The sequence below is a fragment of the Myotis yumanensis genome, unplaced genomic scaffold (genome assembly GCF_028538775.1).
Source record: "Myotis yumanensis isolate MYYU_CA2020_CCGP unplaced genomic scaffold, mMyoYum1.0.hap1 SCAF_10, whole genome shotgun sequence".
Lineage (NCBI taxonomy): Eukaryota > Metazoa > Chordata > Mammalia > Chiroptera > Vespertilionidae > Myotis > Myotis yumanensis.
The window spans coordinates 19591756-19642567 of NW_027223761.1; the positions used below are offsets into that span (position 1 = coordinate 19591756).

The 50812-nt window shown below is 37.8% G+C and overlaps 5 protein-coding genes across 6 annotated transcripts; all 5 read right to left on the bottom strand.

The window, feature by feature from the left end:
- Nucleotides 1–5259: 5259 nt before the first annotated feature.
- Nucleotides 5260–6219, bottom strand: LOC139017955 (olfactory receptor 10Q1-like). Its single transcript, XM_070426576.1, has one exon. It carries the CDS (start codon nt 6217–6219, stop codon nt 5260–5262), a length of 960 nt encoding a protein of 319 aa, XP_070282677.1.
- Nucleotides 6220–20587: 14368 nt separating this feature from the next.
- Nucleotides 20588–21532, bottom strand: OR10W1 (olfactory receptor family 10 subfamily W member 1). The gene has a single exon (XM_070426577.1). The coding sequence runs from the start codon at nt 21530–21532 to the stop codon at nt 20588–20590; it is 945 nt and encodes a 314-aa protein (XP_070282678.1).
- Nucleotides 21533–27276: 5744 nt separating this feature from the next.
- On the bottom strand, nt 27277–28236 carry LOC139017725 (olfactory receptor 10Q1-like). The gene has a single exon (XM_070426325.1). It carries the CDS (start codon nt 28234–28236, stop codon nt 27277–27279), a length of 960 nt encoding a protein of 319 aa, XP_070282426.1.
- An 8212-nt stretch (nt 28237–36448) lies between these two features.
- On the bottom strand, nt 36449–37402 carry LOC139017957 (olfactory receptor 5B12-like). The gene has a single exon (XM_070426578.1). The coding sequence runs from the start codon at nt 37400–37402 to the stop codon at nt 36449–36451; it is 954 nt and encodes a 317-aa protein (XP_070282679.1).
- Nucleotides 37403–42578: 5176 nt separating this feature from the next.
- LOC139017958 (olfactory receptor 5B3-like) lies at nt 42579–44838 on the bottom strand. 2 transcript variants are annotated; one of them, XM_070426579.1, is made up of 2 exons: nt 43913–44835; nt 42579–42582 (listed from the first exon to the last, which is right to left on the bottom strand). In XM_070426579.1, exons 1-2 carry the CDS (start codon nt 44833–44835, stop codon nt 42579–42581), a joined length of 927 nt encoding a protein of 308 aa, XP_070282680.1. The 2 variants fall into 2 exon arrangements, with proteins under 2 accessions (XP_070282680.1, XP_070282681.1); XM_070426580.1 differs by lacking the exon at nt 42579–42582 and having other exon boundaries at nt 43900–44838.
- Between the last annotated feature and the right edge of the window lie 5974 nt (nt 44839–50812).

Genomic DNA, 50812 nt, shown 5'->3' on the forward strand with positions numbered 1-50812 from the left:
AGGAATAGAATTTTAAAAGAAGTGCTGAAGGTGCAGGAGAGGAAAAGTGGAGGAAACCTAAACAGTTTTGCAAGTTCTGACTTCCACTTATGCTACCAGAAAGCTACCATTTAGGGAAACCAGGGAGGTCAGCATTTTCTCAAGGGAAACATCATTGATTGACATTTCAGTTCCATCATTTGACTCCTGATATACTCCACTCTTTGTTCTAATTCCAGGAACTAACAATTTTATGGGGACAATTTTATATTAAAGGGACAATTTTTCATTTAGAAAGAGAAGCTAATTTTATTCAGCTAAAATAGGCACAGGAAAGTAACTAAAGGAGTCCAGTAATTCAGTTGAAAGGACTGATAGACCCTTCAGGTTTTCTTCCCAATAGAGTAACATTTCACCCTCTTCTTTTTGAGTTCCAAGTTAATCTTCTGAATGATTTGTGGCATTAAATAGAAATGAAAGGAGGCATGGAAATGCATGCAAGCTTACCTTTAAAAATATATATATACTAGAGGCCCGGTGCACAAAAATTTGTGCACTGGGGGGGGGGGGGGGAGAGGGGGTCCCTCAGCCCTGCCTGTGCCCTCTCGCAGTCTGGGACCCCTCAGTAGATAATGACCTGCTGGCTTAGGCCTGCTCCTGGGTGGCAGAGGGCAGGCCCAATCCCTAGGTGCAGCCCTTGGTCGGGCTCAGAGCAGGGCCTATCAGGGGGTTGGGGCGCTGCCCCCTGCCATGCACAGAGCAGGGCCGATCAGGGGGTTGGGGCGCTGCCCGCTGTAACACACAGAGCAGGGACCATCAGGGGGGTTGAGGCTCCGTACTCTGTCACACACAGAGCAGGGCCCATCAGGGGGTTGGGGCGCTGCCCCCTGTCACACACAGAGCAGGGCCAATCAGGGGTTTTGGGAGCTCCCCCCTGTCATGCACAGAGCAGGGCCGATCAGGGGGTTGGGGAGCTGCCCCCTGTCACACACAGAGCAGGGCCAATCAGGGGGTTGAGGAGCTATCCCCTGTCACATACAGAGCAGGGCCCGTGGGGGGCGGGGCGGAGTTGAGGCGCCACACCCTGTCACACTCAGGGCAGGGCCGATGGGGAGGTATGGCTCTACCCCGTCTCACATAGAGCAGGGCCCGTGGGGGGGTTGGGGCACCGCCACTGTCACACACAGAGCCGCAGGGCAATCAGGGGGTTGGGGCGCCGCCCTCTATCACCCACAGAGCAGGGCTGATCAGGGGGTTGGGGGTGCTGCACCCTGTCACACACAGAGCCGCAGGGCAATCAGGGCGTTTGGGCGTTGCCCCTTGTCACGCTGATCCCGGTGCGGGGAGGCCTCTCGGCTCCGCTGATCCTGCCCGGCAGGGTCACAGATCCGGGTCCCAGACTGCAGACAGCCTTGCCTGCAGCCGCCTGCCTTCAGTACGCAAATTAGCCGCCATCTTGTTGCTTCAGGGTGGGGGTCCCCACTGGGGTGCCTGGCCAGTCTGGGTGAGGGGCTGAGGGCTGTTTTCAGGCTGGCGGGCGACTGAAGCTCCAAACCTCTCCTTTTTTTCTTTTTTTTTATTCTGGGATTTATTTACCTTTTATGGCTGTCTCTGGAGCTGAGAGCCAGCTTTCTCTCTGAGGCTCGGCTGAAAGCAGGTTTCTGGCCTTTGTTTTCTGTATTTGAAACAATGTTGCGACTCCAGCTCTGAGATCCTGGCTGACTGACAGGAGGTTTCTGGAGTTTTGTTTATATTCTATAAATGTTACTATGTTTCCAACTGAAGCTCAGAGGCCGGCGGGGAACGTTGGAGTCCACAGCAAGCAAGCCTCCTGTTAGCTTCCAGCTGCCTGGCTGCTGGCCGCCATCTTGGCTGACAGTTAATTTGCATAAGGATATGCTGATTAGCCAATGGGAAGGGTAGCGGTCGTACACTAATTACCATGTTTCTCTTTTATTAGTGTAGATATTTTATTGATTTTTATGGAGAGGAAGGAAGAGGGATAGAGAGTTAGAAACCTTGATGAGAAACATCAGTCAGCTGCCTCATGTACACCCTCTACTGGGGATTGAGCCCATAACCAAGGTACATGCCCTTGATAAGAATCAAACCCAGGACCCTTCAGTCCACAGGTCGATGATCTATCCACTGAGCCAAACCAGTCAGAGACAAACTTACATTTTATTGGCATTTCAGACAATGCCTAGCACACTATGTACATTTAATTGATTCATACAGTCTGATGTGACTTGGTCTGCATTTGTTAATAAGCAAACTGCCAACCAGAGAGTTTTATTTTTCTCCAACATTTAGTTGGAAACAAAGACATTTCTAATATATTGTTAAATCCATAACTCTTTCCAGAATAAGTAACACTTTGTAATTCATTTTCCTTATCCCCATGTGAAATCAGCTTAAAAATTTTTTAAAGCATCAACAATAGGTTTGAAGAAAAAAAGAAGCAACCAAAAAAAAAAGAAGTGGAATCTAGGAAAAATGTGACAAGTGGAGAAGGATCATGGTACTGTGATGATGGGAAGTTTATGTGCCAAATAAATCTATATGCATGTCAGATTCTTTTTTGAGTGTAGGAGAAACACAGTCTTATTATTAAAAACACTAGAGGCCAGGTGCACAAAAATTTGTACACTCGGGGGGGGGGGGTCCCCTCAGCCTGGCCTGTGCCCTCTCACAGTCTGGGACCCCTCGGAGGATGACCACCTGCTGGCTTAGGTCCCCTCCCCAGGGGATTGGGCCTAAGCTGGCAATCCAACATCCTCTGGCAGCCTGGCAGCCCTCGGGGGATGTCCACTTGCCAGTGGGGAGCAGACCTAAGCTGCAGTCGGATATCCTTAGTGCTGCTGAGGAGGCAGGAGAGGTTCCCACCACCACCGCTGTACTGGCAGCCATCAGCCTGGCTTGTGGCTGAGCAGAGCTCCCCCATGTGGGAGCACACTGACCACCAGAGGGCAGCTCCTGCATTGAGCATCTGCAGTCATAGTGACCAGTCATTCCCAGTCCTTCTGCTGTTAGGGTCAGTTTGCATATTACCCTTTTACTATATAGGATAGAGGCCTGGTGCATGGGTGGGGGCTGGCTGGTTTGCCCTGAAAGGTGTCCTGGATCAGGGTGGGGGTCCCGCTTGGGTTCCTGGCCAGCCTGGGTGAGGGGCTGATGGGTGTTTGCAACTGGTCACACCCCCTTCAGGGTGGGGGTCCCCACTGGGGTGCCTGGCCAGCCTGGATGAGGGGCTGATGGCTGTTTTCAGGCTGGCCACACCCCCTTTAGGGTGGGGGTCCCCACTGGGGTGCCTGGCCAATCTGGGTGAGGGGCTGAGGGCCATTTTCAGGCTGGCCGGCGACTGAAGCTCCCAGCCTCTCCTTTTTTTCTTTTTCTTTTGGGATTTATTTACCTTCTATAATTGAAACTTGTTGCCGTCACTGGAGCTGAGAGCTGGCTCCTGCTCACTCCAGCTCTGAGGCCACGGCCTGCTGAAAGCAGGTATCTAGGGTTTGTTTAGCTTCTATAATTGAAACTTTGTTGCTTTTGGAGCTCAGAGCCGGGCTGCGGCAGGTGGGGAACCTTGGTTTCCTCCATCACTGGAGCAAGCAAGCCTCCTGCTCGCTTCAGCTGCGTGGCTTCCGGCCGCCATCTTGGTTGGGTTAATTTGCATATCGCACTGATTAGCCAATGGGAGGCATAGCGAAGGTATGGTCAATTACCATGTTTGCCTATTATTAGATAGGATGAAAAATGAATCCTATATAATAAAAGCCTAGTATGCTAAGTGTCCAGTCTTCTGGTTGTCCATTCAACCAATCAAAGCATAACACTGACCACCAGGGGACAGATGCTCCAACTGGTAGGTTAGCTTGCTGCTGGGGTCCAGACAATTGGGACTGAGTGAGATGGGCTGAACATGCCCTGGAGCTCTCCCACAGTCCCTCCCCAGTTGGCCAACCTCTTGTATCCCTCCCCAGCCCCGATTGTGCACCGGTGGGGTCCCTCGTCCTAGCCTGCACCGTTTTGCAATCTGGGACCCCTCAGGGGATGTCAGAGAGCGGTTTCAGCCCTATCCCACAGACCAGGCCAAGGGACCCCACTGGGGCATGAATTCGTGCACTGGGCCTTTAGTAAATTAATAAAGAAGGAAAAGTATCTATAATTCTACAAACCACAGATAACAACTGTTAACTTTTTGGTGTTTTTGCATTCATCATTATACATGTGTTTTACAGAATTGGGCTCCTATTTTTTTGTTGTTAATCCTCACCTGAGGATATTTTTTTTCATTGATTTTTAGAGAGAGAGGGAGGTAGTAAAGGAAGGAGAAAGGGAGGTAGAGAAGGGGAGCGAGAGCGAGAAAGAGCAAGAGAGACAGGAGAGAGAGAGTTGAGCAGTATGGTGTCAGCGGGGAACACCAGAAAGGGAAGCCCATTCTACTTGAGGGTTTACCTGTGGTTGGGGTACAGGGACAGGAAGGTGTAGCAACCATCCTGCAGCAGGACCTTGCTGAGGTGGGAGGAACAGTAGTGCCACCTGCTGAGTGGATATCTGAGCAGCAGCCATTATGAGGGCACAGGAAGAGGTGACGAAGGGCTAAGAACAAGGCTACCGGAAACCACCAGCATAGGCAGCTCATGAAAGCAGTGCTGGCATCAACACCAAGCTGTCTTCCATACTCCTGCATGAATGACACATAGCATGAGAGCCTTGTCAGTGAATGCTAATTCTGACAGCTCCCTGCATGGAAGAATGAAAGGAAATGAAGATGACCAGTTGGGGTGCATGAAGTAAAGGATATGGATGCATTAAATAAATTATGTTTAGCCACACACTCATAACTAAAACAATAATAAAATATATTTATTTGAGTGAAATATATGTCTTAATGAATAGTCCTTATTTGAGGCATCTTTCACGGGATAAATTAATATCATTGCCTCCTCAGGAGACAGGCCGTCTAACGGTACCAACCTTTACTCACAGCGTGTATGGGGTGAGGGTTCCCTGATAGAGCTAATGTCATGTCTGAGCTGAGAATCTTTCAATTAGGACTAGCAGACTAGAACTTCTCCATAGAAAGGTTTGTCCAAATTTTCAAGTCTTATTTAAAACACTTCAGGAAAATGACTGTGAATTATAGACATAGAGCAAATATGGCAAAAGAGAAATGTTAACTGAAAAGTGTGAGAAAGTCAGTGTTATAATTTTATATTTGTTGTTTAGAGTTCATTATCATGGAGACCTGCAGACACCCACTCTAGTTCCCCTAAGCCTTCAATCAGTGTCCAAGGCTGCTTTACCGATGATGGCATTCCTGAGGGCACCTTTGACATCCTTGTTCCTAAGGGTGTAAATCAGGGGGTTGAGTAAGGGGGTGACAAAGGTGTAAATGAGGGCAAATTGGCGGTCCTCGTCCACAGAAGAGCTAGATTGAGGACGCAGGTAGACCAAGGCACAGAAGCCATACTGTAGCAAGACCACGGTGAGGTGGGAAGAGCAGGTGGAGAAGGCCCGGCGGCGGCCCTCAGCAGAACGGATGTGCAGGATGGCCATGGTGATGAACACATAGGAGACAGAAATAAGGATAAAGGGAACAATCAGCACGAGGATGCTCACGACATAGAGGACGACCTGGTGCACATGGATGTCAGCGCAGGCCAGCCTCAGGACCGGAGGCACATCACAGAGGAAGTGGTTAATTTCCCGGAGGTGTCCACAGAAGGGCAAAGTGAAGATTAAGGATGTGAGCTGCAGGGACAGGTAGAGCGCCAGGCCCACGGCACAGCCCACCATCTGGATGCACAGCTTCTGGGTCATGATGAGGGTGTAGTGCAGTGGGTGGCAGATGGCCACATAGCGATCATATGCCATGATTGCCAAGAGAAAACAGTCAGCACTACCAAGTGTGACAAAAAAGAACATTTGGGCCCCGCAGCCAGCCAGAGAAATGGGCTTCCGGGCTCCAAAGATGTTGGAAAGCATCAAGGGCACCACCACGGTGGTGTAGCTGATCTCTATGAAGGACAAGTTGGACAGGAAGAAATACATTGGGGTGCGCAGGGAGCTGTGTGTGCACACCGCCCAGATGATGGCTGTGTTGCCACAAAGGATCATCAGGTAGAGGAGGAGGAAGAGGACGAAGAGAAGGGCCTGGAATTCAGGGACAGCAGTGAATACTCGGAACACAAACTCAGTGGGGCCGGACTGGTTGAGGACAGGGCTCCTAGCAAACATGTCTCCTGCAAAAAAGAACAGAAAGTGCTGAATCTTCCTTTGCTGAGTTCATCTATTAGCTGAAGAAAATAAGTGACTTTAACTTCCGTTTTTGATTTAGAATTACCTATTTAGTATCCAGTTGCCAATATCAATGCTTGGAATAAATGTACATAGACGGTATGGTATGTGTTTCCATGGAAAGCTCATGAATGGGATATATACGCATCTGTAGACATTTCTGGTGACAAAGATGTGTAGATATTCCTGGTGCAATGTCTTTTTTTTTTAACCCTGGTATATTTTATTATTATTGCTGTTATTGTTATGATCATTTTGTCATTTAAAATAATTTTTTCATTACAATTTACATTTAATATTATTTTGTATTAGTCTTAGGTTGTATAGCACAGTGGTTAGACAATCATATAGGTTACAAATATCCTCTGATATTTCCAGCACCCAACTGGTACCACATTACAATATTATTGACTATATTTCCTGTGCTGAATGTTACATCCTCATATTGTTTTGTAACTATCAATCTGAATTTCTCAGTACTTCACTTTTTTTTTTTACTCTTGCATTTTAAATCAAATTTACAAGGGCTAATTATTTGCTTGCATTTAATAAAACAAAAAAGTTGTATAGTTGTAGATATTTTAAAAATTAGCTAAATGGGTGTGTAGTTCACTATTTCGGTAGATTATTATTGAAGTATGACATACACACAGAAACTTTCACAGATCTTAAGTGTAAAGCTTGATTTATTTTTCACATAGTAAAGATACTAGTGTAACCACTACCAAAATTAAGAAATAGAACAATTCTAATAACCTACAAGCATCTTTTGTACCTCCTTTCAGTATTATACCTCCCAAAGGTAACTACTTTTTCAAATGTTATGACTGGACATTAGTTTATGTTTCAATTTATATGTGTAATGATAAAGTATGTACTGTATTGTAACTGGCTTCATCATGATGTGTGCAAAGGTCATTCTTGATTGCTGTTCTAACAAGACTTTGTTCTTTTCATTGGTTTTGTGGTATCCCATTTTATGGCTATCCAATGATTTATTCATGGGTGGTTCACTTTTCAGTCAGTTGTTTAGACTCCACATAAAACTAAAAAAAAAAAAACCCACCTTTCATTCTAATCCTTCTTGATATATACTCTTTATTTTCTCTCTTTTAAATATTTTTTTTCTAAGTTTCTAATAATTAACTTGAACTTTAGAACTCAGGTTCAAATGAAAGAAAAAGATAAGGGAGTCAGGTAAAAATGAGTGGAGTGGAGCTGCATGAGATAAGAAAAGACCATAAGAAAACTATAAATGCAGTAGCAGAATTGAAGCAGGCATCAAAATAATTACATGAATAAGAAAGAGCTTTAGCCCTGACTGGTTTGGCTCAGTGGATAGAGCGTCGGCCTGCGGACTGAAGGGTTACAGGTTCGATTCCAGTCAAGGGTATGTAGCTTGGTTGCAGGCACATCCCCACTAGGGGGTGTGCAGGAGGCAGCTGATCCATGTTTCTCTCTCATCGATGTTTCTAACTCTCTAACCCTCTCTCTTCCTCTCTGTAAAAATCAATAAAATATATTTTTAAAAAAAAGAAAAGAAAGAGCTTTATAAGCATCTGGGAAGGGAAAAATACCTATAAACTAGGCAATTTTGGTTTGGACACAACTTTATTTTCAATATAAGAACTCAAGAAACAATAGAAAAGTGTCTACAGAATTTTAAGAAAAACAATTCTTGTGAAAGAACTCTATAACCAGGATTTAGTGATTTATGTTCAAAAGCAACAGGCTTTCTCAGATTTATAAACACTTAAAAATACAGTTAATTCTAAATACAGTTAAAGCAAGTCCTCAACGAAGACTCTTGGTTGCTGGGTGATTAATTAGAATACATAATTCAAGATTGAGGAAATTGTAGTATAAAAACTGGATTTGAAAAATCAAATAGTAAAATATGTATTTAAGACTGAATGGTTAAATGCAAATATTGTTAAAAGCAAAATAATTCTCCCAAGAATAATTCTTGAAAACATACATAATATAAAATGCAAAATTTAGTAAAGTCAATACATTATACATGAAAATTTATTTCTGATTGACTTAGATTCAAATATTTTTAAAAATGGAAGAAAGCTAAAAGATTTTTTTCAGATCTCAGAGTGTAACCAAATTATAATCAAATGAGCAAAGTTTATAAAAATATTTTGACAGAATAAAAATGTAAAGGTCTGTGGGGAAAATATAATAAGCAAACTGAAGAGAAAATGAAAATTTTTAACCCAGAAAAAAATAAATCCCATCATTAGGAAAACAGGCAATTCAAAAAAGAAATATGCAAAGGCTAACAAGTATATAAACATTCAATTTAAATAGTATTCAAATTAATATAAAATTAGACAAAATTGGGTACTATTTTCTGTTTACATACTGAGAGTAATGGAAAAAGATAATACTGGTGTTGTTAAAGTTGCAAGGAGAGATAATATTACCAAATATAGACACTGGAAATATAAAGTGCTGTAAAAATGTGTGGAATGCAAACTGATAATCCTTTATAATAAAAGGCTAAAATGCAAATCAACCGAACGGTGGAATGACCAGTTGCTATAATGCGCACTGACCACCAGGGGGAAGATGCTCAACACAGGAGCTGTCCCCTCATGGTCAGTGCGCTCCCACGGCAGGAGGGGGGGGGGGGATGCTGCTCAGCCAGAAGCCAGGCTCATGGCTGTTGAGTGTAGTGACGGTGGCGGGAGCCTCTCCTGCATCCATGGCAGTGCTAAGGATGTCTGACTGCTGGCTTAGGCCCGCTTCCCATGGGGAGCGGGCCTAAGCCGTCAGTCGGACATCCCCTGAGGGCTCCCGGACTACAAGAGGATGCAGGCTGGGCTGAGGGACCCCTCCCCTGAGTGGACGAATTTTGTGCACCGGGCCTCTAGTATACAATAAAAGACTTGAAGAAATGCATACACTTTAATTCAGCAATATTATTTTAAGGAATTTTTTAAAATAAACTAACCATGACTAGGTGCATAAAATGATTCACAGGAATGTTCATCACAGTTTTCAATATAATGGCTAAAAATTCTACCAACTTAAATATAAATAGTAAGAAAATGCTAATTATGGTTTATCCATGTGACGAAACATTGCAACCATTTAAAAATTATGTTATAGCCGAAACCGGTTTGGCTCAGTGGATAGAGCGTCGGCCTGGGGACCGAGGGGTCCCGGGTTCGATTCCGGTCAAGGGCATGTGCCTGGGTTGCGGGCACGTCTCCAGTGGGGAGTGTGCAGGAGGCAGCTGATCGATGTTTCTCTCTCATCGATGTTTCTGGCTCTCTATCTCTCTCCCTTCCTCTCTGTAAAAAATCAATAAAATATTAAAAAAAAAATAAAAATAAAAATTATGTTATAGAAAAATAATAAGATCTGGAAGGCTCATGAAAAAGCAGATGATAAGAAAGTATTATATCATGGTTCCATTTAAATATAATTATATCTATTAATAAAAAACACTTACCTTAAAATGTTAATAGTGAGTCTTACCAAGTTGGTGGGATTGTGGACCTTTATGTATTTCTATGTTTTTCTGTATTTAAACATTTTACAATGAATATACATAATTTTACAATCATAATAAATGTTAAGTTTTTCTTTATCTTTGGTTTATTATTTAAATCTACTGTTGAGAAAGAAGGATAGTAGCATGTCAATCACATGGATTTTTATAGTCAACCAGATTTAGGTTTGAAACCTAGTCCCCTTATTTGCTAATTAAATTTCCTAGTAATTATGTTAATTGCTGAGCTTTGGTTCTCTAATGATTGGGGATGCGAATATGGAGCCTTATAAGGAATTTATAAAGATTAAATGTGTCAAGTGTATAATGTGCCTGAGACAGGGCAGGTGTCCAGTGAGCATAACTATCTTCCCCTCTTTTTCCCTCACCATGGTGAGTTTCACTTGGATATTTACCTTTTAGGCCTTATCTTTTCCAGAGTAGATGTGAGGCTCCTCTAGAGCTGCATCTTCCCAGGCCTTCCAGTTGGTCTGCTGAACCTTAAATAATTAGAAGAGTAAAAGAGAAAAGAAATAAGAAGAAGTAAAATTAAAGAGAGATTGCAGTAAAATAATTCTAATTATTTATCATCAAAACCAAATAAAATAGACCTTGACTTAGGAAAACTTATAAAAATGATTCTATCTTATTAGATATGAACATCAAATGAGCAGCATTATACCCAACTAGGAGCAAACAAATTTTTGTGTAAAACATCCTTAATCTGAGGATAAAGCAAGGTATGTAGTACTGAAATCTGATGTCTGCTGGTACAGGCAAGCTAGGGCGATTTCAAAGAAAGAACTAGCACATATACCCAAGGTGAGGCTATAACATATTTAAAAAATCAAACGCATCAGAATTCGTACTTCCAAACTTTAAAAAATTTTTTACTCACTCTTAACGTTGTTGTTTCTTTCAAACCATATCTGGAGCTCCCCTGGGTTTATTTTCAAAGACTGCACATTTTCTTGAATGTTGTCAGCTGTGATATATGTTCATGCTTGGAGAACACAAAACTAGTAGCAAAGCATTTAAGGTACAGTGAGATGGAATACAGTGAATAATTTAGGTGGTCACATTCTTCACTACAAATTTTGTTCAAAATAAGAGTTTATGAGCCTAATGTTGTGCTGTAAAAAGCATGAAAAATGTGTGTTTTTTTGGCTTTTATGACATATAAGAATAAAATCATTGCCATTAGGTTTATTAAGCAAGATGTGTGGCACAGTCTTTGTATAAATTGCCTTCATGTTCATGTTTTCAACCCTAAATAACTGATTCCATCACTCAATTTCAATTCTTTGACCTTGAAATAACCTGTCCACTGGCACAAATGGAATATCTGACCATTTCAACATTTTCATCTGGCTAATGGGTGAGAGGTTGATTGCATTTTTAAAAGTTATTATTAGACATCTTCCCAGTACCAGCTCTTTATTTCATGTCTAAAAGAGCTCTTTTCTCTATTCTGAGTCTTTATCATCCTATTGCATGATGTGAGGCATTCAAAACTTCATTTCTGTATCACCTAACAGTCCACGCAAAGCCATAAACTATATTTATTATTCTCAGTCTTCTCCTCAAAGCTGTCCTCAGATAATCTCCCAACCCTGTTATCATCACCACCCATAGAACTCACTTGACTTCTGGGTTCCCATGTTTCTTCCTTGGGGAGCTAATGCTTAAAGCACTCAGTTTTTGGCAATGCCAGTTTGATTAACATTTCAATTAGGGCTCTATCTAAGCTCTACAAAGGCCAGAAAGCCTGTCTTGTTCACTGCTATATCCCAACCACAATTGATTTGTTTTGAACAGATTGAATACTTTGTAGTTAAATCCCCATTATGCTGTAATTTCTTTAGCCCCACATAGATTGGGAATTTCTCAGCCCAATGATTTTTTTTCTATTTGTCTGCTACATGCAATAAAGGAAGATGTGGGTGAAATAGATTCAGTTGATAATGGATGGTGGGCTGCAAAGCAATTAAACTATTGATGTACTCACTTGTTGAACAAATAAGTTTGATATTGTTGGGATACTCATCTAGGTAGCAGTTAGTCCTTAATAGTTATGAAGCAGTATTACAATGTGTAATGTGTGTATAGTGCTAACCCGTAATCACAATGCATATATAAAACCAAACCAGTTTTGAAAATGTCAGGGAGCCATGAAATCAATAGCAAAGCCCAGTCATAGGTCAAATGTGTGATCATTAAGAAAACATATGTAAAGTTAAATCTCAATATCTAGGAATTGTAAGTGGACTCAAGAGACATCTAGCCCTATCTTCTCATATCCTAGTATATGCAAAACCTGAAGTCCATCAAGGTTAAGCCTTGCCCAAAGTATATGGCTAATTATGTGCATACCCGAGGCCAGAATACACATTCTATCGGATTAGTTAGCAGCGTGGAGTCTACACAAACACTTTTCATTTACATCAAAGACTATGTAACTTAGTGAAGAGAGTGCAAAGTTCCAGGCAGAAAGAACATTTCATCTGATTCTGGCAGTGCTGCTGAGAAACATGCCCAAACTCAGTCTGGTGCTATGCACACAGGTAAGAAAAGCAAAATCTTTTGTAGAATAATGTAGAACTCTTCAAAACTTCTCCTAATCTAAATTGTTTCCCTTAATGGTGACCACTGTACCATTCACAAGATATTTACACCTTTAGGAGACGGTAAATTTCTCAACAAGAGTATGGGATATGTATCTGCCATTTATTAGTTTGAGAACCATGGACAGTTACCTACTTTCTATGAATCTCAAGATTTTTAGCTACAAAGGGTATGCTATAGTTATCTTACAGGATATTGTGAGAATTAACAATAATTTACATTAAGTCTCTGCCTGACTTTTAGTAGATATTTTCCCATTATTTTTTGCATGAATAAATTATTTGTTAGGAAGCAATTTATTTCTTATGATGATTTTTTAATTTTACAATGAAAAAACCTTGTTATATTATAATGAAAATGCAATAATTTATTGACTAACAAGGTTTCTCAATTTCCTGACTGAGAATTTTGTTTCTCCAGCTTGGTATGGCTTTGGCACAAAATCAATTATGTCAGCTCAGAACATGGATTCTAGTAGCATTGATAAATTCATAAACTGTACCAAAGTCCATGGGAATTTGATTTTTCTTGTCACTGGTATTCATGGGTCATTATTAAATTTTTGCAGAAATTATTTTACAAAGCATAGACAAAACTCAAGAGAGGCTTTAGCTTTGTCTGTTTGATTCCTTTGGGCTCAGAAGAGTTCTGCACCACATGAATGCTCTTCTCCAACAAAATCAAATGCCTGATTTCACTGTTTTTCTCATTGCAGTCTCTGCACCAGCTCTACTGAACCACTTTCAGTTCCACAGTCTCTCTTGCTCTTGAGACTATGCATTATCTCTTCTGTCTGCCCTGGACACTCGTCTCCTCCCACTCCTTAACTACATCTTACTCCTCCTTCATAGATCAATTCATATTTCATCTCCCCCAGAAAGTTTTCCCTGAAACTTATCTTTCCCCAACTCTAGGGATAGGTATTCCTTCTATAAACTTTCAGAAAACCTCCTCACCTCAACCAAAAGACTGCTGTTCCTTATCAATACATAAATCAAGAAGAGAAATAGTTACTGAATATCTGCTGTGAACTCAAGTATTGGTCTCAGCTCTGTGGGAGGGATAGAAGATAATTATAAGACTTTAGCCTCAGAAGGTTACATGACACAGGAAGAGAATTAAAACATCATCTGAGAAGCTAACTCCTAAATTGTGTTCCCTAGAACAGAATTCTTCATGACACTTCAGAAATGAAAATTTTCATGGTCAAATTATAAAACATTCACACTTTTTTTTCAAGATTCACAATGCATCAAGAACTGTAGCACAGCAAAGTTCTGCGTGAAGTCCTGTTGTAAAACAAACAGCTTAATTTTACCTCAAAAATTTTCCAAGTCTATTTCATCATAGAATACTCTTTCCCCCACATAGCACTATTAAATGCTTATGATTTAATAATGCTACTTGAAAAAAATGAGAACCATACCATACTCTTTAAGCTAGTTCTGTGGAGGGACTACTCAAACAAAAGGCAAAAGATCCATGTTTCATCCTAGCTTTACTCTTATTACATATATGCTGCTGGGTAATTCAGCCATTTTTCAAAATTTCATTTTCTATATCCATAAAAGTGAATAGTAATACCTACTCTGATAACTCATTTGTTTTCTACAATTTAATATTGCTATATATGAATATTGCCCCCTAATTAAAAAGCATTGTAGAAATTTGTCTTATTATTATTTTTATAAATAAACCCAAAATCCAATCAATCAAACAATTTATGTTTGTTGAGATATTTCCTTACCACTTTGAAAATATGCTTCATTCCATCAGCCACCTAAGACCAGGTTAACATTTTGCGGAGATGCTAAGAGTTTCTGCCAAAGATACTAAAGGAGCTCTGCCAGAGAGCTCACTAACCCTCTATCCTCTTCTAACAGGATGAAATGGAATGAGGATTCACACACTTTGTGCAGTATCTCTTGGCGAGGCCAACTAGACAGTATATGATACCTGCATAATATCCAGATGAGAATGGAGAAGTGTCCATTGGAAGCTAATATGCAGAAGAAGAGACACCTCTTAGAAATGTGTGTTAGGGTGGAGCAGGGAGAGAGGCATATCATTTGGAAGGATGATATTATGGAATAATCCTAAATCAAGTCCTGAATGAGACCTGTCTCCTCCTTCACAAAGAAAACAAATTCTGATACATCTACCAAGAGTCCAGTCTTGCCTGATTTAGTCAGATTATTTAGTGTCAATTATGAAATCTCTTTAAAATTAATAGGTCTCCACAGAGGAGAAATATCCCTAGTGGTCCCCCTCAAACTAAAGCCAACTAAGGAAAATATTTGAGAAAAATTTCCCTCGTTGATAAACTAATAAGGATTGATGGGCAACTCTACTGTGTGGTCACCATAGACAATTATTATCTGGAAATTCCAGGGGGATGTTCTCATTCCTTTCCTATATGCACAGGGAACTTACTAATGTTGTGCTCCAGACAGTCTCCCAGTGAGCACTGTCGAAGGAAAACATTGATTTCAGCTTAAGTTCATGAAACAACAGTAGTGTAGGCATCTGGAGATTTGGAGTCTAGTTATGGTTCTGCCATGTGGTAACTGTTGACTTCAGGCAACTAGGGAAGCTCTTATGTGGGCTTCCTCATCTGTGAAAAGAGGTGTTGATTACCTGGACTCCATGGATCCTTCTAGCTCTAAAATTCTGTGAATTGTGTTATTTTCTTTAGAAGCAGAAGAATTTTCCAAAATCATCCTTTCTGGTATTTGGTTTCAGTTTTCCTTATTCTACTTATTTCTGTCTCTTGCTCAAATTTTCTCTCTGCTAATACTTTCCATACACTCACTCTCTCTCTCTCTCTCTCTCTCTCTCTCTCTAGAGGCCTGGTGCACGAATTCGTGCAGGGGTGGCATCCCCGGGTCTGCCTGGTGATTGAGGCCTATGGGAAGGGGGGCCAGCAGGGGGAGAGGGATGAAGGATGAGGGGCTGCTGGAGGTTGGCTGTGGGAGCATACTGACCACCATGGGGCAGCTCCTGCATTTAGCATCTGCCCCCTCGTGGTCAGTGCGCATCATAGCAACTGGTTGACTGGTTGTTCTGGTCGTTTGGTCATAACTGTCACTTAGGTATATATATACCATTGCCATGAATATAAAAAACAAGCCGTGTGTGTGTGTGTGTGTGTGTGTGTGCATAGTTATATTCCCAACTCTTAGCCTAATCATATTTTTAATGTTTCTACCTTTCCAACTCCTTCCAAACCTCACAAACTTAAAATCACATACTTTCTTCTTATTGCTGCCATTCATTTTAACCATCTTTAGTTTTCCTGTCTCATGTCCACTATCAATAATAAAATCATTGTTCAATAGGTAACAAATATATATTGAATTCCTATTATGAGCCAGGTTCTATTTCCAGTGCTTGAGATACTTCAGTGTCCAAAATAGACAACAATTTTGCCCACATAGAGAATATATTCTTGGAGGGGGGGACGATAATATAAGAATAGGAACATTTAATAATGTGTTCGAAGGGGTGAGTGCTATAGAAATAAAGGCAGAACAGGGTAAGGGCACTGGGAAAGTGAGTGTGAAGAAGTGTTGTGACAGATAGAGCAGGTGCAGAGGCTGCTTTGTGTTCGGCGAAGGCCTCTCTGAGGCGATGGTCCAATGGTGATCTAATAGCTGACAAGCCAGCAGGAGAAAGAAGGGAAAATGTTTTAGGGCAGAGGCAACAGCACATAAAAATGTCTTTTCTGAAGCCAAAATAAATGTATCGAATTTATCCAGATTTATGCAGATGTTCCCATAAAGGTCCAAAATATCTAAAATCCATGAGAATGCAGACAGCTTGCTTTTTAGCAAGCTTTTATGTTCCTCGCAATGGTCAATTAAAAGAGTCTGTGCTTATAATTGAATGGGTGGTTAAGTGCATATGGAGGCTATATGCAGACTTATTTTCCTTCCCCTCACCCAGATATATTTATTTGTTCAGATGACTTCATTTCTACAAATTTATTTTTCATGGTTGCAATGAGAACCTATAGTATTTCTATATAACAGTAGGTTATAAATTTTTTAAAATTAGATTAATTTATTTTTAAAAAATATTTTTATTGATTTCAGGGAGGAAGGGAGAGGGAGATAGAAACATCAATGATGAGAGAGAATCATTGATTGGCTGCCTTCTGTATGCCCCATACTAGGAATTGAGCCTGCAACCCAGGCATGTGCCCTTGACTGAAATTAAACCTGGAACCCTTTAGTCTGCAGGCTGATACACTATCCACTGAGCCAAACAAGCTAGGGCAAACGTTTTCTTTTTAAATGTAGTGTTCATAGTTATACTTTTTGTGACTACATAATATGAATAGTATTAATGTTCCACAATTTATTAAACTATTTCTTAACATTGGATATTTGAAATTTTAAAATGAGTTTAGATAAAAATACAGGTAATTTAGATGACTTGATTCAGTTAGTAATTCTATATTATGTTTTAAAAATGTCCACTTTCTTATTGCTCTTATGTTTAATTTACTTGGATATTTTTGTATAATTTAGAAGGTAATTATAATGTATTGTACATTTAATATTTGATAAGAGTATAGATCTCATGTTAAGTGTTTTATCACACTGAATTTTAAAAAATTCAGAAAGAATATTTTTATGGAACAGACTGACAAATATCAGGGGAAGGATGTGGGAGGGATTGGATAAAAGAAGGTGGAAGGATTAGCTAAAGAACATATATGCATAGTCCATGGACACAGCCAATAGTGGAGTAAGGGCCAAGAGAGGGGGTGTGGGGACTGGGTGGAGGTGGGCAAATGGGGGAAAATGAGGGACATTAGCAACAACAGCTCAGAGAGATATCTAAACTTCCATGTTCACTGCAGCATTATTTACAATAGCCGAGGTACGGAAACAATGTAAATGCCCATCAGTGGATGAATGGATAAAGGAAATGTGCTATATACATATTATGGAATATTATTCAGCCTTTAAAAAGATGGAAATCTTCTCATGTGTGACAACATGGAGGAGCCTGGAAAATATTATGCTAAGTAAAATAAGCCAATTGCAGAAGGGCAAATACTGCATGATTCCATTTATATGAGGTTTCTAAAATAGTCAAACTCATAGAAAGAATGAAATTGCTGGTTGCCAGTGCCTGGAGGCAGGAAGAAATGGAAAGTTGTTATTCAATGGGCATAAAATTTCTGTTATATAAAGTGAATAAGTTCTAGAGATCTGCTGTGTAACATTGTGCCTATAGTTAACAATACTGTACTTTGCACTTTAAAGTTTAAAAGGGTAGGCCTGGCTGATGTGGCTCAGTGATTGAGCATTGACCTATGAACCAGGAGGTCATGGTTCAATTCCTGGTCAGGGCATATTGCTGGGGTTCCAGCCTTGATCCCCAGTGTGGGGCATGCAGGAGGCAGCCGATCAATGATCCTCTCTCATCATTGATGTTTCTATCTTTCCCTCTCCTTTCCTCCCTGAAATAAATAAAAATATATTTTAAAAAAAGTTTAAGAGGGCAGATCTCATGTTAAGAGTTCTTATCACAATTAAAATGAAAACGCGAGGGAGTAAAAAGTTGCAAACTTCCAGCTATAAAATAAATAAGTCATGAGGATGTAAAGTACATTATGACAACTATAGTCAATAATACTGTATTGTATATGTAAAGGTTGCTAAGAGAGTAAATCTTAATTCTCATCACAAGAAAAAAATTTGGTATGATGATAGATGTTAACTAGGCTTAGTGTAATTATCATTTTGCAATATATAAATATCAAATCATTATCTGTACATCTAAAACTAAATAATGTTGTATGCTAATTATACCTCAATAAAAAATTTAAAGATGGGAATAAGGAAAGATATAAGGCACCATTTTGCTGGCAAGGATCATAGCTCAGGGATTAAGATTTTTATAGTAAGAATCTTCTTGGTTTGGTGGCTTTTTGATTTTGGCAGTAAAATGCTGTGGCTAGAAATTGTTCCTGAAAGCTTCATCTACTTCTTCAACCATTCCAACAATTTTGGAAACCGCAGACGGCATGACAATAACACGTTTTGTTTAAACAAACAAACAAACAAAAAGGCCAAATAAAGTAATATTAAACATTCTAAAAAAGAAAAGTGGACAAGAATAGAGGATGCAGAAATAAACTCACACATACACACATGCACAACATAGCCCATGTTCAATTGATTTTCCACAAAAGTACAAAAATTCAACAAGAAAACAAAACAGCACCAGAATAATTATATGTACTATAAAATATGTAAAAGTAATGTGATGTGTCATAGACATACATGTGCTAGCTGAAACTATAAAACTTTTAGAAGAAAGCATAAGAAAGTGTCTTCACAAACTTGAGGAAGGCAGGTATTTCTAAAATAGGACCCAAAAGTCATTACCAAAAAGAAAAACAATGATAAAGTGGATTTCATTAAAAAAATTCTTCTGAACAAAAGATAACAATGAGAAGTTTAAGTCAAAATTAGGAAGAAAATGTTAACAATAAATATATCTGTCAAAGGAATTATCTCCAGAATATACAATAAACTCAGAAAAAGAAAATAGTTCAATTAAAATTGGTAAATTCATTTTTTTTGTTGTTGTTGCTAATCCTTACCCGAGGATATTTTCCCATTGATTTTTAGAGAGAGTGGAAGAGAGAGGAAAAGACAGAGAAATATTGATGTAAGAGAGAAGCACATTGATTGGTTGCCTCCTGCATGAGCCCTGACCAGAGCCGGGCCGGCTGGGAAGGAGTTTGCAACCAAGGTACATGCCCTTGACTGGTATTGAACATGGGACCCCTTAGTCCACAGCCAAGACTCTATCTATCCACTGAGCCAAACTGGCTAGGGCAAAATAGGTAAATTCTTAAAATAATACTTCACAATGAAGAGAGCCAAATGGCCAGTAAGTCTATGAAAAGATACTCATCATCATTTTATGCTGAAAGTACAAATAAACATTGCTTCAGAAGCTGGGATCTCTGGGTTCAAATTCCAAATTTGAACTCCATCACATATTATCTGCACGAACTCACACCAGTTACTTAAACTATGTGACTTAGTTTCATCATTGGAAATAGAATAATAACAACCCTACTTCATAGAACTTTTGAAGATTAGAAAAATATATATTTATAATTCAGAATAAGTACTTAATGCTAGTCATTACAAATAACTAAAATTTGAGAACATAAATTTAAGGCTAAAGAAATCCAAGGTGAGGACATGGGAATGGATGTGAATGAACCAGAACGAAGGAAGTTCAAAGAACTATCTACCCTTTTATATGGTTTCTTGGAAGAGTAATGCCTAGCATATTTAAATGCTCAAAATTTACTGAATAAATGAATAAATACAAGAATAGCCACAAAGAAAAAAATTCCTTCATACAATCATTGTTTAGCAAATACCTTATTTTGGGGAAATTAGATTGTTAACATATCTTTTTCTGGTTGTTCTCTGTTTGTCACAACTCTCAAGGTCCTTCTCTTCTCTGCCCTGTTTAAAAAGGCTAGCTTCTGATAACTGAATCATTCAGTCTCCCCTGCCCTCTTGCTTCCAGTTGGATTTGGCCAATAGGAGACAGGGGAAGAGATGGGAGGAAGCAAGCAGAGAGAGGTTGGGGTAGTTATCTCCCTGTATCTCTTTGCATGGTCATAGTTTTGCCAATAGTTGCTTTTTTATTTTTCTAAAGTCACAGTTCTGACCAAGTGTTTTCTCTTGATAGATGTAGCTTTCACTGATCTCCAATAATACTGTACCTTCTTTTCGCCTCTGGAGTCTAGGGGTTATAATGGCCCCCTGCTATTGCTAGTATGTAAGAGTGCTGCCACCTCTTATTAGTTCCCACTCACATACCTCTGCATATAATCTCTTTATTACATTTTTTAAATTAAAATCTACTGAATGACATATCTGCTTCCAGTTGATACCTGAGATGCAGTCTTATATTTGTCACTTTCTATTATGTTATGCTCATTTGTTAATTTTTTTTTTCTAGAAGAAAAATTACTGAGTCTACTAAAATGGTAGAAACATTTTCAAGGTCTCTGGTACCCATAGCTAAACAGTATCCAGACAATTTATACTATTTTTAAAGGTTAGTTTTAACATCAACTGAGAGAAATCTTAGTTGTATGGGGATTTGCCTGATAGGTTGTACTCTCCCCTAGTTTATCTGAGAGAGACAACTCCTGGTAAGAACTCTCCCTATGGCTCCCTTCATCTCACTATTCCTCAGAGTATAGATAAGTGGGTTGAGCAGTGGGGTTCCTAATGTGTACACCAGTGAGATGAACTGATCTTGCTTGGGGGAGTAGCTGGAGCTGGGGCGGAGGTACATGAAGGCGCAACAGCCATACTGCAGCAGGACCACAGTGAGGTGGGCGGAGCAGGTGGAGAAGGCCCGGTGGCGGCCAGCTGCTGAATGGATCTTGAGCACAGCAGCCACAATGAAGCTGTAGGAGGTGGCGATGAGGAGGAAAGGCACGGCGATGGCTAGTGTGGCCGCCACCAGCACTGACTGCTCATGGATGTGGCTACTGGCACAAACAAGGCGCATCACCGGTGGCACATCACAAAAGAAGTGATCGATACCCCGAGTCTGGCAGAATGGCAGAGAGAAGATGAAGGCCACCAGCTGTAAGGACAGGACCAAGCCGATGACCACGGAAGCTACAACCAAGCGAACACAAAGAGTTAAAGTCATGATGAGAGGGTACCGCAAGGGATGGCAGATAGCAACATAACGATCATAGGCCATCACAGCCAAGAGGAAGCAATCGGTACTGCCAAGTCCGATGAAGAACGCCATCTGAGTGGCGCAGCTCAGGAGGGTGATGGTTTTCTCTGACTGTAGGATGTTGGCCAGAATGTGAGGCACGACCACTGCAGTGTAGCATATTTCTACTCCCGAGAGGCTGCCCAGGAAATAGTACATGGGTGTGTGGAGGCGGACTTCTGTCTGGATGGCCACCACAATGAGGACATTCCCACTGATGATCAATGTATATACCAGGCTGACTCCAAGGAAGGACAAGGCACCCAGCTCAGGGTGAGAGGGATAAGCCAGGAACACAAACTCCATCAACACTGAGCGATTTCCCCCGGTCATTGAGCTAACAGGTTTTGTCTGTCATGAGTTACAAGAACAGAAGAAATAATCAAACTGACAATATATTAGTTCACACCATGAGCCATGATCTAATCTCACCAGAGTTGGAGTTACAAACTAGAAGGATCAGGATTAATTTTTTAAAATGTATCTTTATTATTGGAAGTATTACAGATTCCCCTCCTCCATTACCCTCTTCTACCCCCCACCCCCCTGCAGGATTAATTTTTTAATTTCCCTTTTACAACACTCTTCACAACATAAAAATCTACAACTTAATTTCTAACTGCCAAAAGTTGGGCTAAATTATGTAGGATTTTTTTGAGGAAAAGAGGCAGAGGAAGTTTGTGGAATTCAAAGCCATTTTCAGTACAAGTGAAATAAAAATTAAATACTTTCAGTAAATCCATAAGACAGTGTCAAGAAATTCTTGATAGCAGGAGTCATTAATGTGAGAGTGGGGTCCTTCCTTCCTTCCTTCCTTCCTTCCTTCCTTCCTCCCTCCCTCCCTCCCTTCCTTCCTTCCTTCCTTCCTTCCTTCCTTCCTTCCTTCCTTCCTTCCTTCCACCCTTCCTCTCTTCTTCCTTTCCTTCCTCCTTCCCTCCCTCCTTCCTTCCTTCCAAACAAAAGAAGTGTGGGACTTGAAGGAAACACAGTGTTATTATAGGACTCATCCTGGCTTGTTGCAAGATGAGAAATATGTGCTCATAAGCTATTGCAGATCTAAGAATCCCTTCTGTGAATTACGGGGATGAATAAGAAAGACGAAGCCAGTCTTCATTTATTTTTCTTCTCTACTAAGGAGCTAATTTGAAGTCCAGAAAAAATGATTCAGCTTCCTTGAAAACCTTCTAATGAAGAGATATAACTCTCACAGGGCATCCATTCTACTTTTCAATGACCAACTCATATTAAAGAAGGTAGAAAATAGGCATCATGTGACCTTGTTTCAACTTTCCCACTTTTAATATTATTTTTATGAGCTTTGAAAAAAAGTCTTAATCCAGAATTATGACTTGCAGTAAAAAATCATTCACAAAACCCCACTTGCTGTCACAAGCATAGGGAGAAATGTGATTAGTCACTGTCCTTAATATTAAGAGTACTGTAGGCATGAACGGCTGGGTCTCTGTTGTTTTTCCACAGTTAACAAGTAGAATCCATTTAATCCTTTCTTTTTTCCTCTTCTGAACTTCAATAATATTTTGAATTATTTATAATGTCACTGAGCATATTTAAAATTATATTACAACATACAGAGGAGGGGCAGTGTATCAGTGTTGAAATTAAATGATGTGGCTTGAAAAATGGGGACAATAATTATGCTTAGTTCTGAGGGTTGTTGTGAGGATTAAATGAGATTATAATATAAAGTATCTACCGTAATGCCTAGCCCATAGTAACAGCAACCTAATAACAGGTAGCCAAGATTATTATTTGTAAATTCAAAGGCAGCCATCCTCTCTTATTTATGTTTCCCCCCTATATCACCAATCCTAATGTATAAATTATAGACATTTAATAAATAAATGTCACATGTATTGTAAAATATATAATTTTCACTTTTTCATTTTCTCTTCTTTACTTTTAAGATTATTAAGAGGCCTTATAGAAAACAACTTAGCATCCAATCCTTGGGCTGCACTGTGGAAAAAATCCCATCACTCATTAACATAACATATATAATTTAATTATATGTATAATTAAAGCTGTGAACAAGTGCTGTAACAAAAAAATAGTATGTTGTAAGGTTGTACAACATGGGACTCTGACATAGTTTGTGACTAAAGGATACTGAAAAAGCTTCCAAGAAGAAGTGATGTTTAGATCTGAAAAATGGAAATTAACTATGAGAAGAGAGATAGAGTAATGGGGTCCATATTCTGGATAGAAAAATAGTGCTTTTTATGATTCTGAAGAGTGACACTTATATCAACATAAAATCAACTTGTTATTCTAAGTTGTTAGTAAATATGTTGAATAGAACAGAGACAGGACCAGACAGCTCTTCGATGTCATATCCAGGAATCTTCCCCAGGCTGGCATCTGTTCATGATTCCAAGCCCATCTCATGCTTCCAAGTCACCTCTCACAATATATCCTCATTTTCCTTCTTACCTCTACAGCCAGACCAGCCCCAGTTGGCAAGAATGTGATGAGAAACATCACCCTTGTTTATTCTGGAAATAAGAGAGTCTGGGCTGCAGCAGCTTGTCCAATTCTCTAGTTAGCATTTTGTAAAAAAAGGGAATTAGTGGATTCAGCGATAACAGACCCAAGGTAGCATCTCATTTTATTACTAATAGCTTTGTTGTCTGAGCAGATCATCTCAAATTAATTTCTCTTCCCGAGTGTTTGAAAGATGTAAACAATAATACTTAATGGAGTTGTGATGAGATTAAATGAGCTAATGTATTTAGAACACTTGGTTTGATGTATGAAACCTATTAAGTTACATAATAAATGTTAATTCTTCCCTCCTTTCTTTGACTCTTTTAAGAGGATGATATTAATAATATCTGCTTCATGGCAGAGGATAAATAAGATATCGTATGCAAGAAGAGTTTCCATTTATCCTTAAACATTATCATAATTTATTTTAGTCATTCCCTCAACCTTTCTTACCTTTTAAAAAAATATTCAAATCAGTATTATGCTCATTGTTTGAGAATGGGGATTATTACCTTTTTAATCAGAAGACTAGACCTTCCAAGTAAATTAATAGAAACACTGTAAGTCATGGGCTGAGCTGGTTCTGAAATCCTAGAGTCTCCACTTGTAAAGCCCATTACTTGCTTTTCTAGCCCAGCATCAGCAAGTGCCTAGTATGTTGTAAGGAAGTAAAAAAACTTACTCTTACCTTTGGCATGAGGAGAAAGAGAAGTATACCAAACCAACATTCTCAGTTGTATTCTAAAAGACAGGACCTAGTAAGTGATATCTGACTGCTCTGTTGGATATATTTAAAGAAGGAACATGAGCCTGGAGAGACTATTCAGAGAACTGAAATTTTATGTAAACTTCCTGAATGAAAAGCAACGGAAGGAGTCAATTACTTTGCTATCTAGGGTCTTATCTCATAGGTTCCATCTCCCAGAAGAAGGTAGTGTAGTAATTGCTGATCTCCTCCCATGTTAGCAGATAGATAATTAGTCCAAACTAAAACCATCCCTACACTTGGGGTTCCTTGTCAATAGACGGTCTGGGGGATGCCTGTCAAAGTAAAAGCCAGTATTAAACCCTTTAGTGACATTATCGGTGCTTGGCATAATTTCCTGAGAAATATGACGTTCCCTAATCAAGGTCACCTGAGACTCCTGTTTCAAGGAGTTTATTCCCACCAGATTGTCATAGCCGGGTTTAGCCTAAGTCCCATCCTGGAGAACTGAGACTATATTTTTATATGGTTTCCATGGGACTTAGAGTAGTGTATACTTAATAGCACCTCAATGAATATTTATCAAATGTTTTATATTTTCGATGGCATCTTTCCTTGCTTGAATCTCTTTGAGTAGAGACACTCTTATAGGTCTTAGCAAATTTGCTTATTCCTTGAAAAAATATTGGTTGGTCATGTGTATATAAATTTTTATAAGTTTGTGAGTGAATATATGCTCCCATGTGCCCCATTTACTCAAAGACAGTCCTCTGTGTGGGTCTAGACTAGAGTGATTAATGTAGCTCTTTGGTGTGTGTGTGTGTGTGTGTGTGTGTGTGTGTATGTAGGATAGTCAGATGCCAACAGCCTGGCAGGGTTGAGCAGTAACATCTAGATTGGTGTTTGACTGATTCTGAACTGACACTAATTGCAGACATCCAAATGTCACTGTAGTTCTCCAGTCAGAATAGGTGCTTATGGATGCCATGTAATCAGTGGAGTTTTTAGCTTAGATTCATCTTACAGAATTCTGCATAATTGCACTTACCCTGGATGTAGATTTACCTTCCCTGCACACAAAGCTTCTGCCAAAACTACAGACTTACAGAATGTTTTGTTAGTCATGGTATTCCATAAAGCACTATTTATGCTTAAGGAACTCACTTCATAGCAAATGAAGTACATAAATGAGTTCATACTCATGGAATTCACTGGTCTTAGCATATTCACCATCCTGAAGCCATCTGGCTCAATGGAATCGGTGAATGGCCCTTTGAAGACTGCTAAAATGCTGTAACCTTAGGGAATGAAGAATTGGGTCACATCACCAGGCAAAGAACCTTAATAAGCTGTGGAACTTCCTGAGGACAAAGAGAATATGGAATGGGCATTGGAAAAAGAGATTATAAATACCAGTTTTGACCATATGAGCAGTTGCAGAAATGAAGACTAAATGTTACATGCATTTCTTTATTTTCATAAAAATGTTTTTACGTATGTATATGTTTTCTTCCCTCTCTTATCCTCCTACTGTATAACATAATATATATTGACTTTGCATTATAGTATTTAAGTATTAACTCTACAGCATAGCATTTAAGTTACAGAATATAAAGTAGAAGGGTGAACATCACCCAAGGACTTTGCATACTCTTCTGGGAATAGGGTTAATATTTTCTGAGTTATACGTAGGATAATTATACCAGGTTAGGCAGAAGTATGACTTTGTTATTGTCTTGATTAGAGATTAAATATGGTTTATGATTATGGATGCCAAGCTGACAAAGGGTAGATTATGATGGTTAATTTTATGTCAACTTGCTAGGCTATATATGGTGCCCAGTTGTTTAGTAAAACACCTGTCAAAATGCTGCTGTCAAGGTGGTTTTTGGATGTGATTAACATATAAATCAGTAGACTTCGTGTAAAGCAGTCTACCAACACAATGTGCATGGGCCTTATCTTTTAGGTCTCAAGAGAAAAAAACAAGATACCCAGAAACAGAAGGGATTTCTCTTCCAGAATGCCTTTGGACTTAAGACTGCAGCATTGATGCCTGCTGGAATTTCCAGCCTGCTAACCTGGGCTGGATATTTTTGACTTGCCAGACTCCATAATCACATGAGCCCAATCCATACTATAAATCTCTCCCTTTGCATCTGTACATCCTGTTGGCTCTGTTTCTCTGGAGATCCCTGACTAATGCACAGGATGACCTCTATAAAGTGTGACCATGGCACTTAATGACCCACTCTTATTTTCTGACAACTTAGGAGTCTTAGGTTAGAAATCTGGCATTTTCCCTCAACACATATTAACTCTGAGAGCAAATGGACTGCTCCACCATTTCCGACCTACTTGCACATGCCTGCATTAAATGTGAGAGCATAGATTAGACCAGCACACAGGGACCATTGTTACATGCAAAAGAGGTTCAATGAAAGAAACAGGTAAATTGACCAGATGGTCATTTGTCACCCTTTAAAGGCAAATATAAGAATAAGGCACATTAGATTGAGTGAAATGTCTTTAATGAACATTTCTCATCCAAATCAGAGTTCAAGGACTCAATTAATACCATTGCTTCTCAGGAGGAAACTTTAAAAGTAATGAAGTTGCTTCAGAGGAAATGTAAATTTTTAGTTTGGGGCTAAGTGAACAATAGCAGCCTCTAGTATTCCTGTTTAGTTTTCAGAGATTTAAAGTTCAGAGAACCTTAAAAAAAAAAAAAAAGGAGAGAGCAAACTATAGCAACTACATGTATTAGGAAAAATTAATTAATGTAAATCAAAATTGTGGGGAAATAAATGTAACTATGGCATTTGTATGTAAGAGTTTCATTGTCACATCCTTAAATTCTAACTCTTCAGAGAGCTTCAGCTGTTCCTTTGCTACTGATGGCCTTTTTCAGGGCAACTTTGACATCCTTGTTCCTAAGGGTGTAAATCAGGGGGTTGAGTAAGGGGGTGACAAAGGTGTAAATGAGGGCAAATTGGCGGTCCTCGTCCACGGAAGAACTAGATTGAGGACGCAGGTAGACCAAGGCACAGAAGCCATACTGTAGCAAGACCACGGTGAGGTGGGAAGAGCAGGTGGAGAAGGCCCGGCGGCGGCCCTCAGCAGAACGGATGCGCAGGATAGCCATGGTGATGAACACATAGGAGACATAAATAAGGATGAAAGGGACAGTTAGCACGAGGATGCTCACGACATAGAGGACGGCCTGGTGCACACGGATGTCAGCACAGGCCAGCCTCAGGACCGGAGGCACATCACAGAGGAAGTGGTTGATTTCCTGGAGGTGTCCACAGAAGGGCAAGGTGAAGATTAAGGATGTGAGCTGCAGGGACAGGTAGAGCGCCAGACCCACAGCACAGCACACCATCTGGATGCACAGCTTCTGGGTCATGATGAGGGTGTAGTGCAGTGGGTGGCAGATGGCCACATAGCGATCATATGCCATGATTGCCAAGAGAAAACAGTCAGCCCCACCAAGAGTGAGAAAAAAGAACATTTGGGCCCCGCAGCCAGCCAGAGAAATGGGCTTCCGGGCTCCAAAGATGTTGGAAAGCATCAAGGGCACCACCACGGTGGTGTAGCTGACCTCTATGAAGGACAAGTTGGACAGGAAGAAATACATTGGGGTGCGCAGGGAGCTGTGTGTGCACACCGCCCAGATGATGGCTGTGTTGCCACAAAGGATCATCAGGTAGAGGAGGAGGAAGAGGACGAAGAGAAGGGCCTGGAATTCAGGGACAGCAGTGAATACTCGGAACACAAACTCAGTGGGGCCGGACTGGTTGAGGACAGGGCTCCTAGCAAACATGTCTCCTGCAAAAGAGAACAGAAAGTGCTGAATCTTCCTTTGCTGTGTTCATCTATTGCCTGAGGAAAATAAAGATTTTTACATTTTGTTTCTGATATGGAAATTGCCTTATTGTGGTTGAGATTCTAATTGTAATAAAATATATGAATAATAATCCTTAGAATGATTCATATGTATGTTCCTGAAGAAAAAAAGACCTAAAATAACTTTAAACATCAGACATTCAATATTCTTCCATAGGTGCTAGCTCTTTGATTTCGTAAAAGATTCATATATATATATATATATGTATATATATATATATAATTGTAGACATTTATTTTATAGATTACGTTTTGAATTATGAAAATCTTCATGTTATTCTGGATGTTTTGGTCTCATAGAGGACCGGGAACATATCTTTATTCCAAGGTGCCACTTATATTTGACATATACCACATATATTTTCCCTTACTGAAGTATTTTCTGTAAGATTTCAATTGTCAACCCAAATTTTAGAGTTCAAATATACTGTCAGGTAAGCATTGGATATATGGTGGGTAGAGACAAGAGTGGAGCTAGCTGAGATAAGGAAAGATGATATGGAAACTAGAAATTTCCTAGAAGGGAAAAAAGAAAAGTAACCATTTTTCACAAAGTCACCACTTTCTGATAGATTTGTATTTAAAAAATGTTTTTTATGATAAAAAAAATTCAGGAGCTGATGGACCACTATTCAAAATGTTTTAAGGAAAAAAAAAGTCCTGATTAAGAGATTCTATCCAATCCAGTTGTCATCCATGTATTATAACATAAAAAACTTTTTAAAAAATTGTAATAGTCCTGGAATTATATTGTCTACATCCATGCTGAAACATTAACTCAATAACTCAAATAATTAGTTTTTTTAAATAAAAATAAAAATTAATTGTTGGATATTTTGTGATACAAAAGAGAAGTTGTGAGAAATAAAACACAGTAAAACACAGTTATGTCTAAATAAATATTTCAAATATTGTTTTAAAAAGAACAGAAATTTCAAATAGAATTCTTGAAAAACTTATTATGGAAAATAATTTTAAAAATATATTTTTATTTATTTCATAAGAGAAGGAAAAGGGATAGAGATATAGAAATATTAATGATGAGAGAGAATCATTGATCTGCTGCCTCCTGCACACTTCACACCGGGGATTGAGCCCAAAACTCGGGGATGTGCCCTGACCGGGAAGCCAACCGTGACCTCCTGGTTCATAGGTTGATGCTCAACCACTGAGCCACCCTGGTCGGGCTAATATTAAACTAGATCTACAATCATAACTTATATAAAAATATGATAAATGGATAATAGAAGGGCAAGATAGGTAATATTGTGCTAGTTTCCTCAAACTACATAAATAATAATTCAGTATAAACCAAATTATTATTTAGATGTGAATACTTCACTTTTTTAATTTTTATATTCTTTAACATTTAATGTTAATCACTTTAAGCACAAAGAGAATGTATTTTTCCAAATGTATATCATATAAATATCTTTCCCAAAAATTAAAGAGAAAAAACACAAGAGAATGAAGTTATAGTTTAAAAAAAAAGAACAAAATGAATAAACAAAATAGAACAAAAATCTTTGTTTTTTTATTAAATTTATGAGATGACATTGGATAATAAGATTGTGCACCCTTTGATAGCTTAGTTAGTCACATGAAAAAAACAAATATTTTTTTTATTTAAAAAGATTTTAAAAAAATCAAATTCAAGGCCACTAGCCAAATAATTGAAGTTATCCTAGAAAGGTGCTAATAATTAAGTTATATGACTATTTTGGCCAGACCCCAACTTCTTGTTTTATTATTTTTATTATTTTAGTTTTTAATTTAGAACTTTGCTTAAATTGTCTTTATTTATTCATATTAAATTTATTGGGGTGACATTGGTTAATAAAATTATATAGGTTTCAGGTGTACAATTCTGTAATACATCATCTGTATATTGTATTGTGTGTTCACCACCCCGAGTCAAGCATCCTTCCATCACCAGTTATCTCTCCTATACTCTCTTTTACTTCCACCCACCAACCTTTCCCTCTGGTAATCCCATACTGTTTTCTGTCTATGAGGTCTTCTTTTTCCTTTCCTTTTCCTTTTCCCTTTCCTTTCTTTTCCTTTCCTTTCCTTTCCTTTCCTTTCCTTTCCTTTCCTTTCCTTTCCTTTCCTTTCCTTTCCTTTCTTTTCTTTTCTTTTCTTTTCCTTTCTTGCTTAATCTCTTCACCTTCTTACCCAGTCTCCCAGGCCCCCTCCCTTCTGACAATTGTCAGAAGCAGGATAAAACATATCAGTTAGGACAATTAATATAGATTGACATATACCTCTACTAAAATATAAAGTCTTTGTTCAGATTGAGTTAAAAAACAAAGATATTTTTAAGAGGCAAAAAATACAGTGTCATATAAAAACTATTACTCCTTTTATCCAAACATTTTCTGGAAATTCTAGAACATAAAATAAACCATGATTACCAACCAAAAAAGATGAGACAACTAATTGCTCCTATGAAAGCCCCAAGGCAGCCAACTGAGAAGTTTTTAGAAATAACAAGGAACATTTTTAAGAAGACCAATAGTTAACTAATTTGTTTTAACCACCTTGTTTTCTTTCCCTTTATAAACTACCCTGTGGGTGTCCACTCCACACTGAACTCCTCTACATCTGGATTCTTGTATTTCTTCCAGTTGAGGTTTCTGCTTACCAAGTCAATTGTGTTTGTTGATGCACCTGATATTATTAAAGTTACTAGAAGTGTATAAAATATGGAATTGTGAATGTGAAAAAAATTTTCAATGCCAATTAATGTTAATGTTTTGGAAATATTTGATAACAGTGAGTTGCAAACAAATAATAATTTACTGATCAATTTGCTAAGATAGACAGAACTGCTATATATGTTTGAGGGAAAAATCATAAAAAATGATGTAGCATATATTTTTTCACAAATGTCTTTACATATTTATTCTATGTTAAAGACATTGATATTGCAAATTGAGGCAATGATTTGTGAGTATGGTTCATGCAAGAAACAATTCAGTTTGCAATAATCCATCAACAAAAAGCACACACAGACCTGGCTGGTATGGATCAATTGGTTGAGCATCATCCCATGAATCAAAAGGTCATGGTTTGATTCCAAGTCAAGGCACATGCCTGGACTGTGGACTCGATCCAGGGTGTGCAGGAGGCAGCTAATAGATGTTTCCCTCTCATCAATGATTTTATCTCTCTCTTCATTTCTCTGACATAAATAAAAACATATTAAAAATAAAAGAAAAAAGCACACAGAAAAAGTTTGGTGAAATATCAGAAGTCTGGAGGTAAAATGTGCAAATATATGTTTTAATTTGAATGAAGATTTTAAGGAATACATACAGTTTAAAATTAATTTTCTTATAACTGCCTTTTTAATTAACCAGTCAAGCACTGGATCTAATTGCTTTGGATGAAAGGGCTTTTACTTTACATAAAACACAATAGTTTTTTTCCATACAAGCAATAACTACTTAGAACACTCAAAACCCAATAGTCACACAAATATAAGATCAATATATGTAATATAGTAGCAAGACAAATTTAAGACATGTAATATTAAAACAAATTTATGATGATCATTATGGCTTTTTAAAAAATGGGAATTAAAAATAAAGTAAAAAAATGGGAACACTTATTTTTATATTCTTAGCTCAAGAGCCATACAAAAAGAGTCTGAATTTGGTCTGCAAGTCTTGTTTGACTTCCCTTGCTCTGAAGTATTTTACACAGTAAGTTAAGATCAATTAGGAAAAGAATAACCAATTAATTTTTGAAAGAGCTCTGAAGATGATTTCTTACCTCTTTGTAATTTACTTCATTCTATCAGCCATCAAAGAAAATTCATACAGACAAAACAATTTTTTTTGAAATGCTAACAGTTTCTGCCACAGATGATTAAGGGAGCTCTCCTGATGTGCTCTCTGGCCCTATGTATCCTGTTCTTTAAGGATGAAATGAAATAAGAATACATGGGCTTCAGATGTGCACAATCCCCTAGAAATAAAAAGTGGCAGGTAGGTGATGTCCTCGTAATATTTAAATGTGGGTGGGAAAGAGTGTGCCGGAGTTCAGGAAATGAGTCAAATGTTAGAATGTTTTCCTTAGTATAGGACAAAAATAAAGAGGGATAGCAAGAAATCATCCTATGCCAGAATCTTGCATGGGAGGACCAGGCTCATCTTTTGCATTCTCCTTGTTATTCTTGCGACCATTCTTGCCTGATTTAGCCAGACAGTTCAGTGACCTATAGCATGTCTTAAAATAATGGGTCCCAAAGAGGAGGAGTTTCCCCAATGGTCTTTCTTAAAACAAATCCAACTAAAATCATATTTGGAAAAAAATTCCTGAGTTGATCAACTGTGGCAAAGTTAATAGGCAAGTTTCCACGTGTTGTTCACAAATAACTGCTGTCTAGGGACACAGGATAATGTCCTCCTTCCTATCTATACTGATAGGGACCTCTGGATGTTATGTTCTGGCAAACCTAACCAGTGAAATGTTCATGACAAGTCAGGGCTCACAGAAAGCCTAAAGTGCACTAAAATGAGCCCACTTAAGAAAATTAGAGAAAAAAAAAAAAAAAAGAAAATTAGAGGTGTCATAAATGATTGGATTAGATGATGTTCATGGTCCCTTTTAACCTCAAAACTCTGTATTGTAATTTCTACTTCCTTTCTCTTAGATTGGACTTATGTCCCATTTATCACTTTTAGCTTTCTGTTTCCCCTGTCAGTCATATTTATATTTCTTTCTGCTGAACCCTGCCCTAATCCTACTAATTTCTATGATGATAACTGTATTTTTAACTCTCACCCAACCAGGTTGTTTTATTTACTCTTCTTTTATTTACTTCCCTTCAATTTCATGTAATGTTTTACCCCTGATTCTAACAGAATTTCTATTTTCAACCTCTCCATTTAATCCTGTAATTTCTTGAAAACCTTTCATCTAAGGATTATCAGAGGTTTTTATGTATTAGTCTACATATATATTATATAACAACAACAACAACAGCACATTAACTTGACTATTTATTTATTTATTTACTTAAATATATTTTATTGATTTTATTGAGAGGAAGGGAGAGGGATTGAGAGTTAGAAACATCAATAAGAGAGAAACATCAATCAGCTGCCTCCTGCACACCCCCTACTGTGGATGTGCCTGCAACCAAGGTACATGCCCTTGACCCAAATCAAACCTGGAACCCTCCAGTTCGCAGGCCGACGCTCTACCCACTGAGCCAAACCGGTTAGGGCTTGACTATTTTTTTATTACAGTGGTCAATTGAAAGAGCCTTCCTTTGACTTAGGAACAATATTATATGACTCATCTATGAAGCAAGTGCACAGAGATTAAGCACATTAATGGAACCACAGTTCCTTCAAAATAATAGATACTTTACAATATCCCTAATTCTTTAAACATGACATAATTATGTCCACCAGCAATTACAAGGACCAAATTGTCTTATTTGGTAGTGTGAAATTTACCTATGGTCAGTGATCTATACTAAATAGCCCAGAATGTGTAGTATTTATGATAGACCAAAATTCACTGTTAGCACTCTAGAGAAATTTTGAACCATAAAACTAGGTAAAATCCTCTTGAAAGTGAGATGTGTGGTATTTGACCCTCCTAAAAGTCAATGTTCATTGAGCATGTGAATTTTCCAGTTTAGTTTCTTTATCTAGGTGAAGCTCCTCTTCATGCAGTACAAACTTCTAGAAAACAGAAATGACAAGTCTTTCCAGATAACATGGGCTTTGTTGTAAGTAGTGGCAGTAAAAGAGAACCTAAGGGGTCCAACCCATTTATATACTTCTGATGGTCTCAAAAACCTATGTGACCTAATGTGCTCCTATAGTTGTTAGGTGGTGAGTAATGGAGAGTCTTCAGAATATCAACATTAAAGGAGATTTTAAAACTTTCAAGAAAGATGCTAGATCAATATTATTTCAATTTTTTCATGTCTCTTTCAGACTTTCTAATGCTTTCGTAACAAAGATGTCCTGATAAGACTAATTGTCCTTCACATATGTAATAATATATATATATATATATATATATATATATATATATATATATATATATATATAATTTAAAAAAGGCTAGTGGTTCTTGATAAAAGAGATTTTAAAAATATGCCCACTACAGTATGTTATAGGGTCAAACAATTGTTAGCTGAACTAAAATTTTAGGCTAGTGTACCTAGGTTGCATGAGTCTGGTGGTTCTCAATGCTTTATTATCACCAGGAGGACTTGTTAAAACACAAATATCTGGGCTGTACTCCTAGAGTTTCTGATTCTATAGGTCTGGGTGGAAGAGTTCCTATAATTAATATTTATGAAAAATTCCAGGAGATGCTGATGCTGTTGGTCTTTTAATAATGCCCTTGATCCACTGCTCTAGGATAACAGTTCTCAAAGTGTGGTCTCCACACCAACTCCATCTGGAATGCAGGGGAAGTTTAAGCATTAGACAGTCTTCCTTACCCAGACTCTCTTATATGAACTTTATCTATTAGAACTCAGGTAAGGAGTAGGTATGGATATATTTTTGCCTTCTGAACTGTGTTTTTTAATCTCTGAAATTCAGAAACCAAATAAATTTTGCTTATATTATATCCCTCAACATCCAAAGTCACCATTGGCATTCTTGCTATCTCAGCTAATGAGTGATAATTATATAGATTTCTGGGCTCCGCCATGGTATACCAAATTAGATTATTTGAAATTAGATTTTAGGATTCTGCATGTCGATGGTCTCAACATAATTCTTAAGAGCATGAATGTTGGAGAACCAAGCTTCTATGCTATGTAATAAGAATCATGGAGGCAGTGCCCTTGGTGGTCCTGGATCTGTCTCTTGCTTCAACAGTATTTGGATGGAACAGACCCAGGGGCACCACTTCTTCCAGGCTCCTACCACTTTCCTGCGTCTTATCCAGTCACCACCTTCAGAAACACCTCCAGAAACAGCCAACACACCGGTTTTTTTTCTGCTTAACTCCTTATTGCTGAACAACCATGAGCTCCCAAATTCATCAGAATTATTCCACCCGGGTGGAGGTTTTGGTCAACTGCCTGGCCAACCTGCATCTGCAGGTCTCCTACACCTACCTCTCTCTGGGCTTCTATTTTGACCTTGACAATGTGGTTCTCGAGGGTGTAGGCCACTTCTTTTGAGAGTTGGCGGAGAAGTGCGATGGCGCTGAGCATCTCCTAAAGTTGCAAAACAAGTGTGGTGGCTGCATTCTCTTCCAGGACGTGCTGAAATCTTCCCAAGATAAGTGGGCAAAACTCAGGACTCCAGGAAAGCCGCCCTGGCCTTGGAGAAGAACCTGAACCAGGCCCTTTTGGAGCTGCATGCCCTGGGTTCTACCCGTGCAGACCCTTATCTCTGTGACTTCCTGGAGAACCACTTCCTGGGTGAGGAAGTGAAACTGATCAAGAAGATGGCTGACCACCTGACAAACATCTGCAGGTTGGCAGGCCCCCAGGCTGGGCTGGGGGAGTATCTCTTGGAAAGGCTCACCCTCAAGCACGACTAGGAGCCTGTGGAGCCCAGAGGCCTTTCAGAGGCCCCTCTGCATTCCTCTGATGTCTCTGGCTTTTACTTGAGCCTCTTCCTGAAACTACTAGTCACTCTTTTAACCACCCTGGAACCCTCTCCCATGCATTGGACCAAATGAAACAAATAAAGCTTTTTGCAGAAAAAAAAAAGAATCATGAAGTTCTTTTGAATTTTAGTAATTGAAAATATAACTGTGATGTCATATACTTAGGAGGTTTACCTACAAAGCAATTCAGACTAATAGAGTGATATAGGGTGAGATTTGATAATATCTAGGATTATAATCTTGATCTTAAGTTAGGAGTAATATTGTATTTCTGGGAAAATGCATCCAACATTTCTCCTACTTAGTCATATTCCCAAAACATGAATAAAATCAATCTCATTTGGAGGAAACTGCTCAGAAAAATTGAAGAAAAAAAAATATACTGTCTCATCCAGCTTTATTTGTGAAACAAGGAAATAAAGGCTTACTTCTCTTTTAAAAAAATAAGAAATAATATAAATTCAAAAAAATATTTATAGATACTAGAAATCTATTAGAAGTTTCAATGGTTTGCATGCCATTTCTAGTTAGTAGGCCAAGCCCAATGCAGACTTTGCTTTTCCAATCACTTTCTTGAATGCACTCTTGACCTCTTTGTTTCTTAGGCTATAGACCAGAGGGTTCAGCATGGGGATGATCATGGTGTAGAATATGGATGCCATTTTGTCTGTGTCCATGGAATGACTAGAATTTGGCTGTAAGTACATGAACATGATTGTCCCATAGAAAATGGAAACAGTTGTTAGGTGGGACACACAGGTGGAGAAGGCTTTCTTCTGTCCCTCAGTTGAGTGCATCCTCAGGATAGCAATAAAAATGAACAGGTAAGAGTTCAAGATAACCAAGAGAGTAAAAAAGACATTGAACGCCGCCAATGTGAAGAGTACAGTCTCATTTGTGTTAATATCAGAACAAGAGAGAGCCAGCAATGGAGGAATATCACAGAAAAAGTGATTAACAATATTGGAATGACAGAAGGAGAGGTGGAAAGTGAAGACAACATGGATGCAAGATTCCAAGAGTCCACAGATGTAGGGTCCCGTGACCAGTAAGACACACACAGTATTTGTCATAGTGGTGGTATAATGCAGGGGTTTACATACTGCTACATGGCGGTCAAAGGCCATTGAGGCCAGGAGGAAACTTTCAGTGGTGGCAAAAGCTGCAAAGAAAAACATCTGGGAAGCACATGCATTGTATGATATGATCTTATCTCCTGTGAGAAACCCCATGATTACCTTGGGAGTGACAGCTGAGGCATAAACACAGTCAACCAGGGAGAGGTTACTGAGAAAAAAGTACATGGGAGTGTGGAGTTGAGAGTCCAACATAATCAACATGATCATCCCCAGGTTTCCAACCAGAGTGATAAGGTAGATGAGAGAGAAGATTATGAAGAGTGGGATCTGCATCTCTAGGGTATCTGTTAACCCCACAAGAATAAACTCAGTCACCTCTGAAATGTTCTCCATTGAAGTCATTCGGAAAACATCATGAGAAGCATCTATGATGAAATGAGTGAACACAAGATAATGCTACTTGATGAGTATCATGAGAATTGAACAGAATCTCTTGTCAGATTCCTGTCAAGGTCAGGAGCCTGTGTGCAAGAAATGGAACTAAATGGTGGTTTGTGGTGGGTTGAGTGAAGTGGTTCATCTAGAAGATGTGTGGAAGGACACTGGAATGTCCCTGTTACTGGGGCCACCATATTATGACTCTGATGCACATTTCAGCTTACTAGCTATCTGGTATACTCTATTACATCAAACCACAGAACTTTTTTTCACTGCTTGCCATATCTTTCAAGCACCTTGTCTAAGATATACATAGAAAGCTTGAAGAACAGAAATTAAAATATAAGAAACATTTTGTCAGTCATTGGTATATGATGCTGATAAGCCCTGTCAAACACATTTCCCATTTCTGAGCGATATCTCACAAGCTTGCTGATAATAGCTGAAGATACACAGTAATTTGGAGCCCTGCTTTAGGGACACCTACACTTTTATATCTAGTTCACCGGGGCTACTACTACTGCTGCTGCTATTAGACAAGGCAGAAGAAACATCATGAATAAAAGCACGAGTGGTAAACACAATTGTGTAAACAGGCAATTATAAGCAGATAGGTATTGATAATTAGTAAAATACATGGCACAGTCAAAAATCTCAATTAGGGTTTAATGTGAAAAAGTAATTGGTAGAAACAAGAGAAGTAGAATTGAGCCCTGAAAGAGAGAAAAAAATGTGTCAGATTATAGGTATATTACAATCATTTAGAAGAGCCCAAGATGACTGTTTACAAGTATAATACAAGAATATACTTTTTCCCAGTTGTACTGATGTGTCATTCACTCAAGAGCAATTTAGATGGAATGCTGCCTTGGAAATATGACTTACACTCTGTGAATCTGTTTCATTGTCTATGAAGTACCCAGTTCATGTAATACCCAATGTATTATTATACAGAGCTGAAAACATGAAATTAAATGATATGTGCAGCCCTCCTAACACAATGTCTGGCACATAGAGTGCTAGTTCTCTCTTCTTCTCATTCTCCTACTCACTAATTTTGCACATAAACCAGCTCTATACCAGGAGCTTGTGTTACGTGATTCCTGACTTTTTAAGGGAGTAGATATATGTTAACCCCCCAAAGAGATGTGCTACAATAAAAGTGTGTGTAAATGTTACAAAATGATCATAAAAGTAACCAGAATATTCCAGGACACCCTACTGACAATGAGGTTACCTCCCCTGAGACTGGTTTAATAATTCTTACATGTCTGTGCTTGCTAGAGTTGCCAGAGTTGGTCCAAATGCATAAACATGTGAATCTGATTTAATTTCTTTTTGGAAAAGTTAATTTCTGTATTCTACTGATGAACCAAGAATAGGCAATGTATTAACTAAATTTATTATCTATACTATTTGTAGGTGCAAAGGGACACAAAACAACTCCTTTTGACCCAGAAAGTATCAATCTTATGGGCAGGATTATACTATAAACACAAGGCCAATTTTAATTCTAGTTTTATTGATAATCAGCTAGAAGTAGGTCTGCCACTTGGTCAGAAGTTACTTCACAAGAAGTTAATTAATAAATGAATTCATAAGCTCCTCTATATCCTTCATTGACTGCTATCTTGCTCTGATGTGAAAATGAATATGAAAATTCGTTGACAAGCATAAAAGATACATTTTACATAATTTGGAAATTAACTCCTTATCTGATGTATCATTGGCAAATATGTTCTCCCATATAATGGATTTCCTTTTCATTTTGTTGATGATTTCCTTTGCTGTGCAGAAGCTTTTTAGTTTGATGTAATAATTTTTTAAAAGATACTAGCATTTTAAAAATCAGGCAATCTAGGCCATTACTTTCATAGTCTATCTCATCTCTTCTTGGTTACTGCAAGAGACTTAGCCAACAATATTGACTATTCAAATTTTGATGTTCCTAAAGAAAATGGCTTTACATTTGAGATCCCCAAATAGATGTTGAAAGTTTTATGACCTCTGACATTCAGAAAGAGAGGTGGTATTTGCACTACTTTAACTATGGCACATTCTAAATTTTTTAAAAAATCAGGAGGTGGAATATCCCTTTGGAGTCTAACCATCACCCCAGTCATTTATATAAGACATCTGATGGTAATGAGCATGGAGATCTGGATGCTGTAAAGCAGCATATAGAGTGGAAAGAACAGCATATTAGGAGTGACAAGATGACTAGCTATGGTCTAGCCATTTAACCTTTCCTGGGATATATTTCCCTCATTTGCAAAATAAAAACTGTTGGCTCTTTTAGAACCCTTTCCCATCCTAATTGGCTATGATTGTATGTTTTCTTCATATTTACCTTTGTCGTAGGAACAGACAAATGCAGGTACAAAGGAGGGAGTATGAAAAACCTTCATGACCAGATTATAGACCAGAAGTCTGCACCCAGGAACACTCCTTCCCCACCGGTGGAGCTCTATGTAGTGGAATATAACTCAGGAGTGTGCTCTTGTAAATATCAAGGCAGAGATGACCTATCACACAAATCTCAGGGGAAGCATTTAGTGTCATGCAAGTGGGTATCTCAGGAGGCTCCCAATTCCGGATTGGCCCTCCTAACCTGACTGGAGATATCCGAGGATAAGTGTGTTTTTTTAGCTGAGAGGACATGGGAGGGGAGAGGGAAGCTTAGAGGGAAGACCCTCCACTCATCAAATCAGCAGTGCTACAGCCAGTTTAGGCCACAAAAATTAAAACTCACTAGAATCTCTGGTTTAGGTGATGTTAGGACCTGATGCAAGCTTTCTCACACCTACTTCTTTCTTAAAAGCCTAGAAATCTCTACAGAAAATTTAAAAAGCAAAATATAGCCATTTGTTTTACCTCTACAGACCTGGTCTTGGGATGTTTGGTGGGATTATTTTCTGTATTTTTAGAACTAAGGGAATGGATCCATTCATTCCTTTAATTTCTGACATCTGGCTTCCAGAACTGTGAGAAATAAATCCATGTTATTTTAAACTCTCAAGTGCATGGTAATCTATTACAGAAGCCATGGCAAACTAATACAAAATCTTTGCAGTATTAAAAACTGAAGTTTTGGTCTAATTTGTCACTGTAGAATGACCTAACAGGTTTTGTTGTCTGTTTTGTTTTGTTTTTTTACAAACAAATGAAGAGTCTTTTGCTTTACTTTCCATTATCATTTATTCATTCATCAAAATCTTTTACTGAGCCCTAACTTTTTTCTAGACATGAGTTTTTATTAGGGTACAAGTCAGAATTTGTATTCATAGAACTTTTATTTTTCCCGGGAACACAAACTAAAAAAATAAACACATGCAAATATAGATACACAATTATACATTTTGACCAAAATATGAAGGAATGATTGATAGAGTCAATATTGAGGAATTTGGCCAGTGTAAGTTTGTTCATTAACTGAATCACCATTTCATTAGACTCTCATGAGTTTTTCTATGTAATCAACATTTGACTAAATTCTGAGAATACAGACCTAAATGAGATGATGTCATTGATCTTAACGAATTCCCTATTCAGTAGTACAGTAGCTATATGTTTAATAAACCAATATGATTAATAAAATTTTTAATAGTTATGTAGAGAAAAGTGACAATATAGAGAGAGAAATGAAAAAAGATAGGGAATGAAATGGAAAGAAAAGGAAATTAAATTTTTGAGCAACTATTCTGTTTAAGCATTGTGCTATGTTTTGGCTTCATCAGTATATAATTTTGTGAGGTAGGCATTATTTTCCCTCATTGAAGCTCAGAACATTTAATTAACTTGCCCTGTATCAAAAAGCTGTATTTTTAGAACTTGGAATAGAATTCAGGTTGAAATATTTTCTGTCTCCAAGACCTGTGCTAATTTTATTTGTGCCAGCCATTTCAGTTATGATTTGGAGGTTGGTTGAGGATTCACAAATAAACCGTTGTGGTAGTAAGTTGTGTTAGAATAGTGTGACAGTTTTTCCCATTACATAGTCTCTCACTACTGACTTATTCCCAACAACATATAGATGGACTTATGAAAAACTTTCTTATTAGTTAGTGCAAATAATACTAGATGTCATACAAGCAAATTCCAATATTTTAATGCCAAGGTCACATAGGTTGTTTATTAGTTATTCTATGGGTGACTCTGGACCGAGGCTTTTTCTATTTAGAGGTTTTGCCATTCTCATGGTTTGAATCCTCTCTGGCCAAATGATGACAGAGAATAAGAGTGAGTTGAAGATCACCTGGAACATTTCACGAGAACACTGAAAGCACACGAATTATACACATTTAATTAACAAGAACACAATCACATGGTCTCAATGAACTTCACAAAGGGTGAGAAATTGAACCTAGCTCTGTGTTCAGGTGTGAAAAGGAAATAGTTTGGAAAACAATTAACCTGTCTTTTCTATTGTACTGCTTCGATTGGCAAATATCTGTTTTACATTTCCTCCATACAGAGGTCATATTAGTCAACTCCATTAGGGAGACAACCCAAAATTCCATTAATCATTACAGAAGTTTCACATCCAGGCTATTGAATAGGTTAAACTATCCTCTCCATCTAGTCAAGATATGGCTCTTTATGTCTAGCAACTCATGAACTAAAAAGAAAACTTAGTTCATTCTACATGCACACCCAGTAAATAAATAATGTTGGGCCAGTGTAAAGATGAATACAAAAAATAAACTTCTCATTCATAACAGAAAATACACACTAGCCAATTTAGAAATCTTGCTGAATTGACATTAGAAAGGCCCATCAAACCTGACCGTGGGAGATATTTCTCTATGAGACTTACTTTCTCTGGGTATAACTCAATTTTCTACTGTTCTCCTTGGACCTTTGTTCCAACCACTTGAATACTTTTTTTTCTGATTCATTATTCTTCATTATCACTTTTAAAACATACCAAACACATAACCATGTCCCACACAAAATTAACAGATTGATTCTTCAGTAACTTGTGACAAAGGAAACTATCTTTAGTCCCTTTCATTTCAGTGGAGTTCAAGAGTGTTAGAAAAGAGAGTAAGTTTATTGAGTAACATGAATAAATACCGAGTCATTGTATGATTGGCAAGAGTTTTATTAAGATACGTTTTTTGAAAGTGAAAGAGATGTTCTAACTGGTCTCCGGCACCTTTGTCAATCATTGGTTGGCTGCAAGTGGGCAGGTAAATAGTATGGAGAATTTCAAAAGAGGAAGAGCTATTTAGTATTGGGGTGGAAAGTTTATTGAGACTACTAATTTCATGCAAGAAGTTGGGGTCATTATCAAGTGAATATTGGTGGTATTTCCCCTTAAAGCATATAGAGTTTTTGCAGCTTACTTCTCTCCATATAGTTTAGAATTTCTGGAGTTCTTCCAATGCAAATTAAAATTATTTTTATATGGAGGCTCAAAGATTTATTTCTAATGAAAAACCAGATTAAGCTAATACTCAAAGGGACCTCCTACTCAAGTTGAGGGAAATAGATGAACAAGTGAATAAATGAATTCTAGAGCTGAATGTTGATGATAACGATGAAGAATAGAGCAGGCTTAGGGAAAAATAAAATCCATGGGATGGGAGTGACTGTTTTATAAATTAGTTCATGACAGGTCTATACAACCTCCCTGAATAGGTAACATTTAACCAGCCATCGGAAATGAGTGTGGCAATATTCTATGTAGAGGAAACAGCAAATACAAAGAAGCTCAAATAAGGGCAAGGTTGGAGCTGCCCAATATTGCTAGAAACCAGGGTGAATGAAGGAGGATGAATGGTAGGAAAGTGATAAGACATGATATAGTTTAACAAAAGTATGAATGAATGGCATTAACCATTTTAAGAAAAGAAATGATTATTAATGCCAGTGCAATTTTAAAAAAGTAAAGAATTGGTATTCAAAAAATTAAGGTAAAAATGATTTAACCATCTCTCCCTTTTTTATTAAAAATTTTTAATGTTGACATTATTGCAGATATCCCTCTCCTCCCCACCCCCCATTTGCCCATCTCCATCCACCCCTGTCTTTCTTTTCCTTGGCCTTCACCAACTATTGTCCGTGTCCATGGGGTATACATATATGTTTGTTAGATAATCCCTTCACCTTCTTTATTGCTTTTATTTGAATATGGCTATTTACCTGTGAAAACTTTCACATGCATATGCTTTTTCTCCCCAAATCACTCAGTAATGACTGAAGCATTAATTTATTAAGCTGTTATAATTATTTAGCTCTGGAAAAAATGTGCCAATTAAAACATATACAATAAACTTCATTTAAAACCATTATTATTTTTGATGCATTTTAAATAATTGGGACTATTTCTTAACTAAAGAAATAAATAACATCAGACAAACCTTTTGTTCTAATATCCCAAATGGTCATTAACATTTGAGTTATTGCATGGAAAAAATCTAAGAAGGATGAAATAACTTTGTAGATTCTATGCATTATTATGAAACAGACAATTTTGCCTTCTCAACAACCTTCTTAAATGCACTCTTGACCTCTTTGTTCCTCAGGCTGTAGACCAGAGGGTTCAGCATGGGGATGACCATAGAGTAGAACACAGATGCGATTCTGCCTGTGTCCATGGAATGACTGGAACTTGGCTGTAAGTACATAAAGATGACAGTCCCATAAAATATGGAAACTGTAATAAGGTGAGAAGCACAGGTAGACAAAGCCTTCTGATATCTCTGTCTTGAGTGCATCTTTGAAATAGTAATAAATATAAAGAGATAGGAAATCGAGATAACAAAAAGTGCAAGAAAGACATTAAAACTTGAAATAAGAATAAGAATCAGTTCACCGATATGTTTACCAGAGCAAGTCAGAATCATGACTGCTGGAACATCACAAAAAAAGTGCTGGATCACATTGGACAAACAAAAAGAGAGGCAGAATGTGTCTCCAACATTAATAGAAGCATTCAGAAAGCCAAGGGTATAGCAGCCTATGGCCATACAAGCACACACAACTGTTGTCATGGTGGTGGTGTAATGTAGGGGTTTACACACTGCTGCGTAGCGATCATAGGCCATTGAGGCCAAGAGGTAATTTTCCACAGTGGCAAAGACTATAAAAAAGAACATCTGAGTAGCACAGGCATTGTAGGAGATGACTTTGTCTCCTGTTAGAAACCCAGCCATCACCTTTGGAGTTATTGTTGAGGAGTAACACAAATCCACCAGAGACAGGTTACAGAGGAAAAAGTACATAGGAGTGTGGAGACGAGAGTCCAGAAGGATCAACATGATTATCCCCAGGTTCCCAATCACAGTGTTGAGGTAGATGAGGGTGAACATTATAAAGAGGGGGACCTGCAGTTCTGGGGCATTGGTTAGTCCTAGCAGGATGAATTCTCTCACCTCTGTATTGTTCTCCATGGATGTGATTTGAGAGTTCATGAGATGCTCTATAGCAAAGAGAAGTAAAGGAACACATTAATCAGCAAAAAACAAAACAAAACAAAATGGTTGCATAGAACTGAAATGTAGAAGTATTATTTTATTAAATAAATAATTTGTTTTTCAATATTCTTCATTTCTAAAGCATGGGCATGACAACACAATTTAGCAATAGCTTATCTAAACAGTAGATAAGGGGAAGCAAGGTCTTTGCAGATCAATTTCACAACATCTTGATTTTGTATATGAATAAAGTGAATTGTCCAAGTTCACATGCCTAGAATGAATTTGTCTCATAAATCAAATAGTTTTCTAACAGCTTATACTTACACTGTAGTGCTCACATGCCAGGTGTATTGTGTATATATTCATTTAATCCTCTCATTGATTAATCAGATTGATTAGTTATTTTTTCCATTTATATATTTAATAACTTGGCAACAAAGAGATTGAGTACTTTATTCAAGATTACACAGGATTAATGGACCAAGCCAAGCTTTAGACTCAATCAGAGTAGTTCCCAACTTAAATGATATTAATGAAATTGAATTAAATTTAATTTCATTCAATTTATTTAGATGTTTCTATTGTAACTAACTTAATTCATAGAGTAGCATAGTCAAGTAATACACAAATAAGTAGTAGATTCAGTGGACTAAATTCAGCATTAGAGGCATGCACGACCAACAAAGCCAATTCCAAAGAGAAGGTATAGCATTGGGTGTAAAAGCTTTGGCTCTGAGAAAAATATGTGTATGTATTCATATATCAGCCCTACCATTTACAACCTGAAAAACATTTGTCTTATGTTAAAAAATCTTTAACTTTCATGGCTTAAAGTCTTTTTGTAAGTAAGCTTTTACTGAGTCAAAATACTAGCCAAAAAAAGACTGGTCTTGAGGCATGGAGTCTAAGCCCTCAGTAGCATGGCAAGGTACAAAAGACAGTGTGTCCATTGTCCCAGAGTTTTGTATGTACGTATGTGTTTTTATACATCAAGTAGGCGGAAGGGGGGGAAAGAGAGAGTCTGACAGGATTTACATTATCTATAGGCAAAGGAGTTGAAGAAGGTGAGGTGGGACCAGCTCTGGGATAGGCACAGGTCTGCATAAAGAAATGTCCACTCCTGTGGATTGGTTGTAGGCAGCAGCCAGAAATCCCCCATGTGAACAACAAGCAGAGGTTCCTGGAGTAAACTGGTGCTTAACTAAAATAATCTTCAGAGATTCATCTGAAATTTCAAAGTCAATAGAAGGAATGTGAGCAGTTGTTTGCCAATGGGCCAGCAGCCATTAACAGACTAACAAGTTAGTAGTCTCACTCTTTGGACACTGCAATTTAATTTAGAACATCTCAGAAGTTTCTTCTTGTCACTTAATTTCACTAATTTTACCCACCAGCAAAATGGAGGTGGTGTTGAGATATACTTCAAGGAATTATTATAAGAGTTGAAAGAAATGATGCATGAAAACAGCACAATGTGGGTGTTAAGCACAATCCTGATGAGTACTGGCTATAATATTATTAACATAGAACCATGGTCCCTATGCTGGTTTAGGTCAGTTAGGTGACAGATGCAGATGGTAGGTTTGAAGTGTGGTAGCCCTAATTTTTGAATTGCCTTTTCAATACCTCCCACTCAGATATTGTGTCCCCCACCCATGTATTTTTTACTCTGTTGTCCTTTTGAATGATAGCATAGGAATCTTCAAGTCCTCTTTTTCTTTCTTTTTTATTCCTATTATTTTAAATTTTATTGGGGTGATATTAGTCTACATAAACATGTGGATTGCTAATTTACAAAATCTGTATATAGGACCATGTGCCCACCACCCAAAGTCAAATCTTCTCCTGTCACCTTATATTAGGAACCACTTCTCCCATTCCCCTCCCTCTGGGAACCACCACACTGCTGTTTGTGTACATAGGTTTCAGTTTTATATTCCACATATTAGTTAAATCATATAGTTCTTAGCTTTCTCTTTTTTACTTATTTAACTTTGCATAATGTTCTCAAGGTCTTCTTTTTCTTAATATTTTTTTTATATCCACATTTAGATTGTATTGAAGGATTTCCCTTCTTACACTCATTCTTACTGTCATTCATATGAACACTTAGCTGGATTGCAGATATTGAAGTATTGAGGAGTGAAAATTTGTGGTCTGAGAGTTGATACTAATCTGAAGATCTATTAATGAGAAAGCACAAATCTTTGTGTTTTTAGTTGAAGTCCTTTGAAAGATATCCATTCTTGGTAATCACTCTCCTCTACCACCTTTCTCCTGGCCCCTAAACACATTATTTTTTATTTGTATTTCTCAACACCTCACCCACATAATAATATAAAATATTAAAATATCACAATATATCAATTGATATTAGTATATCTCCTGAGGTTAGTAACAATTTAAAATTACTGATTATGTGTAGTTTGTCTCATAAATGGAGAGATAAATATTTAGATACTAGATGATACTAATAATGATGATTGATGGATGATAAATAGCAGAGGAAGAAGGGAAGGAATTAGATTATACACACACACAGTCTAATTTACAGTCAATGAAATGGATGATTCTAGAGGTTATCTACCTTCTTAAAATTCCTCACCTAGTATGAAGTAGTTAAGATGCAAACCTATGTCTAACTGATCCGAATGCCTATGACTTAATCACTGCATTGTCAGATTTTCTAGATGAGCAAGTAATAAAAGGGTGAGATTCTGAGGAAATGATGGTGAAATAGAGTATGGATCTTGGTAGCTTTATGATGGTTCTTCTGGAGTCTAAAGAAGTGTCATTTTACCCTGTTTGGTTAGCTGTCTCTTCAGTGACAAGTCAACACATCATAAACAAAAGCATCTACCAACTACTCAATCAGAGTATCATCTATTATAGATTTTTGTTGTTCTCTTAAGAAAGGCAGCATGGGATTTCATTAATATTACCCTGCTCTTTGCTGATTAAAATGCTTTGCATTTGAATCCTATACTAATGCCAATGTTTCAGAAAAAGTATTCAAACAACCAGATATGAGCTCAAAGTAGATGTAGCTTCCCTACTGTTTCTGTATCAATTACATTTTTCACTCCAAGTGAATATTGAATATAGAAGCTTACCTTGCTCTTGAAAAGAAGGGAGATCCAATCCTGAATTGTGAGTCTGAAATCAGAAACTGAGCCCCAGGAGAATGTGTAAATAATATAGGAGAAATTCCCTCCCCATACTAATCAAAAGCTTCCAAGGTCCCTCAAGCATGCAGAGATGGAGAAAACATTGTTAATGTGGAGCTAGGAAATCTGGGTTTAACTATTTCATCTGCTGTGGATTTTTCTGCTTTCAGAAAATTATCTGTTGATATCAATTTCCTTATTTGTGACATAGAGATAAAGTGATCTCATCCACATACTTTACAGAATCATATCTGTGAATAGAAAATGAGGATGGATATATAAAATATCTTAGTAAGGGCTTAACTTTTTGACATGAATCAATTTAAGTTTTGTCTTAAGGTGTTGTCCCTGTCCATGGTTGCAGACTCAGTTTGGGGAGAAGCTGATGTATACTAAAAGTATTAGCATTCACTTCACTAAATGATGACCAAATGAGCTCTGCTTAGTGTCTGATCCTTTTAAAATAATGTTATGCAGAGTCATGGTGAAATTTCACAGCCTAATGAATGAGAACAAGGAGAAAATTGCACAGGCATGAAACTCTCTGGGGAACAAGGCTCTCGTGAGGGTAATAATTTCTCATGCCACCTACACAGGGAAGAAACAACTCAACTGTGTGCAGGGACAAGATTTAGCATGTTGAGTAATACATACATTATATTTTTAGTCTTTTTATCTCCATTTAAAAGATTAAGGTGCCTTTTACAAAAGTAGTTTTGTTTAACTAATTTGTATCTATTATAATTTTAAAAATATTTTTTATTGATTTTAGAGAGAGAGAAACATCAATGATGAGATAGAAACATCAGTGATGAGAAAGAATCATTGATGGCTGCCACCTGCATGTCCCCCACCTAGGGCATGTGCCTTGACCGGGAATTGAACTGTGACCTCCTGTTTCATAGACCGATGCTCAACCACTGAGCTACACAGGCTGGGCTCTATTGTAATTTTTTTATTGTTTAAAATATTACATATTTATTCTTTTTTAAAAAAATTATATTTTATTTTTATTGTTGACATTATTACGGATGTCCCATTACCCCCCTTTATTTGACCCCCTCCACCCAGACCCCATCCTCCTCTCCATCCAGAAGTCCAAAAACAGTTTCCGTGAACAACAATCAATTGGTTGGAAGAGCTGTGCATCTTCTGGTGGCTTCTGGCATCCATGGTTTGTGGCCACATGACCTGCTTCCAAGGTCAGATTGCCTACTCCCCTTTTATCATTTATCTGTAGTCAAATCTCCATGATGCCCTATTGTAAGTAACATACGAGTGTCATTATGGTACACACAGATAATCCCAGACTAAATCCTCACTTGAATCACATCTGCACAGTCCTTTTAGGCCATATAAGGTAACCTGAGAAGATTCCAGAAGTTAGGGTGATCTTTTTGCAGACCATTGTTCAGACTGCCGCAGAGTTACATTGAACATCTGAACTGTTTTAAAATTTTTTTTCTGTAACTCTAAAATAATTCTAAAGTTAAATAATTATTTAAGATAATAATAATTAGAAATGGTTCCAAGAGGAGAAATTCACCATAAGAAAGAAGTGAATATTTGTGTTATGGTACTGACATCCAAAAGTACCAGCAGGAGAATATTAGCATATCCAAGCATAGTCTTACAGATATTGCAATATTGAAGCCTCTCATTCTATAGAGATAACAAATTAGACAAGGGCATACATTTGTGTCTAGACTTTGTATAGTACAGAGCACCCTGGGGATCAAAATTAAAAGCATAAGTTTAGGCCCTGTACTAGCATATTGAATGTGCTGTATTTTGATTATTGATATATATTGTCATGTTTATATTCTCTATAGATATTTAGAATCATTTCAGTTCATTATATTTCATATGTATGAAGTATTTTCAAATATTCAGATTCTAAATCTTTAAATAATCTCATATTCAATGCCTTTTTGTGATTTACTAAATAGTGTTGGTTGGATATTTTACTTACCACTTAATGAGACATCACTTCTAAGTAAAATTATAAGATTGTTGCAGATGATTTATTTGCTCATGAGATCCAGGAAATCTTTGTGTATACTAGTAAATATTGATGTGCACACAATGAATGAGAATGTACATAAAACAATTTCAGCAAAGTAGCCTATTAGCTGTGCTTCTTAAAATGCACTATACATCTATCTAGAAAGTTAATGATATGGGGTGATACACTATAATCATAAATAGAGATCGCTTCTCAGCCTTTTAGCTAAGATCCAGTGAAGTATAATCATAAATACTTTAAATATTCAACATATTGATACAGTTGGACTCAAAGCTTAATTATTTTAGTCATTCATTTAACAAAAATTTATTGAGAATTTACTATGAAATAGTCATTTAGGTACTGTGGATTGTGTTATAAATAAAACAAATAAAGCTATTGTTTTCATAGAGTCTAAATCAGCCGTGGTCAAACTACGGCCCGCGGGCCGGATCCGGCCTGTTTGAAATGAATAAAACCAAAAAAAAAGAGACCGTACCCTTTTATGTAATGATGTTTACTTTGAATTTATATTAGTTCACACAAACACTCCATCCATGCTTTTGTTCCGGCCCTCCAGTCCAATTTAAGAACCCATTGTGGCCCTCGAGTCAAAAAGTTTGCCCACCCCTGGACTCTAAATTCTAGTTGGGAAGATAAGTAATAAAATGAGCAAGTAATTCTTTAATAGGTGATGATTCATAGGGACTATGAAGAATAACACAGAGTGAAAGGACATTGTACATGGAAATAAAGAATGACTATTTTATAAAGGTGG

Excerpts from the sequence above, each read along its gene's own strand:
- LOC139017955 (XM_070426576.1), bottom strand. The coding sequence starts at position 6,219 with ATGTTTGCTAGGAGCCCTGTCCTCAACCAGTCCGGCCCCACTGAGTTT.
- OR10W1 (XM_070426577.1), bottom strand. The coding sequence starts at position 21,532 with ATGACCGGGGGAAATCGCTCAGTGTTGATGGAGTTTGTGTTCCTGGCT.
- LOC139017725 (XM_070426325.1), bottom strand. The coding sequence starts at position 28,236 with ATGTTTGCTAGGAGCCCTGTCCTCAACCAGTCCGGCCCCACTGAGTTT.
- LOC139017957 (XM_070426578.1), bottom strand. The coding sequence starts at position 37,402 with ATGACTTCAATGGAGAACATTTCAGAGGTGACTGAGTTTATTCTTGTG.
- LOC139017958 (XM_070426580.1), bottom strand. The coding sequence starts at position 44,835 with ATGGAGAACAATACAGAGGTGAGAGAATTCATCCTGCTAGGACTAACC.